The sequence below is a fragment of the Staurois parvus genome, unplaced genomic scaffold, assembly GCF_062004578.1.
Source record: "Staurois parvus isolate SC_StPar_1 unplaced genomic scaffold, SC_StPar_1.0 ptg000137l, whole genome shotgun sequence".
Lineage (NCBI taxonomy): Eukaryota > Metazoa > Chordata > Amphibia > Anura > Ranidae > Staurois > Staurois parvus.
In genome coordinates this window covers 8260696-8332784 of record NW_028317933.1, presented here as the reverse complement: position 1 = coordinate 8332784, position 72089 = coordinate 8260696, and the positions used below count along the sequence as shown (strand labels likewise).

At 43.6% G+C, this 72089-nt stretch overlaps 2 protein-coding genes across 2 annotated transcripts in view; one reads left to right on the top strand and one right to left on the bottom strand.

Moving 5' to 3' along the window:
- Positions 1-10588, bottom strand: part of ARHGAP40 (Rho GTPase activating protein 40) — a 69300-nt gene extending 58712 nt beyond the window's left edge. The window contains exon 1 of the mRNA XM_089673308.1: positions 10459-10588. Within this exon, the coding sequence (XP_089529434.1) occupies positions 10459-10502 (44 nt within the window). The 5' untranslated portion in view covers positions 10503-10588. The remainder of the gene's footprint in view (positions 1-10458) is intronic.
- A 35422-nt stretch (positions 10589-46010) lies between these two features.
- On the top strand, positions 46011-69084 carry ACTR5 (actin related protein 5). Its single transcript, XM_089673306.1, has 9 exons — positions 46011-46379; positions 55810-56036; positions 56662-56831; positions 57953-58170; positions 58892-59053; positions 63374-63484; positions 63567-63706; positions 67670-67802; positions 68544-69084. Exons 1-9 carry the CDS (start codon positions 46026-46028, stop codon positions 68802-68804), a joined length of 1776 nt encoding a protein of 591 aa, XP_089529432.1. The 5' UTR covers positions 46011-46025; the 3' UTR covers positions 68805-69084.
- The last annotated feature ends 3005 nt before the right edge of the window (positions 69085-72089 follow it).

Genomic DNA, 72089 nt, shown 5'->3' with positions numbered 1-72089 from the left:
AGGATTGCCCAGAGTAGACTGTAGAGGTGTAAGATGAAGGGAGGATTAGCTGTGCCTCACCATATGTTTACTTTCTAGCTGGACAGTTACAGCATCTGGACATGGAAAGCCCCACTAGATGTATCCTACAAGAACTAACTGTCCCTCTGGACCCTTGGTTTAAAGAAACAATGGGGGCAAGTTACTAAAATAGTTACTAAAACTGGAGTAACTGTGCATAGTAACCAATCAGCTTCTAGCTTCAGCTGAAGTTAAGCTTTGAAAATGAAAGCTAGAAGCTGATTGGTTTCCATGCACAACTTCTCCACTCTTGGTAAATTCCCCTATGTCTACAAATCCAGAAGGCAACCTAGGCTTTTCAAGTCTCTTTGGTATAGTCGGATGTACAAATACTAATCTCCATTCATCCCCCTTCAGTCATAAGCCCCTGTTCATACCTTGAGCTAAATGTGCTTGATACCCTAGTATATTTATTTTGGATGTCATACTACGTCTATACTACTCTGATGGTAATCCAAATTTAATGTACAGTATTAGGGCTCTCCATATTAAGTGTACGGCTGTACAGTGGAAAATATGCTTGCTGTTGTGGCTCCTGGGAGCCAGTATATTTATTCATAAAGATATATTACAAAAAAAATACAGTATGCAGCTAGGTGTGTAAAAATGCCAATATTTGCACTTCCAATATACGTGCATGCATACAAGCGTATTTTTCAAAACATAACATTTTACTGCTGTATGACAGATTCTAACAGCAATCAAGAAAAGTAAAGTTACTTAATCTGGCTCTGTTGTCTGACAGTGGGGTCTGGATCGCCAGACTAACTTGTCAAAATTCTAAATTATTTTTCAGGTCAGACAGTTTGCATAAATGTATTTCAACTTTGTATATAGTCGTTTGGAGTTTTTGCTTTTTTTTGAGGATATTACAGTGTAGGACCTCTGAAGAAAAACACTGTAAACCTCAGCTGATGAAATATGTCAGCACAACATATTGGAATATATACGCAAAAAAATAATGGCAAACTAACTGCATGGACTGAGTATTAAAGAAAACAGTTTGAACAAGTCTTTTTTGCTGACTTTGTGCCTTCAGACAGGCAAGGCAGATTCATGACCAAAAAAAAAAATTCCAGCACCACAACACCTGAGCTAAAGGAAATAGAGAACCGAAACGTAATAGTGGATTTTAATGAAAAAAAAAAAGGAAAAAAGCATAGTATAAATATATGTAGTATAAATTAACAGTACCTGATACATGGAACAATACATAGAAAACTGTTTGGGTGGACACTGGTGGGTTAAAGTGAACTAGTCAAACAAATCATAATATATATATCTCAGCGCATGGTGGGAAATAATGAGTGCAAGCCAACATGACAAAATTGAATTATATAAAATAAACATTGAAAAAAAAAGTTAAAAACTACTATCTATGTGTGTTCTTGTGTTCATTTGTATAGCCAATTACATTCAATGGCTCCTGTAGACACAATTAATACAGATGTTAGTACTTTATTTTAGTGTGGATAAACAACTGGGCCAAAAAACAAAAACAAACAAAATACAAAAAGCACATTGTACATTAGAGTTGACATTCAATGAAAAAGAAAAGAAAGGTCCACATTACTAACAGCACACCAAACACCTCATCCATATTGCTTATAAAAGAAATAACATTTTACAAAAAAAAGCTGCAGAGGGCACTACATGATTTTTTTTTTTTACTCTCATTAGAACAGCATTGCCTGACATTGAGTGGCAGACATATGCATTCTGTTGTTTCGGTCAACACTTGTTCAGACCCAGAAACTGGAGGGGAGAGATTTGTAGCTGTTAAAAACCAAGTTATCCCACAGGTGCAGGCTTTGCTATACAAGTCTTCAATAAGTTCCCTGAACAGCATCCAGTTAGTGTGATGACTTTATGACGTCTACAGATTTCTGCTATCAGAAAACACGTCTGGATTTGTTGATGATCTTGACCAACTGTTATGTACGTGCCTTGCAGGGACACGTGTTTGTAGAATGGTGTTAAAAGAAATAAAAAGTATACTCAAGGGCTATCTATGCAAAAAAAAAAAAAAAAAAAAAAGCTCAACTGGAATATCAAGTCTTTTTTGAAGATTTTGCAGATGTGATACGTGTTCCTGGAACATACACTAACTTAAAGAGTTACTAAAGCCACAACAGTAAAATCAGTCTGTATATGCAGTAAAGCATGCTTGTTATATTTACTGTGGAACCTAAGGGGTTAATCCTCTGCATTTTGTAAAAAAAAGCTGTTTGATCCTGCCTTCTCTGATCCTCCCCTTCTTCAAGTGTCCCCCTCTTATCTCCCGATAAGACATAGCATGTGAAGACACTCTGCACATATTCAGGTTGGTGTGTATTGCTAGAAAGTTTTTTGTTTTTTTTTCTTGGGGGAGTGCATGTGTTCAGCACAGGGTCAATCAGGACTGTCCAGACACTGGTCAGGGGTTCTGCATCCTCCTAAAGCAAAATGAAAACTCACACTGATAGAAGTCACAAGACTGCTATATACTGCTGATGAGAAAAGGTATTTAGCAGTTTTTATTTACTAAAATAATTGCATTTCCATGTTCTGTGTGCGGTGGGAGACTGGATAGAGTGAATGCATAGAGATTGTGTGGTTCATCCTAGGTGTGTGATATAATTCATACAATACTGTTCATTTCATACATTACTGTGTGTTGAAGTAACATGCTATAACCATGCGTTTGTTACTGAAGCTCAATACTGTGAATGGGCCCAAAGTGTTTATGAAGTCTGTACAATTGAATATAAAACCACAAGTCTGGCAACCAGAGAGAAATATAGAAGCTGCCATTCGCTGAATAGGCTGACTGTGGCTTCTATGATTTCTGAGTCATTGAACTGGAATAAGTGTGTCCACCAATAAAGTCAGGCTTCCTTATCTGCATACTTGTTATAGGTCAGTGATTGAAATTACTTATTTATCACTTGTATTTATATAGTGCTGGCAATTTATGCAGCGCTTTACATTTGTCCATTCACATCAGTTCCTACCCTCATTGATATTACAATCTAAAGTCCCTATCTCCCATACATACACACATATACTGGGCCAACTTAGATAGGGGCCCATTAAAGTGCTACTAAACCCAGGACCCTGCATTCACTCTGTCTAGCCTCCCACAGTACACGGAACATGGAAAATCAATTATTTTAGTAATAATAAACTGCTAAATACCTTTTTTCATCAGCAGTATACAGCAGTTTTGTGACTTCTATCAGTGTCCAGCTGAGCCCTGGTTAATCTTGTAGAAATTTTCATTCTTCTTTGACTGTCCTATGAGGCTGCATAACTCCAGACCATCTGTGCTGATTGGACCTGTGCTGATCACATGCACCTCCCCCCCCCAAAAAAAAAACCCCTCTCTAGCATTACACACCAAACTGAGCACGTGCAGAGTGATTCCTAGAGCTGATGGCAGATGGATAGGGGATTGCGGAAGAGGGGAGGATCATAGAAGACAGGATCAAACAGCCTTTTTACACAATGTGGAAGATTAACCCCTTAGGTTCCACAATGAGTATAGCAAGCATGCTCTACTGCATATACAGACTGATTTTACTGTTGTGGATTTAGTAACTTACCAGCCGGAGTACCCAGAGGAGGAAGCCCGTGCAGGCACAGGGAGAACGGGCATGGTGGTATCAGATTTGAACCAAGGACCCTAATTCTGCAAGGCAGGAGTGCTAACCACTAAGCCACAAGACATAAGATTCATTGGAAAACAGAAACATGGATGCCGTCATTGCTGACCTTTCATTCTCCAAATGCTAGTGATCTGGCTGTCATGGCAGCCCTCTTGCTTCAATATTTAGAGTTCCTAACCCTGAACATACACATAAGGACATTTGACTTTCCTGATACACACATGTTCCAGAGTCAACACTGTCACAGCCGGGTAAATGGCATTTCAGGTAGATAGACACAGACACAGCTCCTGTGTTTCTCTTAAAGGTTTAATTGAAGTAAGACTGAGAGCTAGACAGCTGGACATCCAGCATTTTCAGAAAAGAGCACAGCGATGGCAGATTCTACTTTACTCTTGTGACAGATTCCCTTTAAATGATTACTTAAAGAAAATAAAAAATAAAGAAATAAAAAAAATAAGGATATCCTTATTCTCCAAAAAATAATCCATACACATTCACTACTTATTGGCCCTGTAATGTATTTTCCATGAAATCGGTTTTTACTGTGTTTTTCTGCCCCCTTGTAACGTCCTCTGTGAGCTCCTAAACCTTTTCTTTTCCCTCCTCACTTCTGTTTCTTTAGATTGAGCAGTGCATGTTTGTTACGGTTATGTGCACTGCCCTATGTACACTACAAATTCCATAGTCTAAAGTCCCTGGCTCATCTCAAGTGCGAGCAAGGAGTAGGTAGCTACGTACCATGGGACTATGGAGGATGAACATAGCCATTCTCTAACAGGAGATCAGAAAAAAGAAGAATTTGGGAATCTTGAGTGCAATAGAAGGGCCTGTTTTGAATTGAGAATATGAATTAAATTTTCTCAAAGCAGAGTTTAGTGTTGCTTTAAAGCGGAGCTGCACCCAAGAGGAAGTTCCGCTTTAAGGACTGCTTTCCCGCTCCCCATTAAGGATTGGCACCTTTGGGGGGAGAGCGGGTACCCGAATTTGACAGGTACCTGCTCCCACTTCCGGTCCAATCGCCTAGGCGACCGGAAGGTGTCCTCCCTCCCTGTAGTCTTTTGGGACACGTGACAGGTCCCAGAAGACTACAAGACCATTGATGAAGCGCAACGCTACTTGCACATGTGCAGTGGATACCCAGCTGTGAGGCCGCAAGCTATCACAGCCGGGTGCCCACACTGAATATGCCGGCCCCCTGGAATCCAGGACGGCCGGTGAAACGGACTGCGGGGGATACACCACGGGACTGAGGGACAGGTAAGTGGCTGTTTTTTAAAAGTCAACAGCTACAGTTTTTGTAGCTGCTGACTTATTTTTTGACGGGTGAGTGGAACTCCGTTTTAAGCTGGTACAATGCTATACCATACCAGGACAAGAAGAGATCACACAGCAGTGGATGGAGAAGCATACAATGTGCTTTTACAGGCAGTAGCCTTAGACCGCTGAAACCGTATGGGCATAGGTTATATTAACGCTGCGGGGTGGGCAGACATGAAGGGGTTTCTTTACTAAACCTAGAGCGTGCAAAATCAGGCTCACTTCTGCCTAAACACCAATCAGCTTCTAACTTCAGTTTGTTCAATTAAGTTTTAGAAATAAAACCTGGAAGCTGATTGGTTTCTATGCAGAAGTGAACCTGATTTTGCACTCTCCAGCTTTAGTAAATAAACCCCGAAGTGTCAACTGAGTCATTCCGGTCAGTACACGTCTTTACACCAAGTGTTTGGAGGCATCAGAACTATCCAATGCAGGCAAGCACTTCAATGTAAAAATGTACTGTTGCTCTATAACTACATACAGTAATAGCAAATGTATTTATTTCAGGTACTTATACAGCAACATCAATTTACGCAGCACTTTACATATATATTGTACATTCACATCAGTCCCTAACCCTCAAGGGACATACAATCTACAAGGTCCCTAACTTACATTCATACATACACATTAGGGCCAATTTAGACAGGAGCCAATTAATCTACCAGCAGGTCTTTGGAGTGTGGGAGGAAACCAGAGTACCCGGGAGGAAAGCCACGCAGGCACAGGGAGAACATGCAAACTCCAGGCAGGTGGTGCTGTGGTTGAGATTCAAACCAACGACCTTAGTACTGCCAGGCGGAAGTGCTAACCATTTAGCCACTGTGCTGCTAATGACACTCTTCAAGGCCATGCAGGACCTGCCTGCCAATTACCCAAACATCTCTTGGAAAAGCTGCAGTGCCAATGATCTGTAAAGGCCTGGTTTTTGCAGAAAACGCACCACAATCCATTTAACATGGTTTCCTATGGGACATGTTCATATGAATGCTTTTTTCAGCTGCTGCATGTTTGGAAAGGGTCAGAAACTTTTTTTAATCACAAAACTGTGTGAATTTGGTTCAACAGAGTTCAATGGAGACACTGCAGAAGAATGTAGTGCGCATTTGATGCATTTTGCTTTTTTTTTTTTTAATCTGGCCAACAACAAACTGGGAAAAAAAAAAAAAGAAAAGTAAAATGAATCCCAACCACAGCCCCACCTGCCTGGAGTTTGCATGTTCCCCCTGTGCCTGCATGGGTTTCTTTCAGGTACTCCGGTTTCCTTCCACACTCCAAAGACATGCTGGTAGGTTAACTGGTTCCTGTCTAAATTGGCCCTAGTATGGATATGCATGAAAGTGAGTTAGGGACCTTAAATTATATATATATATATATATATATATATATATATATATATACACACATACACACACACACACATATACACACACATATACACACACATACATATAGACAGTGAGGAACAGAAGGATTTGATTTTGCAAGTTCTCCCACTTAGAAATCATGGAGGGGTCTGAAATTCATATTGTAGGTGCATTCCCACTCAGAGATGGAATTTAAAAAAATAAAAAATTCAGGAAATCACATTGTATGATTTTTAAAGAATTTATTTGTCTTGCACTGCTGAACATAAGTATTTGAACACCTGAGAAAATCAGAGTTAATATTTGGTACAGAAGCCTTTGTTTGCAATTACAGAGGTCAAACGTTTCCTGTAGTTCCTGACCAGGTTTGCACACACTGCAACAGGGATTTTGGCCCACTCCTCCACACAGATCTCCTCTAGATCTGTCAGGTTTCGGGGCTGTCGCTGAGCAACATGGAGTTTCAGCTCCCTCCAAAGATGTTCTATTGGATTTAGGTCTGGAGACTGGCTAGGCCACTCCAGAACCTTGATATGCTTCTTACAGAGCCACTCCTTGGTTATCCTGGCTGTGTGCTTCGGGTCGTTGTCATGTTGGAAGACCCAGCCACGACCCATCTTCAGTGCTCTGACTGAGGGAAGGAGGTTGTTGCTCAAAATCTCACAATAAATGGCCCCATTCATCCTCTCCTTAATATAGTGCAGTCGTCCTGTCCCCTTCACAGAAAAGCACCCCCAAAGCATGATGTTACCACCCCCATGCTTCACAGTAGGGATGGTGTTCTTGGGATGCCACTCATCCTTTTTCCTCCAAACACGACGAGTGGAGTTTAGACCGAAAAGTTCTACTTTGGTCTCTTCTGACCACATGACTTTCTCCCATGCCTCCTCTGGATCATCCAGATGGTCATTGGCAAACTTCAGACGGGCCTGGACATGTGATGACTTGAGCAGGGGAACCTTCCGTGCAATGAATGATTTGAAACCATGACGGCGTAGTGTTCTACCGACAGTGACCTTTGAAACTGTGGTCCCAGCTCTCTCCATGTCATTGACCAGCTCCTCCCTTGTAGTTCTGGGATGATTCCTCACCTTTCTTATCAGTGATACCCCACGAGGTGAGATCTTGCATGGAGCCCCAGCCCAAGGGAGACTGACAGTCGTCTTTAGCCTCTTCCATTTTCTAACAATTGCTCCAACAGTTGATCTATTTTCACCAAGCTGCTTGGCAATTGTCCCGTAGCCCTTTCCAGCCTTGTGGAGGTCCAAAATTTTGTCTCAGGTGTCTTTTGACAACTCTTTGGTCTTGCCCATGGTAGTAGTTGGCGTTTGACTGACTGTGGGGTGGACAGGTGTCTTTAAAGAGCTCAGATAGGTGCTAATAAGTTAGATTAATGAGTGGAGTAGAGGTGGACTTTTTAAAGCCACAGTAAAAAGTCTTTGAGAGCCAGAATTCTTGCTGTTTCTTAGGTGTTCAAATGCTTATGTTCAGCAGTGCAAGACAAATAAATTCTTTAAAAATCAAACAATGTGATTTCCTGAATTTGTTTTTTAAATTCTGTCTCTCAGAGTGGAATGCACCTACAATGTGAATTTCAGACCCCTCCATGATATCTAAGTGGGAGAACTTGCAAACTCGCAGGGTGTTCAAATACTTCTGTTCCTCATTGTGTATATATGCCATCTACCATACTGCCCGAACTACATCACTGACCTAATATCAAAGTACCGCCCAGCACGCACACTCCACTCCTCACAAGACCTCCTTCTCTCTAGTTCCCTGGTCTCCTCCTCCCATGCTCGCCTCCAGGGTGTCACCCATCCTTTGGAACTCCCTGCCCCAACCCATCAGATTATCACCTACTCCCTCTCCTTTAGGCGCACCCTGAAAACCCATCTCTTCAGGGAAGCCTACCCCACCCCCTGCTAACTTGCCAACCTCCTCCACTCTTCCTACCACCCCATCCCCCACAGCTATCTCCTCCTGTGCCCCTATCCCCTCCCTCCTAGATTGTAAGCTCGAAAGAGCAGGGCCCTCGATCCCCTCATGTTTTGCATTGTATTGGTATTGTTCTGTCACATGTTCTGTCCCCCTTTGTAATGTACAGAGCTGACCGAACTATTGGCGCTTTATAAATACTGTATAATAATAATAAATAATATATATATATATATATATATATATATATATATATACACACACACACACACACGTAAGGCGCTGCGTAAATTGATGGCGCTATAAAAGTACCTGAAATAAATAAAAATGAAAACCGCATAAAAAAAAACATGAAAAACGTGTTAAAAACGCAAAATGAGCCGCAAGTAGCACCGCAGAAACGGATCAAAAGCAAACTGCATAGGTGTGAACCAAGCCTTAGGCTGGCTCAACACATCTGTGTTACAGTAACACAAGTTTGTACATTTTTTTTAAATAATACTTTCCTGAGTACCTGTGTCCATTGACACAGAGAGCGGCTCAGCTCAGCTCAGCCCCGCCCTCCTCGGCTGTGATTGACAGTAATAGGAGTCAATGGCTCCTGCTTCCATATCTAGTGGGAAGAGAGAGTCGCTGCTCTCAGGCACAGTGCTTAAGATTGGGCTCAGGTAAGTGGGAGGGCTGCACACATTAAGCCCCCATTCACACTTGAGCATTTTCAGTAATTGTGGAGCTTTACTTGTTCATTGTTTGGGGGCATTCTCAGGCTTCATTAGTCTTGTCTTAGACACTGGAAAAAAAAAAATACATATTTTCACTCCAAACTGAATTACATAGGGGCCAAAAACGCACCACTCCAAATAAGCTCATGTACTTTTTCAAGCTTCAAGCCACACAACACTCAGGTGTGAATGGGCACCATTACATATAAGGTCTCATTCACATGGCTGTTCCCATCTGTACACCCAAGTGAAGGACCATCTTTGCCTGCATGGGATGTACAGGTGGTCCATGCGTCTACATGCCAGCAGTCCCATTGCTCCTATTGGAACAAAGTGGCTGCATGGACAGCTGTACGGGTGTGTGACTTCGAATGTATACTGTCTGCGTTTGCAGATACACACCCACACAGCTGTCAGATTGTGACCAGCAGCTGTCTCTGTGCAGCCGCTGCATTCCAGTAGACCTGAATGGGACTACCTGCATGTGGATGCACAGAACACTTGTGCATCTATGTGGTCAAAGACGACCAATCACACGGGTATATGGATAGCCTGGCCCCTGTGAATGGGGTCTAATAGGAATCTTGATGTTGAACACTGAAATGCTTCAGGAAACGCAGATCAGATCAAAAGGTTTGAATGGGGTCTATAATGCACATTACCACTATCCAAGGTAAAGTGCATTGCAGTGTGCTTCTATTCTTCCAGAATGGCACCCCAACCACACACATGGTACTCCTAAAAGCCCCGGTGCTAAAGTGCACCACAACATGGCACCGTGTTCCTTCACTTCATACATGGAGAACCCATTCAAAATGAATAGGCTGCCTTTTTACAATTTCAATTTTTTTTTTGTAAGGTCAAACAAGATCCACTACAAATATCTATCTATCTTTCTCCCCAATGCCTTCAGAGAAACTGCTTTTATAGCAAGAACTATATATAACTGTGAGACAAAATATGGAACGTTAATGTCAATAGACGCATTCTATAGAAACAGGTTTAACTCCATGCTTAAGAGGATTTCTTGTGCAAGCAAAGCAGCCTTCCCATCCAGCATACATACATACATTCACAAATCATAACTGCCATCAGTGAACACAAAACCAGAAACTCATTTGTTAATGACAGTTACTGTACTTCTGAACTTTAGCAGTTTATAAACAAAGACATATAAACAAAAACAAACAGATTAAAAAACATTCCCATTGAATTGCTAAAACATGACAGCAAAATAAAAAAAAATCCACATCAGATGAGAGAACAAAGGGGAAATGTACAGCAATCGTGGACAACACAAAAAAATACCAATGAAGTAATGTGCACAGAAAGTTACCCAAGGCACCAACTCAATTAAAGGAGCCACATGGAGGAGGTGTGATCAGTGGCATGATGGCACAATACCTGCACACGTATCTATATGGTGACACGAGGATGTCACAAAGCATTCAAGTCCTCCTTCCTTTCCTTCTTGCACACCCCAGTGCCTGTTGTCTGTCTGTCCCACTGATTACAGCAGCTGGCAGGGGGAGGAGGGGGCGGAGCAGTGGAGATCCTTTAAGCCTTCTCAGCTGCAGCTGTTCCCACGGACAATGCATGATCCCCCTTTGCAGTAGTGCTATGGACTATTATTACTGACCTCCATACCAAATGGCGAGTTCCATCTGACACCCACAAAGGCTTATTCCATAACAATGTGGATGTGCAAAGTACAGTAACCAAGAGAAAGCAGGTTTCAGTTTATTGATGTCAGATCAGCCAAATTTGTATTTTGATTGGCTATTATAAGGTACTGTATTGTGCATAGTCAAACTGCGCTCTGTAGCTATTTTGGTACCATTGACACTAATGGTGCCCATACACTAGATGAAAAATCAATCGACAATCTGTCATTTAGAGAGTTTGTTAATTTTTTGTCCAGTTAATGGGCACAAATCGAAAATTGGTAGAGACATGTTTGAGTAAAAAAATTGAAGGAAAAGTTTGCATAACTTCTGCTTAACAGACGATAAATTAAAATGTTAATCTGTTTCTTGCCCATTAAGACAAATCAAACTGTTGGTACTGCAAATATGTGATCTAGAAGCAAAAAATGATTCGTTTATGTCCATTGAATGACTTATGGTTTGAAATTTGGTCATTACATGTTGGCAATATCATTTGCGCTCATGACCATATGTTCGTTTTTCAAAAACTTACTTGAGGCTCCATGCACACTAGTGGTTGTAGAAGCTCAAAAAATGCTGGTAATCGTGGTGTGTGTTTTTTTTTTTTTTTTTAAGTATTTAGGAGCGTTCGCGTTTTATCAGCGTTTTTACACTAGGTTTGGAAAAAAGCTGTTTTAATAGCGTTTAGTGTTTTTTCTGCTGGAAAAATGCTCCAAAAAACGAAAAAAAAAATTTCTGCTCCTAGACGCTGAAGCTCAAAAAAAAGCTAATAGCCTAAAGTATTGTGCATGAGCACATAGGACACAATTTGGCTTTTAGAAGCAGAAAAAAATACTAATAACAGCTTCTAGGAGATTAAAAAAACGATAGTGTGCATGGAGCCTGAATGATAATTCAACTAGTGTATGGCATTAGCGTAGCGGGAAAACGTGTTTCCACATGCAATTGTTTTGTGTGTTTATGTGCGTCACACACGGGCAGCCTATTCACTTGAAGGGGCTGCCTTATGCACGCCAAAGAAGCTCATGTACCAAATTGTTGCACTATGCCAGGTGTATTTGGTGATGTGCATTTTGTCCCACGACAAATGTGCCAAAATCGAACTGCATTTGATGTGCCTTTAAGAAAAAATTGGTACTGCAAGTATGTTGCGCATTTTGCTGCCTTTCTGAAAATTGTGGTCAGAAACGTGCAATTAAGTGCCCGGTCATACTAGTGTGATTTGTGAATTGAATGGCACCTAATGAAAGTGAATGTCAATGTCTAAATGTGCTGTTTGCTGCAGCGCGATTTCTAAAGTAGTTCTTGCATTACTTTTTTTGCAGTTTTAAATACATAGAATATAATGGAAATTGCAAAGCAAATCGCAAGAGATCATTCAAAATCTCCACAAGTCTCCATAAAGTCTTCAGAAATCGCACACAAAATTGCTCAATTTTAAATCGCAGCAGTGTGACCGATGACTAAAGTGTGAATGCAGCCTAAGGTTGCTTTCACACTGATGCAACTGCAAAAACAGTAAAAATGCATAAGTGCTTTTGCTGCGCTATTACCCAGCATGCACCTGTGAAACTTGGACATAAGACTCAAAAAACGCACCAAAATGCAACGCAGCTATATATTTTGATGTATTTCACATGTCATTTCAATGGAGACCTGCATTTTTGGTGCAGTTTTGAAAACGAAGATGCAGCATGCAAGACTTTTCAAAATGCACTGCAATGATGTGACAAGTCCCATGGGATTTAAAGGGATTGTGTTCTTGCTGTGTCTTTAACACCATAAAAAATGCATCAGTGTGAAAGCAGCCTTACAGAAAAGAACGAGTTACTTTAAAAACCCTAACAATCAGTAGATCCAGAGATATGGGCAGTTAAAATTTATAAGTAAAATGTCTCCCTCAGGGCTAGTTCACACCAGATGCAGTCCAGTGCGGTTTTTTTTGTTTTTTTTTCTGCATCAAAAAATGCATGTACCCCCTGTGGAAGGGGGTACAGCTCCCGAAACGCGTTAGCATATCCGCATCATCAGACACAGCCATATTGTGACTGTTTTTGTGGACCACCTGCACTGCTTTTTATCACGTTGGTTTGTGAGTATATTATCTTTTTTTATCAATAAATACGTGGATTACCACGGTAATGCACGATGAGAGTGCGCCCTTGTTTGTTTTTTTCCCACTAGTGTTTTCCATGTATTCAAATGGCCTAGTTCACACCAGTGCAGTCAGTTTCTGGTGCAGAAAAAAAAGCAGAACGTGTTGCAATTTTTTTTTGTACAGAACTGTACTGGAACCTAGCAAAATGCATCAGAATGGAGTGTAGTGTGAACCGTAAGCAAAAACGTATCCGGAACACAGCCGGAGTACATTTTTGTGGTGTGAACTGGCCCTAAAAGTTACTCTTGGCCACACTTCCATCTGTTTCTGAAGCCTCCCTCTTGGTGAAAGAGGCAACACATCCCATGAAAGTTCACAAAGGGGCCAAAAGTCAACAATTACAGGAAATAACTAATAATTGGATATAATTTCAGTTGCATAGATTTACTGTTTGTTTGTTTTTAAAGCTGCATTGTTGACTTCTTCTTTGAAAAATGCCATTTACCTGACTGTATCAATTGCAATATATCTATTCCTACTTGATCTTGCTGAGCTTTTGTACTTCTTCCAGATCTGTGCAGTAATCCAATGTGAAACTTTTCCTATGTTCAGGAGCTTCCTGTAATGAAGACTGGTCCCTGCTGCTCTCTCTCCTAGTGCAGGGTAACTGGTCTTGTCTCCACCCACTCATTACAGGTGCCTGCTGGGTCCCTCCTACAGCTCTGCTCTCTGCACAGCATATGTACAGAACAGCCTTGATGTCACCACTGCTTTTACAAAGTAATATCTGGGTTTGCAAAGGTATTTGGTGCACACAAAGTGGATTTATGTTTCAAGCTGATGAGGAACATATAAATGAAAGGTTTTCTGTCCAGAGTTTAGTTAACCTCCCTGGCGGTATGATTCTTTCCGATTTTTTTAATTTTTTTTTGTGCTGAAAGCGGTACCATTTTTTTGCATGGAAATATGTAGTTTTTTATTGTAGGCTGTAATTTTTAGGAATAACTCACTGAAATCTGTACGAACAAGAGTCTATTAAACATTCCGGATATGATAAAATTTGAAACACGAAATCATGAATTATAATTTAATAAATTATCATAAAAATAATATAAAAATAATAAATTTAATTCAATAATATAATCAATCCAAAAACACTGAAATTTGAAATACAGAGGCAAATTCGCACATCGCTGAGCAAAGTCGCAAAATCGTTTTCAGTGTCTGATGATGAATTTCCCCCACGAATCATTATCACTCAATTCTGCAAGTGGTTCTGATTTACTATCGCTGTTCTAAAACTGCTTTTGACGTAAAGGGACGCTTTTTGGACGCCATGGACTTTTCTAAGTTTCCAGGCAGAAAGAACAGTCAAAATGCAGGCAGGGCACAGGACAAAGCAGTAGGGACAAAATGTATGTGAAATGCATTGAAATAGTAATGACAGCAAAAATGACATTTTTTAAAAAATTCAAATTTCCCGCCGGTTCCGGCGCCCGTACGTCCCGACGTCACAGGGACCGGAACACAGAAGCCGGATGCCGGCATCGGCCGGAGATGCTGCAGGGGACACATCGCGCGAGCGAAGGACAAGGTAAGTGCTGCAGGGACACCCAGAGCAGCGCCGCATGGTAAGCCTGAGTGTAGCTCGGGGTTACCGCTTTTGGTATAGAAATTTTTACCCCGAGCTACACTCGGGAATACCGCTAAGGAGGTTAAAGGTTTTACTAAAACCCAACTCTAACCAAAACCCTTATTTTAGTTTTGAAATATGGCTGCGAAGAATTCAAATTTGTTCCAAGTTTTATTTCTGTCTGTGAGGACACATTTGCTCTTTTCAAATTATTTTCAATGTACCCATTTTGATTGGTCGCTTTGTTAATTATTTCACTTCCCACCCCTACTTACTATAAGTAGTGGCTCCTATCACAGGGGTTTATGGTCTAAGGAAGGAGTGTCTGCACATGCTCCGAAACGTGTTGCCAACACCTTGATGTCCGACGTGTGTGTGTTCCACACCTCTCCTGGAAGTATGGCGGCCATCTTGCCCGTGCGTTCCACCACATTCACTACCGCTGGTCGGCTCAGCGTATCTCCCTGGCATTATACCTGACTGCTATCTTGTAAGTGCTTTTAACCTTTACTACTCAATAAACTGCCGCATACTGCACTTAGAGGCGCCTTCCTTGCTATTTACTCTCATTTCCTATGTGATCACTGAGACAGGAAGTGAGGAGAAATTCTCCCTAACGGGGACACAGACAGCAATAAAAACCTTACATTGCTTCTAACCTTTCCCCACTCTATCCAGAACAATATAATTAATTGGGCTGGAGTTGGGCCTTAAACTGAGATTGTTATTTCAAGCATGCTGTTTTAAAACACTCAAAGAATGCTGTATACGTTCATACTTGTACAAGTAGATGCAGACCTTCCCCCCACACTGTACAAAACAAAGCGGTGATCTTCGGTTTCCAGACTTCCTTTTTTCTTCAGTGGTGCACTATCCCATAACCATTCTATTAAAGGGGCAGTACAGGAACATTAGAGATTCTTTAGGTTCTTTACTATCCCACCCAGCCCCTCAAGTATTTTTTATTTGAATAATGACGTCTTAAATAAGCATACAGAAGGTAATATTATACATGGCTGCATTATTCTGGCACAACCTGGTAACAAATTCCAGTAAACATCCTTGCGCAACTGAAAAGTTTCTACAATCCACTTTGTAGATGGCTTTAAAAAACTGTAATTTTGTAAAGCCCGAATTGTCTAAATACATTCAACATGTGTATTTCTTCCAGATCTGTGCAGTAATCAGGTGTAAAACTTTACCTTTTGTGAAGGGGCTTCCTGTAATAAAGACCAGTCACTGCCGCTCTCTCCTTGTGCACGGGGACTGGTCTTGTCTTCGCCTCCTCCTCTAGCTTTCTGCAGGCAACCTGAAGTGGGTTCAACTGATGTGGTCCCTCCCACAGCTCTGCTCAGGCTATCTACAGCACAGTGATGATGTCACCCCCACAATTACAAGATATCTGGTTTGAAAATGCATTTGGTGCACAGAACGTATATGTACAGTATATCCTTTGTGGTTATTGAGGAACGGATATAAATGAAAGTTTTTGTGACTGATGGTCAGCAAAGTACAAACCTTGCTTCTTAAAACAAAGTTCCATTATGTCTCACTTTCTCAAAAATGAGAAATTTGCAATTTTAGATTGCAATGCAAATACCTCCTTCTTTGCCCTGGGACTATCTGTGCATCCAAAAACATGTATAGGCCAATACTATAGAATCATGGTATCCATAGGTTGCACTAATGATGACCAAAATGCTTGAAGCAGCTGTAGAGAGTTTTTGGAATAATTGCCTGCATAACATTAGTGCTGCATATAGTATGTACTCTCCAGAACCTCAGGATATGCACAGCCAAAGGGAAGCCAAGGGTACCAGGACAACGACAACCAAAGGAAATGCTTCAGGGGTGCAGCCCTCCTCAGACGGGGAAATCAGCCACTGGATAGAGAGAAAACAGGTGGCGCACACAACTAGTGCATTATCCAAGGTTTGTTGTAGGAGTGAAAGAATAATAAAAACATACTCACAGATGAAGCGTGTATCTAAAAAGCATAGAAAAATGACAATGGCCACAACGGCAGGCAAGGTGTTCTCACTGTCAGTGTGGTCAAATGGCTGACGCGTTTCAGGGACGCATCCCTTTCCTCAGAGCTGATGACCAACCTCTGATGCTGATGTATGATGAATGGAAAGTAGGAGCCTTGCCGTTGATGCCTGATCAATGGGCTCCATTGACATTAGTGCATCTCTAAAGTTGATTTCCAGTGCGACTTTGATGCACCTTTTGGTGTGACTTTTATCCGACTTTACACTCTCTGGACCAAAGTCCCACCAAAGTAGTGCAAGCACCTTTTTAAAATTGCTGCGTCTTTAAGTGGCACCGACCTGAATAGGTACCATTGAAAACAATGGGCTGTAACCTCTCATGAGATTGGTCATGTCCAAAGTCACACGGCAAGTCACACAAGTGTGCATGGACACTTTCTATTCAGCAGGGGATCAGCTGAGCCTGCTTTATCCCTTAGGGCAGTGATGGCGAACCTGTTAGAGACTGAGTGCCCAAACTGCAACCCAAACCCCACTTATTTATCGCAAAGTGCCAACACTGCATTTAACCCTGAATACTGAGCTTTTAGTTTATAAAAAAACAACCCATACATTAACATATTTTGTCTTAAAATAAAAACACAATAACAGAGCTTCCACTGACCACCAGCCCAAAGGGGTCAATGTTTCACTGACCACCAGCCCAAAGGGGGCAAAGTTTCACTAACCACCAGCACAAACTAAAATCTTGTATTAATGAAAACAAATGTATCCTTGACAGCGCACTGACTGGCCATGCGAAAGCTCAGACGACTCACAGCTAATGAGTCGTGGCTCATAACGTCATCAACTGGCGCTGCTACTCCTTTCTGAGCATGTGCATGGCCCCTATGTGTGCTGTTATTCAATGCTCGGCTGCTGGGGCGACTTGGCTCATGTGCCGACAGAGCGGGATCTGCATGCCTGCTGCAGCACACGTGCCATAGGTTCGCCACTACTGCCGAAGGCGGACTTGCTTGTATATTTTCATCTGAATACTCATGAACTGATACAGCTACTGCCCTCCAAGCCTCATCCCAAACTGTGGCACACACTTTGTCCCAATTAGAGACAGAATTTAAAAAAAAAAACAAAAAACGTTAACAGTGATACTTTGCAAGACGTAGATTTGAAGAAAAAATTGTAATAAAAGTTACTATTGTGCTGTGTACTATCAAGGACACGTGAACAAAATTAAAAAAGATATTAAACAAATATGAAAAAAACAGATTAGCTGGTCAACAAAGTAGGCAATAGTCACAAGACAAGAGGAGCTAAAAATGGAATGACACATCTTACCAGAAAGAACAATGCACTGAACAGTGTAAAACAAAGGTCATGTTCTTGCCAAGATCCAGCATGCTCTACATAATGTTTTAGAATATTAACACATTATAGTACTGGATCAAAGAAACTTTTAAATAATTCCCAGTTCAGGCTAAAATGACCGCATAACCTTACCATATAAAAGGAAAGAAATCCTTCCAGTGATACAATTGTGTTTGATATGGTGCCCCCATGGCATTGTCTTTGTAAAGTGTGTGTGTGTGTGTGTGTGTGTGTGTGTGTGTGTGTGTGTGTGTGTGTGGTCAGTCACCTTTTAACTACATCTAAGCAGGTAAACCTGTCCTTAACAAAGCAGAGGATGACAAAAATGAATATACAGACATAACGTTTTAGGGCACATTCTCACATGTCTTGTGGTTCCCTATAATAGAGATAGTGACTGTAATAATCTTAGCGCTGCAGTGCATTGTATTTTGAAAATGACATGTTTAGATTTATTTATGTATTTTAATGCGTTAGGAGGCTTATTTATTTATTTCAGGTACTTGTATAGCGCCGTCAATTTACGCAGCGCTTTACATATATATTGTACATTCACATCAGTCCCTAACCCTCAAGGGGCGTACAATCTAAGGTCCCTAACTCACACTCATACATACTAGGGCCAATTTAGACAGGATCCAATTCACCTACCAGCATGTCTTTGGCCTATAGAAGTACATAGCAAAATGCAGTGAATACATCAGAAACAGATTTTAACAAGCCTTGCTCAATGACTGTTAATCCTAACCACACCAAATTCTAAATTCAAAAATGCACTGTCAAAGCATGTCAAAACGCATGTAAAATCACAAAGGAAACCCATGTTAATGCATGACAACAAACCTGCCTAATGCTACAAAAAATGCACCTCTACTTACCTACATCTAAATGGGTCCTTAATGAAAACAGCATGTTAAAATGATCTTAACTTCTCCTGTGAAAGTTGAGTCTAGCTTATTCACACCTCAGCGCTGCAGTAACATTCATCGATGCAATGTAGAGCCATTTATTCATTGCACGTTTCCGAAAGACGTGCTGGTGTGTAATGTGGCCATAGGCAGGGGCGTATTTTACCACAAGGCAAACAAGGCACTTGCCTAGGGTGGCATTTTTCAGGGGAGCTGCACCTCCCCCCAGAAGAAGGGATGGAAGAGGCACATGCACACCATAGGAACCAGGTGGGATCCGAGAGACTGCGGGGTGCTTCATGGTGTATATATGGAGCCTGACTCTCGTTCAGATGTCCAGAGCTGTGAAGATGAGCATCTCTTTATCACCGGGGGGGGGGGGCAGGGTTTAGTGGAAAGCTCTCCCGGGTGGGGGGCAGGGACGGACTGACAACTCATTGGGCCCCCGGGCAATAGGGGATCATGGGGCCCCTGTGTCCTTGCCCAAACTCAAAAAACTCTATGAAAAAGGTACCAGGGGCATCTCATGGGGCCCCCTACTGACCTCGGGCAGTGCCCGAGTTTCCAAATGGTCAGTCCGCCCCTGGGCAGGGGTGTTGTTGGTCAATGTCAGGCTCTCTCCACAGGAGGGGGAATGGGGGGGTTGTGATGTCTGTGGGGGCAGATGATTTTTGTGTTGCCTAGGGCAGCACAAAACCTAAATACACCAATAGGTGCTTTGATATTATATGATTGATGTGCAGTTCATTCAAAGTGATTGTTTTTTGATTCTTGAATGATTTAGAAAGAATAGTGGATTGGTGGTTAGCATTCTGCCTTGCAGCACTGGGGTCCTTTTTCCTGAGTCCTGGCCAGGACACTATCTGCATGGAGTTTGCATGTTCTCCTTGTGTTAGTTTCCTCCAATGCTCTAAAGGCATGCAGGTAGGGTCATTGGCTCTTGTCAATATTGGCCCTAGTGTGTGTATTGCTAAATAAATGCCTCTGGTACACTATTATTATGCTAAACGCACTGCCTGCAGACTCCTGGGAGCCTTTTGTCCAGGTAGTAATAATTCTGAGACAAGGAACACAGTATAACTAGTTATTTAACTAGTATGACTCAGATTGAGTCAATTGGCCAAGGTGGAATTATCGATTGTTTGTTTTTCATCAATCAGAATTGATCAATCAGATTACATGATGGAAACAAGGCTGTGACCGATGACATACGATCAATCCTAACTTATGATCTTAATCAATTTTGATTGAAATCAATTTTCCCACGTGTGGCATATCAATCAAATGGGATGGATTAATCCTATCGTAAGAAATCGATCATAAAAGAAAGTAATCCGTGTGTATGGCCATCATTAGGCAGACCATCCAAATAATTAGGCTGTCTTAGAGCAACCCACATTAACACACATGCCTAATGCAGCGTGAATGGGCCCTAAAGAGTCAATAGGGAGGCGTGGGAGATATATAGTAAGGGAGATACCCAAGTTCAACTTAAAAGTGGATATTTTTATATAAACTCAGCTCCCTACGTCTCTGGTTCTACTGATCATCAGATCTACAGTTTCCACTAAAGGAAACCTCTGCTTTATGTATAGCTTCATCATATCCTCAGTCTTAACAGCCCAACATTACAAATCTTCTGCTTCCACGATGGCACGGGATATTTTCACTCTGCTTCTTGTAAGGGCTTTAGGCTGAATTCACGCTGTAGCGAATTGGGAACAAGCATCCCAGCTTGCAGATTTGTTTGAGTGACTTGCGCGCAATTTTGCGTGTTGCACAGGGCCCGGCCCATTCATTTTAAATGCAGGTTTGTTTGCAGAAGCTTCTTTTTGGGCTACAAGCTTCACGCGAATTTTAAAGATGAGCTTTCGCATGGCAGAATCACATGGCATATGGGGTGTCATTAAGAGCGGCGATTCTGCCTGCAATTTCGAATCGTGAAGTGTAAATGCAGCCTTGGTAGGATGTGGTGACAGTTGAGGACATAGACATAAAACTTTAAGGCCTCATGTGTTACCATATTGTGCGGTAAAACAGTGGCACCACAATATTTTGTTGCAGCACACCCACACTACAGCACACCAAAATGCACATGCCATGCACTGCAGTGCTTTGCATCTAAAAATAAGACGTATGTCCAATGTTTATGGCATCCTGTTCAAAATGAATGGGCTGCATTTACACAGCACAGCATGCAGGTGCATTAACATAATCTATAGCAGTGGTTCTCAACCTTCCTAATGCTGTGACCCTTTAATACAGTTCCTCATGTTGTGGTGACCCCCAACTATAAAATTATTTACCCAGTAATTCTAATTCATGAGTGTCGTTTTACCTCCAATACTGCTGCTTTTAACAGAGTAGCTGCTTTTAACAGAGTAGCTGCTTTTAACAGAGTAGCTGCTTTCTACACAGTAGCTGCTCTTTACACATCGGAAATATGTGTTTTCTGATGGTCTTAGGGAACCCCTGTGAAAGGGTCGTTCGACTCCCAGGTTGAGAACCACTGATCTATAGGGTAAAAGGGGCCTAAAAAGAAACTTGTCAGGGAAATATATAGGCTGTAATTGGTGAACTTATTCTGCAAATGCTAGCTGCCTCAGCGTTATGCCAATCCCCTGGATTTATGGCTTTGAAAGCCAATGAAGTAATTTTAGGACTCCAGATCCTCATGTGAGTTCTTGAACAGGTACTGAAGACAAAAGATCAGAAGAACAGCCTGGCAATTGGCATTTTCAGAACGGGTCAGAAACAGCTGCCTCCTTAATTCTGAGTCTTCCTTTGAAGGTGTCAGGTCTCAGACTTCACAAGATCTTCTCTCCCGTTAGTGAAAATCTTAACGGATTTCTTTTTGTGAAGTCAGCAGTTTCTTGTTCATGCGGGTTTAAAAGAGAAACAATTGCTGTACACCCATCAGTTGAAGTCACAAAGGCTGGTTTCACACTGGCTTCTGCTTGCATAAGAGCTGTGTGAACAGAGAGCGCATATGAAACTTTCGGCAAGCTTTTGCACAGCTGTTGGCAAGTTTCAAGCAGCTTTCCCTAAGCACCCTTTAGCTCCTGTTTGGAAATATTATACACAGACCTTAATAGGAATGCTGGCTGTTTCTTTAAACCAGCTGCTATAAGGCTTCAGCAGGCTTTCAACAAGCTTTCAGGCCCTGTTCAAATCTGGCGTTTTGTGGTTTCGGACAGAATCGCAGAGATCCCAGTTTGCTCTGCAGTAATGACCAAACGCACCACGCCTTTAGGGGGCCATTCATTATCAACGGCACCTAAACTCAGTGCGATTTTGCAGCAATAAATCTTGGGGCAAACTGCAACACATGATGCTTGTTTTCCACAAAGGAGCAGGAGTACCGGAACAGGTGTTGTGTATTTTGTCATAATTACAGAGTGATTTGGCATCACGGGCAGAAGCACAGTGGTTCTGCCTGAGATCACAAAATGCCAGATGTGAACAGGGCCTAAGTAGTGCTGAAGCCTGCTAGCAGCTTATTTAAAGTGACAATCAGCACTCCTATTAGGATCTGTGTTCAACATTTACTGACTGGAGTTTTAAGAGCTTCAACAAAGCTTGCTTAAAGCTCTGCAAGTGGTTTGGGAAAGCATGCTGTTCATGCTGCTCTTATACAAGCTAAAGCTCGTTTGAAACCGGCCAAAGCCATCTAAAGACCTTGTGTATCCAAGTTCATGTGAATGCACCATAAAATAATAAACATCTTTCACAAATTGGAGTACAGGAGGTCACTTCCTAGATACAGGACCACTGACCTTAACCACACATAGGCATCACCATGTCTCCTGGGATAATGTAAAATATCAGAGCCTCGCATGCCAGAACCTGCAATTACACAACAACTGCAAAGCCACAGCTTGCTCAGGAATGCTGTGCAATGCAAAAGCAGATATATCACATGCTATAAAGGAAGATTCTCTCCTAAACTCACAATATTACAGGATATAATATCCATTGGTAACTTTATGATTTTGAACCATCGTAATTCAGTCTTTTTATCATAGCAAAGATGATTATTGTTAAAGGGTAACTCTGCCAGAACTGATTCTGTGTGATTAGTGTTGAGCTGAATCAGTTCATGGCTTCATGTATCTCTCAGAGACTCTGATTGTGAAAGCTGCCTGTTACATTTCTTGGCAGACAACAATGAAAGCCTCATCCCTACCAAAGTAAAAGGGAAACCATCCTTAAAGTTAAACGCCAGGCAAAAAAAACAAAAAAAAAAACAATTGCATGCACTTGTGTATTTATTTAAATATGTATTATTTTATATACAATTCGCATATGTACCTAACGCTTCCTTGATATCAGCTTCTGTCATCCCCTGCGCAGCAGCACGCAGACCAGGTTAGCACTAGGACCCAGTCAGGCTCTACTGCATGCCCACGTGCCGATAGGGAACATACAGATAATGAAAAATTGTAACATACTTACCGTAATTTTTCTTTCGTGGTGCCAATCCATGTCAGCATACATGTGGAAGTATGCTGCAATGTTGGCACCAAGAAAACGGGAGAATTTTATCAACTACATACCATAGTTTTTCCTTTCATTGCGCCAATCCATGGCAACATACTACCACATATATGCTCCCATGTTGGCGCCAGTTAAGGAGGAGATAGCAGAGTGAGTAGATTTGAAGACTTTTCACTGTGCTGCTGATCCCACAATAGCCAAGCAGCAGGCACCAATGTTTTCATAAATCTAACCAAGAGAGTGGTGTCTCCTCTCCTGGTTGTGCTGTCTGGCAGAGGTGTTTGAATCAGAAAAGTGGCTGAACATAATTACATGCGATATCTTAGCTGTGTATTTAAAGTTTTACTAAAGGCAGTTGTTTATTTTAATTTAAAAAAAAAAAAATTATACTGACCTACTCTGTGTTGTGGTATTGCACAGAGCGACCCTGATTCACCTCTTCTCTGGTTCCCCATCAGTGATCCTGGCTCCTCCTCTTCTTTGTGTGTCCCCAAAGCAAGCCGTTTGCTATGGGGACACACGCAGCATGCCCACTCCTGACTTGTGTGTCTACGGAGCCACGTACCATAGACACACACAGCGGGACTTAGCCTTGCCTCCCCACTTCCTCTTCACTGCATTTGATTGACAGCAGCAAACGCCAATGCCGTGTGCAGTCTGAACTCATAGACAAGACAAATGCCTTGTTTGCAATTAGGTCAGTTTTCACCACCGCATTGCATTGGTATGTGCTTTAAAAAAAATTCTGCACGCATTCATAATTCACCCTAAATTTGGGTTTACCATGAAACATGGTCCAAAGGGTAGACTATGGCCCAAAACAAGGGGTGGGCAAGAGAGGCAGCCATCCAGGGTGCAGTGGTAGGGAGGGAGCCACTTCACCAGATCAGTGGCTAACAACCAGCAAGGTGCAGATTCATATCCACTCTGTCAGCTACTGATGCCACACATGTGCCAATCAAATCACCCACTCTCAACCCCATCTGCCCACAGCTGACACAGAAAACAAGCTGGACGTATGCAACTACCTTCTATTTGCTAGAAAGCAAGCAATTGGCCAAATGTGTGGTGAACAATCCAGGTCAACCATAGACAGCCAGTGCAAAGGGGGCTGAGAATGGGCATAGAGCGGTACAGTTTGGCATCCTTGCCCTGGGTGCTCAACAAACCTGTCCTTGTACTGGGTTGATTTACTAAAACTGGAAAGTGCAACATTTGGTGAGGCTGTGCATGGTAGCCAATCAGCCTATATCTTCAGTTTGTTCAATTAAGCTTTGACAAAAAAAAAAACTGGAAGCTGACTGGTCTCTATGCACAGCTGCACCAGATTTTGCACTCTCCAGTTTTAGTAAATCAAGCCCTATGCCTTTAACTGCTGCTCTGCCTAGCTGCACATACTCTTTCACTTCCCTACTGTCAGGAGCAGAGCGTTCCTATGTGTTTCATTCCAAAAGAGGGCCAGGTGTGAATTTTGGGGTGTGTTTGCAGACCATTCAAAATGTATGGGCTGCCTTAAAGTGTTACTAAACCCAGGACCCTGCATTCACCATATCTGGTCTCTCACAGTACACAGAACATGGAAATGCAATTATTTTAGTAAATATAAAAATATAAACTGCTAAATACCTTTTTCCAATCAGCAGTATATAGTGGTCTTGTGACTTCTATCAGTGCCTGGCTGAGCACTGGATAATCTTGTAGGAGGTGTTTTCATTCTGCTCTGACTGTCCTATGAGGCTGCCTGCGCCTGACCCTCTGTGTAGACAGTGCTGATCACATGCACCTTCCCAAAAAAAAAAAAAAAAACCTCTCTAGCAATACACACTACACTGAGCATATGCAGAGTGAATCTTATAGCTTTGTACTATCAGCAGATGGATTGGGGACAGTAGAAGGGGAGTATCGGAGAAGACAGAATCAAACAACCTTTTTACACAATGTGGAGGATTAACCCCTTAGGTTCCACAGTGAGCATAACAAGCATGCTTTTCTGCATATACAGGCTAATTTTATTGTTGTGTGGTTTAGTAACACTATAATGTAATATGCTTTAATATGGTTGCAGTAACATGCAACAGTGTGTGTTCAAAAATTTGAAAGTACGACCCCAGCTCAAGCATCTGTTTCCCAGCACTATAAGAATCTGTTACCTGGATCTGATTCCCATAGAATGAGGCTGGAAAAAACTCCAAGGAGTCCAGTAGCCATTTATACCTAAATAAAAAAACTGACTTCTCCATTGGATTAAATCTCTGGCAGGCCACACATGATTCTTTTTTGTTTTTTTTTTGTTCAACCAGTAGGTTAAATGAAAAAAAAAAAAGGAACTGTTTTCCCCATTCACACGTTCGATGTGGATTGGGGAATCACTCCTGCTTAGATATTGTATTCTGCCAGTGGGGAGCCTTTTCTGCTTGCAGAATACAATGGTCAGTGTTGCTGGCTATAGCCAGCATCACAGATCTTTCAGGAGAAACCCAACAGGCTGGTTGTACACAAGGCTAGAGATTGACTTGTGTACAACTAGATGACCCATACACTGAATTTCGACTGCTCTGCTCTCTACTGAACCAGCTGAATTTCGATCATGTATGGCCATTTTTCTGGCTGTATGATAAATACAGAGGACCAACTGGACCATTTAATTATGAAAGTATTTTTCCATCCTTTAGAATAATGATCTGATCCCAAACTAACTAGTACAGTGAAAATGACTCCCACATTGTAAAACTATTCCCAAACCAGAAGCAATTTACTCCAGTGTCTACCTATACATATCTCACAAAGTCACTTCAATAGAGATCCCAAGCCTTCCAAAATCATGACATTACCTGCTTTAAGCTCCAAGGTCCAGTGAAATGAGATGGATAGTCTGTCACACACTTGTAGGTTATTCCTTAGACTGAAATACCAGGAAGTTTTGTCTCCCACACAATATATTTTCTTTACATATTTCCTCCAATCCAAAGATTGTGAAGGTGTTATCTGTAGGCAGACATCAAACCATCTAGACCTGTTAAAACAAACATATTTTTCTCATAATCCACCTGCATGGAAAATCTAAATTGGAACTATACAAATCACACATACCTAAGTGTACACAAACATATATATATATATAAAATCATGAGAATAATAACAAACTGAATCATGCTATTTCTTAAAGTGGAACTCTGGCACTACATAAATCATACGAGGGGTGTTCGAGTCAAACCGGGACATCTGAGTTTATATAATAAAATAAATTTCAAGGAGTGGAAACTGCATTTATTTTTCTACATACTTCCCTGCTACATTTATACACTTATCCCAGCGTTTAACTAATGCCTGGAAAGCTTCAGCATAGAAAGATTTGTCAGTACACCTGAAATATCCTAGGACAGCCTGCTTCATGTCATCAGTACTGAAATAATGACACCCGAGGAACTCTTTTAGGGGTCCAATTTCACGCTGAATGCTCACAGGAATGACTGCAGTGGGATGAGAACCACCACAGCCAGGATCGTCAATGGCGGGCGTACGGCCATCTTTGAAACATTCACACCATTAAAATGTCTTACTGCGGCTGAGCGTCTCATCACCGTACTGTGCTTTACGGTTTCTGTAGATATCCGCAGGTTTTACTCCTTCGTTCAGAAGCAGCTTCATCACCCCACACTGTTCCATGCACACACTAACACTGTTGTCTGCCATCTTGATTAACAGTCTCTGGACTGGCCCGCGACATGTGCACCATCTATCAGTAATAGGACACACTTGCTACTGACTACTGCATGTAGTACCGCCACGCCAGCATCCCTTTTTATACCTAAAATTAAAAGTCCAGGTTTGACTTGAATGCCCCTCGTATTTGTAGTCCATACCAGGAGAGCAGCCTAGGGTGACGAGCATGGCTCCCTCCTTAGATACACTGCAGGAGTGATGTAGCCACCCAGAGAAAGGAAGAGTGTTATTTGCAGGATCACTAGGGGAAAATAAAACAAAAAAAAAGGAAACTAATGCATTCGCCACACCAACGACTAGAAAGCTGCAATATATTACATTTTGGGTTTATGTATACTTTAATTCTTTTAACTTTTACACCTTTTATCATGTATGTTATTATTACAGGTACACTTAGAGCGCCGTCTTTTTACATATATATTGTGCATTCACACCAGCCCCTTTCCTTAAGGAGATTACAATCTAAGGTCTCTAATTCACATGTTAAATAAGATATTTTTTTTAACTTATTATCCTTGTTTCTTTCACATGTACAGCCTGGGGGGGGTGTTGAAAACAGGTGGCTGAGGTGCAGTTTTACTGCCCCATTCCCCCTAACCTAAAGTTCCCAATTCAGATTGAGGGGAGTGTTCACATGCACAGCAAGTTCAGTTGACAGATTTTAGCACTTCCTGTCAAATTTGGCCATTCAGGTCAATGGGGCCGTACCAAAATGCTTGGCTCACAATTGTAAGGCAGTAAATGTAAATTGCAAATTTGGCAAATAAAAGACAGGAATTCAAGCGATCACCTCTTGAATGCCTGCACTCTGAAAAATGATCTTTTCAGAGAATGAGTTATGCAGGCCATAGACGGGTCGAAAATCGGCCGATTTTTTTTTTTTCTTTAAAAAAACGAAAAATCGGTCGTTCAAGCGGCCGACGTTACCAGCAACGGTAAAAAAAAATCGGCCGATTTTCATCCTGTCTACAGCCGGCAAAAAGTGTCCCTGCAGAGAGCTCCGCTATTTCTTTGACTGTTCCTTGACATTTATAGTGGTTGCAACAATGTATTTGTATCCATTTAGGATACAGATGGTTTTATTCGGAAACAAATAGATACATTGTTGCAACCGCTATAAATGTCAAGGAACTGTCAAAGAAATAGCGGAGCTCTCTGCATGGAGATTTTTTGCCGGACTGGAATTCCTCTTCTTCCTCTTCTTTTTCCTCTTCTCCTTCTTTTTGTCTTCCTCTTGCAGGTCACTGCTCATGCGCAGATTTTTTTATCGGTAAAAAGATCGGCCGATTTGCCCATCATTGCTGCGAAAATCGGCCGATCGGCAAAATCATCCAATTTTTTTTCCAACTTTACCGATTAAAAAAAATCTGCCAAAATACCGAAAAACGGCCGAACAAATAGCCCACTAACGATGCGAAAATCGGACGATTTTATTTTCGGCCGAAAAATTGGCCGATTTTTGACCCATCTATGGCCTGCATTAGTATGCACCTTGTCTAACTGAAAACTGTCATTTGAATAATTACAAAGAAAAAAATGAAACTATTAATGAGTTAAAATAAGTTTACACAGGTCACTAGTTTGACACCTACATGCAGAACCAGAATAAAGATGCTCTTTATCGCCTGTATTTTTATACCACAAAAAGCCACAAGGAACTGACATTGGTAGGAAAACTTGAGTGGATTTTCCAATCAGCCAAACAACACAGGAAAAACAAGTTTCCAGTTGATGGTCATTGTCAGGCTAACTACATATTTAGTGTGCGTGTTTCTTCTTATTACAACAGAAGTATAAAAACAGCCCTGGCTCATCAAACGCCAGTTTCCTGTCCCGTGTTAGTTATTATATGCCATTGTAGTAAGTCAACACATGGCGGTATTAAAGGAAGTGTGCAAGGGAAAAGTGGTGAGCCGTGATCTGGTGGATTCATGTCATTTGTAATGCCTTCAGCATCAAGGTAATGATGTGAAAAACAGCTTCTGATATTTAATGTTCAAGGACATCCTGGGCAATAAATGAATGAGAAGACAAGGTTAGCTGGGAAATTGCTTCGTCTGTTGACGTCTACACATCCTTGTACATCTGAGATGTGATAACTGGGGTTTTGATGTAAAACAGAGCACTGTATAATTTAATAACTGGCCAGAAACAGATCTGCAAAGGACTTGAGTCACCAAGGGTATGTTTATTTACTGTGAAACTGAATGAACATTCGTTCTATACATATGGGGGCAAAATCGAATGTTATAAGGCTAGTTCTCTCCTGTTCGAATGGGGTGGTTCTGAAAAAATACCACATTATGACCATTGTATAAATTACAGTAATTAAAGTGGAGGTCCAATCAAAATAAAAAATGTCAGCAACTACAAAAACTGTAGCTGGTGACTTTTTTAAAAAAAACAGACACTCACCTGTCCCTCAATCCCGCAGTGTCATCACACTGGCGGGGTTCACCAGTTGTCCCGTGTCCCTGGTGTCGGCATCTTCAGTGTGCCCACTGCGCATGCGCGAGTAGCACTGCTCTTTGTGAATGGTCTCGTAGTCTTCTGAGACCTGTCGCGTGCCCCAGAAGACTATGGGGATGGAGGGGAGAAGGAAGACTTACGGTTCCTATCACCTAGGCGATTTCAGTGAAAGAGGGAGTAACTGTCAAATTTGGGTTACCTCCCACCACACACACACTTCCCAAAAGTGGTAATCCTTAACAGGGAGCAGTGGACAAAGCCTTAACCACTTCCCGACCGGCCGTTGTATATAAACGGCCGGACGGTGGCAGTGCAGGGTCGGGTGGCCGTTTATAAACTGCCTCCCTGCACCCTGCTTGTGCGCGCTCCCTGGGAGCGCGCAGTACCGCGTTCCGGTGCCCACTGTGTCCTCTGGACGCAGTGAAACACCAATCGTCGGACGGGACCTCTGTACGAGGTCCCAATCATGTGATCACTGATTGGCCAATCAGTGATCACATGCAAAGTAGTAGGCAAGATGTCACTTGTGACATCATTGCTTACTACGTGTGAAATCTGTGAATGATCACAGAGGTCACATGGTACAAGGCTATTCACAACAGCCTTGCACCATGTGACAAGCTGTGACCAATCACAGCTCACTCAGTACTTCTCAATGACTGCAAGAATGCAGACAGAGAGAAAGAGAAATGATTGCTTTTACACCCATATAGGATGTAAAAGCAATCGGTGTAAAAAAAAAAAAAATCATCACCCCCCCACAAGTAGTACAGTGTCACCATGGTGACACTGTACTGCTAGGGTGACAGTATGTAAAAATAAATAAATAAAAAATGGAAAAAGAAATGTTTAAAAATTATAATTTTTGGTTAAACTAATTTGGATTTTATTTTTACTAAAAAGGTAATGGAATAAATTGTGGCCAAAAATTTTATTAAAAAAACACTTTTTTTCAAAATTTTTGGACGTTTTCATTTACATAGCAAAAAAAATAAAAATCCCAGCGGTGATTAAATACCACCAACATAAAGCTTTATCTGTCTCCAAAAAATGGTAAAAAATTTATTTGGGTACAGTGTTGCATGACCGCGCAATTGTCATTCAAAGTGTGATAGCGCTGAAAGCTGAAAATTGCCCTGGTCAGGAAGGGGGTAAAAGTGTCCGGTCTGGAAGTGGTTAATGAGGAACTTCTCCTTTTGGGTGGAGCTCCGCTTGAAGTCTTTTTCCTATTATAAGTTCCATCTAGTGGCCAGAATTTGGTATTTTTCTGATTCACGCTGTTCTGAACGAATAACATTCCACCTGGAGAGAAAATAGCCCAATAGCATTTGATTTTGTCCCTATTTGCACAAAATGAATGTACTTGCTGGACAAATAGTGCTGCAAATAATTTTTTTGCAAAAAGCGGCAGAAAAGCAGGTAAGTAACTTTAATGCAGAAGAGACATGCTTTGTCTCTTCTGCATTAAAAATCCCACCTGTGTTCAGGGAAATGGATTAAAGATAAGAATGTACGCTTGAAGGATATACTGAATAAGGGGAAATTGCACACTTTTTTAGAATTAAAAGGAAAAAATTTTTTTTTATAAATTAGATGAATGGCGGTATGGCCAATTAGTTCATTTTTTTTTGTCTCAATGCTCCCACAACCACTGAGTATGACGGAGGATCTGTATCCATCTGAAAAATTTTCAGTGTAACATTGGTTCCAAAGAAGGGTACCTCTAAGATCTATTATTATTATTATTATTACTACGAGTTTATATAGCGCCAAAGGGTTTGCTCAGCGCTGTACAATAGGGGGGGACAATACATGGCACAGTACAACAAAGACAGACAGCGTACGAGGGGTAAGAGGGCCCTACTCTTACGAGCTTACAATCTAGGAGGGAGGGGGTAAAGGTACAGTAGGAAGTGGCTGGGGGGGATGAAGTGGTAGGAGGAATGAGGGAGGATGGCCGTTAGGTGAGGGTGGGGTAGGCTTCCCTGAAGAGATGGGTTTTGAGGGAGCGCCTGAATGTCAATAGAGAAGGCGACAGTCTGATGGATTGGGGCAGTGAGTTCCAGAGGATGGGGGAGGACCTGGAGAAGTCCTGCAGTCGTGCATGGGAGGAGGAGACCAGGGAGCAGGATAGAAGGAGGTCCTGTGAGGAGCGAAGGGTACGGGTAGGGTGGTACCTGGTGATCAGATTGGTGAGGTAGTCAGGGGCAGTGTTGTGAACGGCTTTGTAGGTCAGGGTAAGGAGTTTAAATTTGATGCGTTGGGCAATCGGGAGCCAGTGGAGGGAGAGGCAGAGGGGGGTGGCAGAGGTGGAGCGGGTGGTAAGGTGGATGAGTCTGGCAGCTGAGTTCAGGATGGTCTGGAGCGGGGAGAGCCTGCACTTGGGTAGGCCAGTGAGGAGGGAGTTGCAGTAGTCAAGGCGTGAGATGATGAGGGAGTGTACTAGAAGTTTGGTGGTGTCTGGGGTGAGGAAGGAGCGGATCTTGGCAATGTTGCGAAGATGGAGCCTGCATGTGTTTGTGAGTGATTTGACATGCGGTTGGAGGGAGAGGTTCGCGTCAAGAATGACGCCAAGGACTTTGGCTTGCGGGGCGGAAGTGATAGTGGAGTTGTTGGTGATGATGGATAGGATGGGGGGGGGGTGTGGGCAGGGGGAAAGACGAGAAGCTCGGTTTTGGAGAGGTTAATCTTGAGGAAATGTAGCGACATCCAGTCTGAGATGTCATTTAGGAGGTGAGTGATGCGGGCGGAGATAGTGGGGGTGAGGTGAGGGGTGGAGAGGTAGATTTGGGTGTCGTCAGCATAGAGGTGATAGTTGAAGCCGTGAGATTGTATGAGTTTGCCCAGGGAGGAGGTGTAGATGGAGAAGAGAAGGGGTCCAAGGACAGAGCCTTGGGGGACCCCAACAGAGAGGGGGAGGGAGGGGGAGGTGGCACCATTGTAGGTGACACTGAAGGAGCGTCGGGATAGGTAGGATGAGAACCAAGAGAGAGCAGCATCTCCGATGCCAAGGGAGAGTAGTTTATTAAGAAGGAGGGGGTGGTCAACTGTGTCGAAGGCCGCAGAGAGGTCCAGGAGAAGGAGGACAGAGTAGTCGCCCTTGGCTTTGGCGTTGAGTAGGTCGTTAGTGATTTTGAGGAGGGCGGTTTCAGTGGAGTGTAGGGGACGGAAGCCGGACTGTAGAGGGTCAAGGAGGTTATTGTCAGTAAGGTGGGAGCTTAGGCGATCGTAGACTAAGCGTTCAAGGAGCTTGGAGGTGAGTGGCAGCAGGGAGATGGGTCTGAGGTTGTTGGGGTCCGCGGGATCCAGGGAGGGCTTTTTGAGGATGGGGGTGATATGCGCGTGCTTTAGGGGGGAGGGGAATACGCCAGTAGAGAGGGAGAGATTGAAGATGTGGGTGAGGGAGCGGATGAGGGAAGAGGGGGGTGACCGGAGGAGTTGAGAGGGGATAGGGTCCAGGGGGCAGGTAGTGAGGCGGGCTTTTGAGAGGACTTTGGCGACTTCCTCAGTAGTGACAGGGCTGAGGGAGTGCAGTGCGGGGGGGGTTATGGTGGGCGGGGCATTGGGAGAGGAGGGGGGCAGTGCGGTTGTGAGGGCAGAGGAGGGGGGAGATGAAGGGGTGACGGGGGCGAGGAGGCTAGGTGGGGAGGTAGATTGCAAGTTGACGATGTCCTTACGTATAGCGTCAATCTTGTTGTGGAAATGGGTGGCAATTTCGTGGGCGGTGATAGAGGTACTGAGTGGAGGAGGGGGGGGGGAGAGCAGGGAGTTGAAGGTGGAGAAGAGTCGGCGGGGGCAGGAGGAGAGGGTGTTTATTAGGTTAACAAAGTAGGCCTGCTTGGCGGCGTGGAGGGAGGAGGTGTAGATAAGAAATGCAGATTTGTAGAGGGAGAAAGTATGAGGGGACCTGGTTTTGCGCCACAGTCTCTCCAATGCGCGACTGCGACGTTTGAGGCGTTTAGTGCTGTCATTCTGCCATGGTTGGAGCGGTCTGGGTTTGATGATGCGTGTGGTAAGGGGTGCCAGAGAGTCTAGGGCAGCTGACAGTGAGTCATTGTACAAGGTGGTGGCTATGTCAGGACATGACAGTGAGAGGATGCTGTCGTGTAGGCAGTCGGCGGCAGAGTGGAGGGGGGCCGGGTTCAGGTTGCGGAGGTTGCGGCTGGTGATGGTTTGGCGTTTTTGAGGGGGGGAGTTGGGGGAAGGGGAGATGGAGAAGGTGATGAGGTGGTGGTCGGAGAGAGGGAAGGGGGTGTTCGCGAACTGGTTGAGGGTACAGAGGTGGGAAAAGACGAGGTCCAGGGTGTTCCCTCCGAGGTGGGTGGAGGATTGAGTGTGCTGTGTGAGCGCGAAAGAGGAGGTTAGGTGGAGGAATTGGGAAGTAGCCGGGGTGTTGTCATTGATGGGGATGTTGAAGTCCCCGAGGATGATGGTGGGGAGCTCAGAGGAGAGGAAGAAGGGAAGCCAGGCGGCGAAGTCATCCAGGAAGCGGGCTATGGGTCCGGGAGGCCTGTAGATCACTGCGATCCTTAGGGGGGTGGGTGAGAAGAGTCGGATGCAGTGCGCCTCAAAGGAGGGGAAGGAAAGAGAGGGTGGGTTAGGGAGGACCTGGAAGGTGCTAAGCGGTGACAGGAGCAAGCCGACACCACCACCTCTGCGATCGCTCAGTCTTGGTGAATGGGTCCAGATGAGACCTCCATGAGTGAGTGCCGCAGGGGAGGTGGAGTCGGTGGCCTGTACCCAAGTTTTGGTGATTGCTAGGAGGTTGAGGGAGCGAGAGATGAAGAGGTCATGGATGGCGGTAAGCTTATTGCAAACCGAACGAGCATTCAGGAGTGCAACCGAGAGAGGGGGGATAGATATGGGGAGGAGGGGTACATGTATGAGGTTGAGGGGGTCGCGTCGGCTGGCGTGAGCAGGGGGGGCTCTAGGGGGGTGGTGAGGGGCCAGGGTTTGGGGAGATGTCCCCAGCTGATATGAGAAGGAGGAGGGTGAGGAAGGTGGCGTGGGAACGGGAGGTGTAGGAGCGCTTGGGTCTGAAAGTGGTGGCAAGTGGGTCAGCGGGGAAGTGGAGTAGCAGGAGGAGGTGGTGGGTGCCGTAGTGGGGAGAGGGGAGAAGTGAGGGGGCGATATAGAGCTGCTTAGCGGGGGTGGGTGGGTAGAGGAAGGCGGTTTTAGGGATGGAGGAGAGGAGGACAAGGAGGAGGAGCGCGGGCGGCATGTTGGGGTGAGCGGGGTGCAGGAAGGGTCAGGGTGGGTGAGGGGGTGCTGGTCAGGGATGGCGAAGCAGTGTCCGAAACGCAGTGGGAGGTGGCTGGTAGTCCCAGGTGGGGTGGAGGGCAGGGGATCCCTGGTGGGATGGTGGCCGTGCTATCCCTGGTGGGTTAGTAGCGATCCCTGGAGGGATAGTGGTTAGGGGTCCCTGGTGGTTAGGGTTTCTGGTGGGTGGTGGGATCCCTGGTGGCTGGCGGTGGGATGGTGGTTGGGCTCCCTGATGGGTAGTGGGTGCCCCTGGTGGAGTACCTGATGTCCTGGAGCGTCGGGGTGGAGGTGGATCCCTCCTATGTTAGGAGGACCGTTGGTGCTGGTGGTGGTAGCTTCCCCGGAGGAGCGGAGGCGTCCTGCTGCGATTCCAGCCACGGCCGGCAGGAAACACCGCGGCTTCGGGTGCCGTGGTAGGCCTCAAGCCGCTTCGGACCGCCGGAGCTCCGCTGGAGGGACGGAGTGTCTGTGTCCCCTTCAGGGTGTTGGTGGGGACATCGGCAGCAGGCTCAGGGGCCCGGATGGCAGCGGATCGGGCGCGGGGGCGCCGGAGCTGACGAGCACGTGGCTGCTCCGGGCGAGCTGGTACCCGGTGGTCGGGATAGGGCCAGTGAGGGGGGCCCTGGGGAGGCTGGCTGATCGGCGGGGACCGGGGAACAGAGCAGCGGCGGCCCGGGCTGATGCCCGGCGATCCGGGTCGGCCGCGCCAAAAATCGAGGCCGCGGCTTCGGGTGCCGGGTAGGCCGCAAGTCCCGGAGGTCCGGGGAAAAGGTGCAGTGGCCTTACCTGGCTGATGAGCAGGGACCGAAAGATCGTGGGGCCCCCGTTAGGGTCCGCTGCTGCCCAGATGGCAGCGGATTGGGGCCAGGGGAGCAGGAGCTCGCCGACGCACGTCCTTCTCCTAAGCCACAAAGGCAGGTAAGATCTATAACATTCTCATGGATATGGAGAGTACAGATCCGCCTCAGTTCATGGGGAAAAAAGGGAACAGGAGCTTGGAACAAAACTGAACGATCAGCAAAAGAATAAAATATTTAAATTAACACATGAGGTGACAAATATGAGCACAGTTGAAATTAATTCTAAATGTTTGGTTAGATGGTATATCACACCAAGTAAGGCACATAAACAACAAGTAGATGTTTCACCTTTATGTTGGAGTGGATGTGGGCAAAAGGGAACAATGGTTCACATATGGTGGGATTGCCCGAAAGTACAAGATTACTGTATTATTGTACAGAGAGACCCGTGGGTATGTTTATTTTATAAATTTGAAGCCTCAGTAAAAATACAAAAGAACAGGATACTATATAATTTAATCAGTGTGGCTAAGGACTTGATTCCCAAATGTTGGCTAGCCCCGGATCCACTAAGAATAAATGACTGAGTGAACAGAGTGGAGAATATCGACAAGATGGAGGAGCTGTGACATATTGAAGAAGATCGAATAGAAATATTTAGGAAAACATGGAGTAGCTGGTTAATTTTTATAACATCTAAAAGATATTTGGAACTGGCTGGAATATAGGGGGAAGAGTATAAGTAGGAGCTCTAATAGAGTACCCAATAGATAGAAGATAAGATGGAAGGGATACATATATAGATAGAAAATCACGAGAAAGGATAGATGCTAGAAATTCGGATATGGACTGGGGTAATGGGAGGGAAGGAGTGGGGGGCGGGGCAAGGGAAAAGATGATTTAAATGAAATGTATGTTTTGGCGAAGTTTCTTTTTTCCATTCTTGTGTGTTTTTAGATGCTCTTTTTGTATTGGGAAAACATTTAATAAAAGATATAATTAATAAAAAAAAATAAAAACTGCCACTGGCCAGTATTACACTTCTGTGTCATTTTCAGTCTCTTAAGATAGTTTGATGGGAATTGGCCAGTGGCAGGACAGTTTTACAGCAAAGACAGCCTCAGCAAACCACTGGCCAATTTCTATCAGCTGGCTGCATGTGTAACTACTAAATATTTTCAGATTTTGTTTTTTACCCTAAATGGGTCTTATTGAGGTGCTGATCCCCTTGACAACATCTTTGTTGAAAAAATGTACATCGGGGTGGGGCAGAGCTTGTGCTGACATCACTCACACTAGGCTGGAGCTCGCACCAGCAGTGTTTGTATTGTATTGTTTTATGCATTTATCTGAAGATGTTTGTAAGTAGTTTTCTGGTCGATACTTAATAAATAATATATAACGGTACTGCACCATTACAGGCTTATCTTCTTCTTGCTTAGCGTAATTGCGAAGCAGAAAAGGACAATTACAGAGAAGTTTCCATCAGAGGTGCCATCTGTGTTCCTGTGCTGGATGATCCATGGTGCAAGACCCACACAGCTTCACACTATGGGGTTGATTTTCTGGAGGCGAATGGGTTGTGCACTGCGGGTTTGCTGGGAGTGCGTTTGCTCTGTATCTGGGGGGAACATGTAAGGAAAATAAGGGAACAGCATTTTTTCTTGCACATGCTTGGGTGGGTGGTGGGGTTGGCGGAGCTTCCCCTCGAAAGTGGGGCAGCTGCACTTGCAGTGCGTGGTAAATTTGCCTTTTGTGAATAACACCCTATGTTAGACCTCCTCCTATAATTTGGGGTCTGACAATTTAGTAAGAGGCTGTGGGGTTTATTTGCTGGGGCTTGTTCGTTCACAATCTCGTGCGCTTTTGCATGGAAGCCGTTCGGCTTCCAGGTTTTATTGCTGAAGCTGAGGTTGGAAGCTGATTGGCTGCCATGCATGGGGTTCTTGGGAAGCCAGGTTTAACATATCTCCCCCTGTGTGGTGGGCTCACAGGTACACATCATTGGGTCTCACTAAAGATTTAATGGACACTTCAATGTTTATATATATATTCACTTCAATGCCTGATGAGGACATTTTTAATTTATTAGTATTCACACAGTACTTGTGTTGGATTGCATTACAAATATTTATGGACACTATTTAATACACTTAAATCACTTAATTCATTCTTTTACACAGCGCAACTGTATTAGGATTTGTAAAACAGCTCTCTGTGCTCTGTGTCTCTTTCGGCGTGGTGAAAGTGTAGGTTAGTTTGAATGGAAAGTTCCAGCGATATTCTATACGATGGTGATGCAACGTCTGCACAAACGGCTTCAACTCCTTGCGTCTCAGGAGTGTTCACGGAGCCAGATCAGAGAATATTTGATATTTGTAGGATTGAAAAGTCAGTTCCCTCTTGGACCAGGCCGCTTGAATGACTGCCGCCTTTGTATTGTAAAAAGTGAGTTTGACTATGATGTCGCATGAGCGGACAGTCAGGCCTTTCGGGCATAAGGCCCTGTGGATCCGGTCGAATTCCAGTCTTTCAATTGGATTACTAGGAATGAGCTCCTATAATAAGGTGGTAAGTCCTCTATGGATTCAGGGAGACCCCTAATCCAGAAGTTACCTCTCCTGTTGCAAGTCCTCAAGTTTCTGGAGGGCGGAAGCAAGATTCAGTTTGATAATGTCAGTCGTGTTTGTGGTTGTCGATCACGATAAGATTGCATTGTCCATTTTGTGTTCAAGATCATCGATGTGAGATCCTATGTCCCTTATTTCACGAGTGATCTTAGTAGTGAGTTGTTCCCTTACAGTATTCACTTCCTGTTGGAGTTTTCAAGGAGAGCTGAATCTCGAACCATCGCCACGGTTGGATCTGCAATTTGTGCGGCAGAGAGACTGTCACTGGAAGAGTCGTCCAGTTGGGATTCAAGCTCTTGGGACAAGAGTGGATGTTCAGGTGAAGGTTGCGGAGAGACCTTTTAGCAGGAGTGGCTGATGTTTTAGATGAGCCAGCCATGGGTTTGGTTGATTTGGCCGGAGTAGCAGTGAAATATTTCCCCATGGTCCCAGAGGGAGCCAGGGGTACCTGGTAGAGGAACCACCCAGAGGCAGTTGTGGTTGTTAAGAAGAACAGCTCCGAGGGGTGTCAAGGTTTGCAATACAGAGCTGGAGGTGGCGAAATCATATATTAGGAAAATTACTGAAGATGCAACTAGCTCTGGGGTCCGGCAGAGCGGAATCAGGACCTTGGACTTACAGGGTGCACAAGGAGCCGTGAAGTCCCGGTGGGTCAGGTGGCAGAGTTATCTTGTGGTTTACAAAGTGTTTCACCCTCCAGGGCTCGTAGGAAACAAGTGGCAGGCAGGAACCAGTGTGAAAGGGTAGGCAGGGGCAGGCTCAGGTTTCCTTTCCTCACACAGACACAGCAGGTGATGAAAGGACTGCCAATAACCGGCAAGTCTATTTACATATGATCAGCTGTGATTGGACACAGATGATTACATGGTAAAGCACGACTGCGATTGGCCCTTTACCCTGATTTGTGATCAGCGGTCACAGAGCGTGCCTGATGCGTGCCCTGGGGGCGCACAGGGGGCAGGGTCCTGGGAGGACATCAATGAACGCCCTTCTAGAACTAGACGACAGTGCTGTAGTTGTCTTTTGGCTATAGTACTGATGTATGAACACCACATCTTCAGATAGTTCCTACACAAAATAACATGCATATGGTCGATATATTGCATGTGTACATATTATTCTAGCTCTAATATAATCTACTCTTCAGGGAGAGGTGTGATTTATACACATAAAATGTGTGCACAATTATTAGGCAAGCGAGTATTTTGACCAAATCATCATTTTTATGGATATTGTACAACTCCATGCTTATTGGATTTAAGCAGATCAGGTGATGTGTATTTGTGTAATGAGTGTGGGTTTGGCCTAAGGTGATCAACACCCTACATTAAGGTGTGCATAATTATTAGACAGCTTCTTTTCCTCAGGCAAAATGGGCCAAAAAAGAGATTTTACTGACTCTGAAAAGTAAAAAATTGTAAATTGTAAAAAGTCTTTCAGAGGGATGCACCACTCTTGAAACTGCAAAGATATTGGGGCATGATCACAGAATTATCAAACATTTGGTTGCAAAAAGGCAACAGGGCTGCAAGAAACTTGTTGAAAGAAAAAGACGCAAATGAACTGCTAAAGATTTGAGAAGAATCAAACTTGAAGTTACTAGGAACCCTCTATCTTCTAGTGCTGTCATATTCCAGAACTGTAGCCTACCTGGAGTGCCCAGAAGTACAAAGTGTTCAGTGCTCAGAGACATGGCCAAGGTAAGCAAGACTGAAAGCCGACCACCACTGAACAAGACACATATGTTGAAACGTCAAGACTGGGCCAAAAAATACCTGAAGACAGATTTTTCAAGAATTTTATGGACTGATAAGATGAGAGTGACTCTTGATGGACCAGATGGATGGAGCCATGGCTGGATCCGTAATGGGCACAGAGCTCCATTTCGACTCAGATGCCTGCAAGGTGGAGGTGGGGTGCTGGTATAGGCCGGTATTATTAAAGATGAGCTAGTTGGACTTTTTTGGGTTGCAGATGGACTCAAAATCAACTCCCAAACCTACTGCCAGTTTTTAGAAGACACTTTCTTCAAGCAGTGGTACAGGAAAAAGTCTACATCTTTCAAGAAGATCATGATATTTATGCAGGACAATGCTCCATCGCATGCATGGAAGTACTCCACTGTGTGGTTAGCCAGTAAAGGCCTTAAAGATTAAAGAATAATGACATGCCCCCTTCCTCACCTGACCTAAACCCTATTGAGAACTTGTGGGCCCTTCTTAAATGGGAGATTTACAGTGAAGGAAAACCGTAAACCTCTCTGAACAGTGTCTGGGTCGCTGTGGTTGCTGCTGCACAAAAACCAAGCCAACAGATCAAGAAACTGACAGACTCCATGAATGGAAGGCTTAGACTGTTACTGAAAAGAAGGGTGACTATATTGGTCACTGACTTTTTCTTTTAAATTCCAGAAGTGTTTATTTGTAAATTTTAAGGTATTTGTTTATTATTCTTACTTTAACAGAAGTAAACAAGTGAGATGGGAACATTTGTGTTTTTCATTTTTCGTTACATAATAAATCTGTGCAATCCAATAATTGTGCACACATAGATATTCTAAGAAAGCCAAAACCTTAATTTTATTTTCTTAAATATGGTTTATTTAACATTTTGGATTGACCGAGGGCACTGGAGTCGTTCAGTAATGAAATTAATCCTCAAAAATACAACTTGCCTAATAATTGTGCACACAGTGTTTGTGCATAGTTGTGTGTAAAATACTGACCAGTAATGCAGATATTTTTTTTTTTTTTTACTGATCTAAATGCAGTGCTAGTTTACTGCTATTTACATGTGGGTGCATACAGGCCCATTGAAAGCGATTTTGCAAAAGCCTGAATTTACCATGAGCTGAAGGTGTAATTACTTAGGCCTCAGGCACATGGATGTTCTTAGACCTCATTTGCACAGATGTACTATAGCATATGCCTGCATGGGAATGCACAGAACATCTGTGCAGGCAGTCCCATTCATGTCAATTGGAATGCAAACGGCTACATGGATACGACCACTGCTCCCAATCTGACAGTCATGCGAGTACGGGTACACGGCCCCTCATGCACAATATCTGTGCTGGAACGCACGTGGGGCGTAATGACGTCACCAGACATTACGCGACATGTGTTTCTGAGCATGTGCGCTGCGATGGCCTGTCAGGCACGCTCCTTTGTTAAGCTGTCAAACTTTTCCACTCCTTCCTTATCCTCCTCCACACCAAACCGGCTTTTGGAGTGAGACGAGCAGCTTATTGCACAGCAGAGGACATGGCCAGCGTTCGGGACTCCCTTTACATCACCAGAGACCATTTACTATGTGCATGTCTTTCTTTTCAAACATGTGAGTTGCTAATTTGCACCTCTACTGGAATAAAATTTGTACACAGTCTACACTTTATACTCTACACTTCTACTCCAAGCACAGGCTTGCCCTAAAGTTGCAGATACCCCCTATGCTCCGGTGACCTCTCCCTACCTCCAGATGGGCTTTATCTTTATATGGACTTTTTGGTTTAAAGGATAAGTTCGCCTTTTTTTCAAAAGTAATAAATGTATATTTTTTTGCAGTTAAAAAATATGCATTTATTATTTTGTCTGCAGAAGCCTGGAAAGCATTGCACCAGCGATCAGTAGATCGCAGATGCCATGCAGGCCTCCTGCACACCTGTCGGAATATCTTCTGAGATGTACGAGCAAGCAGATATTCCGACCGGAATGAACTACCACAGAGCTCCACAGCACCATGGTAGTTCATTGAAAACTAGAAGCCCACAGCTGCTAAAGCTGCCGGGACTTGTAGGCACTCATTCACAGAATTCTGTGAATGAGTGACGCAGCCACATGGGCGGAGCTCCGCACGGCCATGCTGTTTTCAAATCGGACGGAAAGTATGGCGAAACTTCTCCCCATATTATCTGTCAGAGGGAGGGGGCAGCAGGTGCGGCTGCAACTATGGGAACATGTTACATGTTCCACCCATTTATAGGGTAGAAAATGTAATATGTTCCCAAAGGTGAACTTATCCTTTAACAACCAGTGAATACCAGAGGCATCACCCATTGGTGTCCTTACCAACCAGCTATTCACTGGTTGTTAAGGACGCTGGAGGGCACCGGCTCCTTAAAGCGGAGCTCCACCCAAAAGGGGAAGTTCTGCTTTAAGCCTTTGTCCCCTGCTCCCCATTAAGGATTGGCACCTTTTGGGGAGTGGGGGGGAGCGGGTACCCGAATTTGGCAGGTACTCGCTACCATTGTCTAAGGCGATCGGAAGCAGAAGTTGTCCTCCCACCCTCCCTCCCGTAGTCTTCTGGGACACGTGACAGGTCCCAAAAGACTATGGGGCCATTCACAAAGTGCATGCGCAGTGGGCACCCTGCTGTGAAGCCGCAAACTGTCACAGCCGGGTGGCCACACTACAGATGCCGGCGCCAGAGAGAAAAGAGGGCCAGGCAAACCAGCCGCGGTGAGGACACCGCTGGACCGAGGGACAGGTAAGTGGCTTTATTTTAAAAGCCAGCAGCTACAGCTTTTGTAGCTGCTGCGTTTTTTTTTTTCCCAGGTGGTTAATTATCAACATTTTTTTTTTTTTGTTTTATGCGCCCCCCCACCAAAATGCTCCAAAAAACGCCCCTTTTTGCTGTCTCCAGCCATTCACTTCGAGGGGCAGCTGTACACACCATCTGTGTTGACCCAGGCATTGGAAAAAGTTGGGCTTTTTTTTTTTTTTTTTTAAACTAATTCTATTTTGTGTATAAATCATCTCACGGTTCCCCGAGAGGAGCCCGAAAATGATTTCCTGGGTTCTAAGGCTCCATGTACACAGGACACTTCTGAACGATAGAAACTGACTGCTGGAAAATGTAGGTTAAAAAACGTCTGTTTAGCCGCATTTGCATACCGCGTTTATGAGCGTTTCCGTTTAGAAATGTTTTTTAAAGATAACCTCAGGAGACCTTCCCACATGTTCCGAATGCACCAAAAAAACAGTAAAAAAAATTAACTATTTCAGACATTTTGAGAGAAATGGAGAGAACAGAAACAGAGAAAGCAGTATGTGTTGAGATTAGCTGTCTTTTTTTTTTTTTTTTGTGGTGTTTGGATGTGTTCCAGCTCATTTCTGTGCAGAAATTATTGCAGCAGTGTCTAACATATTTTCTTTCATGTGAAACCTCAAAGTTTGGTGTACCAGGTCTATTTGAGTACCGGGAAAATGCTTTGCATGCATTTTTCATGATGTAGAAAGGCTCTGGACAGCATCTGGAAATGGAAGAGTTAAAAACATTTTCTAAACGCGGTTAGCCGTGTTTACAACACTGATAAAATCTACTTTTGAAAGTTTGGTGCGTTCAAAAAAACGACTGTAAACTCAACTGACTCGCTAGCCCTAGACTCGCTAGCACCCCAAACAACACGAAGTATTAGAACCCGGCCATACCAGAAATCTCAAACGACGCAGTCGTGCGCTGGGGCGACTATGGCGCAAATCCAGATCCCAACTAGTGTTCACCCGGTATAAATCTGCCTTCCTAACCTACACTTCCTCCCTTCACGCTGCCAAGCAAGCCTACTTTATTACCCTCATTAATACCTTTTCTTCCAGTCCTCGCCGGCTCTTCTCTACTTTTAACTTTCTCCTTTCTCTGCCCCCACCCAGTACTTCACTCACCGCCCATGAGATTGCTAACCACTTAAAAAACAAGATTGACGCAATTCGTAGGGACATCGCCACTACTCAGACTTCCTCCCCACCTAGCATCCCTCACACTAAACCCCCTCAACACTCCACCCCTCCAACCTCGCCACTGCCCAGTCTCCCGCTCCATCTAGCAGTCCTCACACTAAAACCCCCTCAACACTCCACTCCTTCGACCTCGCCACCACTGAAGAGGTCAATAAGGTCTTCTCGGAAGCCCGCCTCACCTCCTGCCCCCTTGACCCTGTCCCCTCACAACTCCTACGATTACCCTCTACCGCCATCCTACGCTCCCTCACTCACATCTATAATCTTTCCCTCTCTTCTGGCACATTCCCCTCCCCCCTGAAGCACGCACACATCACTCCCATACTTAAAAAACCATCCCTAAATCTCACTGACCTGAACAACCTTAGACCCATCTCCCTGCTTCCTTTTACATCCAAACTCCTTGAGCGCTTGGTCTATAATTGCCTGAGTTCCCACCTCACTGACAACAACCACCTTGATCCCCTACAGTCTGGCTTTCGCCCCCTACACTCCACCGAAACTGCCCTACTCAAACTCACCAATGACCTGCTAACCGCCAAAGCTAATGGCCACTATTCAGTGCTCCTACTGACCACCCCCTCCTCCTCAAAAACCTACACTCTCTTGGCCTCAGACTCCACCCTCTCCTGGCTCTCCTCCTATCACAGCGCTCCTTCAGCATTACCTATAACGATACCACCTCCTCTTCACTCCCCCTCTCTGTCGGGGTCCCTCAAGACTCTGTCCTCGGGCCCCTTCTCTTCTCCATCTACACCTCCTCCCTTGGCCAATTGATACACTCTCATGGCTTCAACTACCCTCTCTACGCCGACGACACGCAAATCTATCTCTCTACCCCTCACCTCACCCCTTCGGTCTCCACCCGTATCACAAGCCTACAGAGCGACATATCGGATTGGATGTCACTCCACTTACTCAAACTAAATCTCTCCAAAACTGAGCTCCTAGTTTTCCCCCCAGCCCGTGCCCCCCCCCCCCCGACTTCTCCATCAAAACCAACAACTCCACCATCAGTCCCTCCCCTCAAGCCAGAGTACTAGGTGTCATCCTAGACTCCAATCTGTCCTTCCAGCCCCAAGTCCAATCGCTGACAAACTCATGTAGACTTCACCTCCGCAACATCTCCAAAATATGTCTGTTCCTAACCCCGGACACCACTAAGGAGCTGCGGCCAGACTTATCCACCTCACAAACCGCTCCGTATCCGCCACCCCTCTCTGCCAATCCCTCCACTGGCTTTCGATTGCCCAACAGATAAAATTCAAAATGCTAATTGACGTACAAAGCTGTTCATAACTCTGCCCCAAACTACATCACCGATCTGGTATCCAAATACCACCCAAAACGTACTCTCCGCTCCTCACAAGATCTCCTACTCTCTAGTTCCCTGGTCTCCTCCTCCCATGCCCGCCTCCAGGACTTCTCCCATCCTCTGGAACTCCCTACCCCAATCCATCAGACTATCACCTACTCTCCTCGCCTTTAGGCGCACCCTGAAAACCTATCTCTTCAGGGAAGCCTACCCCGCCCTCAGCTAATTACTGAACTCCTCCACTCTTCCTACCACTCCATCCCCCACAGTTGTTTCCTCCTGTACCACTATCCCCTCCCTCCTAGATTGTAAGCTCCAAGGATCAGGGCCCTTGCACCCCTCGTGTATTGAATCGTATTGTTACTGTACTGTCTCGTGTATTGTCTCCCATTATAATGTACAGCGCTGAGCAAACTATTGGCGCTATATAAATCCTGTATAATAATAACTACCTGTAAATGATGATGTGTACATGGACACATAGGAAAACATGAGGGAGAGTTCAGGTGCTGCTGAAAAACGCAGAAAAGCGCCTAAACGTGCGTTTATCAGCTGTAGTGTACATGGAGCCTTAGAAAAAAAAAGGGTTGCTGTGGATACCTGCGAACAAAGTAAACATTTGCTCACCAAGGACAGAGCAGAATAGTCCCTGAGCTGGAAATAAATGTACTACTAAAATAGAAGAAATACCCGAAGAAGGAAGAAAGGAAATTGGTCAGCACTGCGCTTCATTTTGTGGTATTTTCTCCCCTACCTGTGTCCGCCTTCACGCTGTGCAGGATCAACAAAGCCACCGTTGCTAGGAACGTTTCTTCCTCGGAACCTTCGCGCAGCGCTTGCAGCGGACGGCTTTCTGGACGTACCTCCAGTCCAACATGGCCGCGCCCAGACCGGCCGGCAATGTTTTCAGGTTCCGAGACGTTCGGGCCGTGCCGGATCCCGTCTGTGAGCCTGCGCTGGATGGACCGGCCGTGTTGGTGCTGGATAATGGCTCCTTCCAGCTCCGGGCGGGCTGGGCCGGGGTGGGTCCGCAGATGCAACTGCGCTCGGTGGTGGCCAGGAGCCGGGGAGGGCACCGCAGTCTGAGCCGGGTGGGCAATGACATTCCGAGCCTGGAGCCGCTACGCTGGCTTCTCCGGACGCCTTTTGACAGGAACCTGCCGGTGAATCTCGAGCTACAGGAGCTGCTGTGTGACCACGTGTTCCAGAGGCTGGGGGTGACGTCAGAGGTAGTGTATGAGGACCTGTTTGTCTGCTCTGTGTCCCCCTGTCCATGCTTCCCTAAAGGAAAACCACTTTTTTTTGTTTAAATGTTGGATAAATCCCTGTCAGGGTTATTGTTGCCATCTGTGGCCCATGGGGGAATTTTCTATCACTGCTTGTCCCATAGTCAAAACAGGAAGTGAGAGGAAATCCCTTCAAAGTAATGGAATCCTGAGGCGTCTCCAGAACTAATGTCCCCATTGGAAGATTTCCCCCCTCTTCCTGTTTTGGTGATAATCCAAAATTTAGTAAGTAATTTAAGTTTCAATTAGGGATGTACCGAAATTTTGACCACCAAAACATATCGGCCAAAAATTGTGAATGCCGATAGGAAAAATTTAGCCGATACAGGGGTCTGTGTGTACTGGGGAGGGGAGCAGCAAAGAAAGGCAGGAGAGGAGCAGTGCATACAGTGACTGGCTGTCGCTATATGTCAGTGCCGGTTTTTAAATGTAATTACTGGCTTTTTTTTTTTCCTTTACTATAGCTCAGAGAATCAGCTGTCCCTTTCCCCCAGCTAAAAGAAACAAAGTTTCCTTTTAGTTTATTTCCCTGAGTTAAAAGAAACAACCATTGCTATATTTGTTATATTTTGTTACCTTAGACTTGGATTTTGCAAAAGCGTTTGACACAGTTCCCCACACACAGCTAATGTGTAAGGTAAAGTCTACGGGCTTGGAAAAATCTGTATGTAAATGGATAGAAAACTGGCTAAATGATTGTATTCAGAGAGTAGTGGTTAATGATTCATACTCTGAATGGTCTGGGGTTGTCAGTGGTGTACCCCAAGGTTTAGTGTTGGGACCCTTACTTTTTAATATATTTATAAACGATATAGGGTCTGAGATTAATAATCCCATTTCAGTCTTTGCAGATGATACCAAACTGTGCAGTGGAATAACGTCCTTACAGGATGTCTTCAATTTACAAGCCGACCTCAATGCACTGATTAATTGGGCAACTATGTGGCAAATGAGGTTCAGTGTTGATAAATGTAAGGTTATGCACTTGGGGGCTAAGAATATGGATACATCATACATACTGGGGGGGGTACAACTGGGGGAATCGATAATGGAGAAGGATCTGGGAGTTCTGGTAGATCACAAGCTTAACCAATTCAATACCGGGCAATTTTACACCTTCCTGCCCAGGCCACAGCAGTTCAGATGGTACCGGCAACAGGGGCTGGTACTCAGATCTGTCATCGGCCGTGTCCGAGGTACATGGCCGGTGACAGATCGTGCAGCTCTGCAACCGCGCATGTGCGGGAGGACATCAAAATGCGTACACCCCGGAAAGGTAATGCATTTTTGTGGCCGCCAAACGGCTATAGGCCGGGCGGCAAGTGGGTAATAATGGCATGCAATGCCAAGCTGCGGTTTCTAAAGCGAGCAAAATCCTCTCTTGTATTAAAGAGGTATAGACTCCAGAGAGATATAATTTCCCCCGGTACAAATCATTAGTAAGACCTCATCTGGAATATGCAGTTCAGTTTTGGGCACCAATTCACAAAAAGGACATTGGGGAACTGGAGAAAGTACAGAGAAGGGCAACCAAACTGATATGAGGCATGGAGGAGATCAGCTATGAGGAAAGATTAGAGGAACTGAATTTATTCTCTCTTGAGAGGAGGAGATTAAGGGGGATATGATCTCCATGTATAATACATAAGGGGGGATATGATCTCCATGTATAATACATAAGGGGGGATATGATCACCATGTATAATACATAAGGGGGGATATGATCACCATGTATAATACATAAGGGGGGATATGATCACCATGTATAAATACATCAGGGGTTCATATAGTAAACACAGAGGACAAGGGGGCACTCTTTATGTCTGGAGGAAAAGAAATGTAATCTCCAAACACGAAAAGGTTTCTTCACAGTAAGAGCTGTGAAAATGTGGAATAGACTCCCTCAAGAGTTGGTTCTGGACAGCTCAGTGGATTGCTTTAAAAAAGGCATGGATTCTTTCTTGGATACACAGACTATAACTGGTTACTAATTATAGGTAAAGTTGATCCAGGGAATATCCGATTGCCTTTCGGGGTATCAGGAAGGAATTTTTTCCCTGCAGGAGCAAATTGGATCATACTTTGCTGCGTTTTTTGCCTTCCTCTGGATCAACTGTGGGTGTAGGATTATAACTTTTTTTTATTTATTTCTTTTATGGTTAAACTGAATGACCTTTTGGGGGTTTTTTTCAGCCAGACTATGCAACTATGTAATGTTTCCTTTTAGTTTCTTACCTGGGATAAAAGAAACAAAGTTTCCTTTAAGTCCTGGGAAAGTGACAGCTAATTCTGTGAGCTATAGTGAAGAAAAAAAAAAATGGCGGCAATTGCATTTCAAAATTGGCACCGATATATAGTGACAGCTCCTCTCCTGCCCCCTCCACTGCTCCTCCCCCCCCCCCCCCTTCAAAGAGGACTTGTCACTCATGCTATCACATATATATGTGATAGCAATACAATCATAAGTTAAACCCCCCCCCCCACATACGCAGACATTTCGGTTTCAGTTTGGTTTTCGGTCACATGCATTCTGAATTTTCAGTATCCATTTCGGCACAACTACTTTCACTTATTACCAAAGTGCATGAAAAGCACTATCTCTCCAGCACCTCAAAAGGGGTTCATGTCAGGAAGAGGCCAGGAAGTCCATTGTGTTGATAACCTTTTGGATAAATTCTTGGTGATGCAGCCCTCCTCAGACTGGGAAATCCTCAAAACTGAAAAAGAAGCACACAGGTGGTGCAAACTCATTATTCAAGGTTTATTTGAAAAGAAAAAAGACAAAAAAAACATACAAAATGAAGTACACGAGAGAGCCTGAGGAAGGAGCTACGTCCCCGAAATGCGTCAGTGGCCACCCGTACCACCAGTCGGATACTCTACCATCATTGTGGGCCATCCTTGTGGCGTTTTAGGCTTTTTCAAGTACTTCATTTTGTAAGTTTTTTTTTTTTTTGTCTTTTTTTTCTTTTCAAATACACCTTGGACAATGCGCTAGGTGTTTGCACCACCTGTGTGCTTCTTTTTCAATGATTACTGTAAACAGGACAAAAAGGATGAATCTCATTAACAGGGGCACAGACAGTGTCTACTCTAGCAGAAAAAAAAAGTTTTGCTTTTAGTTTTTTAATTAAATGTGAAAAAACTCTGCACTTAGGTGTAAAAAACTTTTAGAAAAGCAGCCAGCATGGTTTAGTTTTTTAACTTTACTGCCCCTAAGCCTATAAAGAGCAAGGAAGGGTTACAACCTCTCTGTCCCCATCAGGAAGTTTTCCCTTTACTTCCTGGCCCAGAGACACAACAGGAAGTGTGTGAAAATTTCACCTTTTTTAGGTCCCAGTGACAACCCATAGTAGGCTTCACACCACTTCCTGTTCACACCAGCCGCTGTTGGGCAGCATTGCTCAGTGCATAGTCAAGGCACTTTCTGTTCTGTCCTATTGGTTATGTTCACACCAACATGCTGAAAAAAAACATTTTCTTTTACACAGCACCTTGTGGTGCACTACACTATACTGCAACATTTTGCAATGCATGTATTTGAATGAAATGTAACGTATGTGGTGGTGGGGGCCTCAATTTTTTTTTTTTGGGGGGGGGATGGTATGTGCATAGGTGTAACTTTCATTTTTTATAATAAAAAAACAAACAAAACATTTTTTTTTCACTTTTTATTGTCATCACATAGGGGACAAAGTCCCCTATGTGATGATTTTTGGTGACAGGTTCTCTTTGAGACATCCAAGGTCTAAAAGACCCTGCATGTCTCCCCTCTGCTCCACTGAATGTAATGTGGTGCACATCTGCACCATATTACATTAATTCCTGGGGATTGTATTGCAATCTCTCTTCGGGGACCTGGAAGTGACATTGTAACGTCACTTCCAGGTCAGCACAAGAAAGGGAGCAAATTTGTCCGCTCTTCTCCCTCCCCTCTAGCCAACGGCAAGCTGGGCCCGCAGATGGGCAAGTGGAACCCGGGAAACCTCATGGGGGGGGCACGGAGAGGCTGTCACTGTGTGGAAGCAATCGCCGGCAGCGCTGCCGCCGATTGCTTCACCTGACAGGTGAGCCTGCTGCTTGCCCAGAGCAGGGCTAAAGGAGGAAAAAAACTACCTGCCCGGCACCCGGAACTACATGTCCCGGGCGATAGGAATTCAACATCCCTGCTACTCCATACTCTTACTGCTTGACCTCTCTGCGGCTTTTGATACTGTTGACCACCCCTCCTCCTCAAAAAGTCCACTCTCTTGGCCTCCGTGACTCTGCTTTCTCCTGGTTCTCCTCCTACCCATCGCAGCGCTCCCTATAACTCTGTCTCCTCTCCACTTCCTCTCTTTCTGTAGGGGTCCCTCAAGGTTCTGTCCTTGGACCCCTTCTCTTCTTCATCTACACCTCCTCCCTTGGTCACTTGATAAATTCCCATGGCTTTAAGTTCCATCTCTATGCTGATGACACACAAATCTATCTTTCTTCTCCTCACCTCACCCCTTCAGTCTCCTCTCGCATTACTAACCTACTAAGAGACATATCGGCATGGATGTCACTCCACTTCCTCAAACTAAATCTTTCCAAAACTGAGCTCATACTATTCCCTCCAGCTTGTGCCCCCTCCCCTGACTCTCCATCAAGATCAATAATACAACCATCAGTCCCTCCCCTCATGCCAGGGTACTAGGTGTAATCCTAGACTCCCATCTGTCCTTTCACCCCCAAATCCAATCACTGTTCAAATCATGTAGACTTCATCTCCGCAACATCTCCAAGATACGCCCATTCTTAACTTCTGAAATCACTAAGCAACTTATACCCTCCCTTTTTATCTCTCGCCTTGACTATTGTAACTCCCTCCTCATTAGCCTACCTCATTGCAGGCTATCCCCTCTTCAGTCTATCATGAATGCTGCTGCTGGACTCATCCACCTTACTAACCGTTCTGTATCTGCCACTCCTCTCTGCCAGTCCCTCCACTGGCTTCCCATTGCCCAAAGGACAAAATTCAAAACATTAACAATAACATATAAAGCCATTTATAACTCTGCCCCAAATTACATCACCAATCTTGTCTCTAAATATCACCCAAACCATCCTCTCCGCTTCCCGCACAACCTCCTGCTCTCTAGCTCCCTTGTCTTCTCCTCCCATGCTTGTCTCCAGGACTTCTCCAGAGCCTCCCCCATCCTCTTGAACTCTCTACCCCAATCAATTCAACTATTGCCTACTTTGCCCACTTTTAGGCCATCTCTGAAAACCTATCTCTTCAGGGAAGCCTATCCCGCCTTCAGCTAATAATGGAATCTTCGATTCCTCCTACCAGTCCATCCCCCACAGGGCCCTCCTAACCCTCTTGTATTGAACTGTATTGTTGCTGTATTGTCTCCCTTTACATTGTAAAGCGCTGAGCAAACTGTTGGCACTATATAAATCCTTTATTATAATAATAATACAGGCTAGACAATAGCATCCTGACTGCCATTAGGTGTCCAGATGAAATCTTTGGACCCATTGTCAGACCCTACGCTGGTGCAGTGTGTCCTGGGTTCCTCCTGGTGCATGACAATGCCCGGCCTCATGTAGCGAGAGTATGCAGGCAGTTCCTGGAGGATGAAGGCGTTCATACCATTGAATGGCCCCCATGCTCGCTGAACTAAATCCAATAGAACACCTCTGGGATATCATGTTTTGGTCCATCCGACGATGCCAGGTTGCACCTGAGACCATCCAGGAGCTCAGTGATGCCCTGGTCCAGATCTGGGAGGAACTACCCCAGGACACCATCCTTCGTCTCATTAGGAGTATGACCCGACATTGTCAGGCATGCATGCAAGCATGTGGGGGCCATACAAACTAATGAGGACCATTTGAGTTGCTGCAATGAAATTTCAGCAAAATGGACTTGCCTGCTACATAATTTTTTCACTTTGAATAACGGGGTGCCTTTGAATTCAGTCCTCTGTAGGTTGATAATTTTCATTTTAATCAAACAATGGGGCATCCTTACATTCTTAACACATTACCCAGTCCATATCAGTACAGATATCCAGCATGATATTTTTCCCCATTGAGATCTGATGTGTTTTCAAAGTGTTCCTTTAATTTTTTTGAGCAGTGTATATACAGCACCCTGTCCACCTCTCCCACCAACCATGATTTGCACACATTGCATAATGAAGCAGAGAGACCCAGTGGTGCCACTGGGTCTAAATTAAGCTGTGTAATAAATCCAGAAATGTTTTTATATAGAAACGTTTCATTAGCATGTTAATGATGGGGGATGGAGAAACCAAGAAAGGCTTAATATAGGCAGATTAAGCTCCAGCTTTAAATCCAATGTTGTTATGTAATGATTTAACAAGTCATTCGTTTTTATAGATGATGTTGCTGTCATGCCTCTTGTAGTTTCGCTGTCCAACACTGTTTTTATTGAACATTGACAGCTGTAGTACTCTAGTTGCACCTCCTTCCACGTTATCTGCAGTGACTCACCATCCACCTCCACCAGTTCTCCATAAATCAGGTCGTTACCGCCAGGCAAGCTGTGCTATAATCTAGGTGGATTTCTGCAATGAGCTCTCTACTGAATATTAATTTGTGCAAATCACTTTTGAGCTCAGATCTGGACGAACAGTTGGGTGCGGCTCAAGAAATGGATCAGGTAGTTCATCCATTCATAAATTAATCTGAATAAAAGCATCTACAAAGCCGGGTGTATTTACTCCAGTTGTCTGCAGTTGAGGCTACAAATCCTCTGGCAGCTTCAAAGGTTAATTTCACCCGAGCTGGTATTTCAGCTATTCTGGTTTCATGTATCACTGGAAACTCAGTGGTGAAACTTCATAAATTCAATTTATAACTTTTATATAATCCAAGGAGTCTCACTTCTTCTGTTTCATTCTCTTGAAATGCTGGAAAAATTGACTAGAGCGACCCATTTGTAAATGTGAGCCAATCTGTGGGCTTGGGAGTGGGGTTTTATCACTGGTATGCACAGTACAATTTCGAGCATAGTGGCTGATTGAAGCGCAATCAAAGAGCTATATTATATCGGCTTTGATAAAAATCCTTAAGGGTCCAATTATACCTTTTTATGTTCTACAGCACTGATCTCCAAACTGTGGCCCTGGGGCCGGAAGCAGCCCTTTGCTTGTCTTCATCTGGCCTTTGATGCATTATTTTTGCCACCGACACCCACGACGGGGGCATAGTTCCTGCCACCGACACCCACGACGGGGGCATAGTTCCTGCCACCGACACCCACGACGGGGGCATAGTTCCTGCCACCGACACCCACGACGGGGGCATAGTTCCTGCCACCGACACCCACGACGGGGGCATAGTTCCTGCCACCGACACCCACGTCGGGGGCATAGTTCCTGCCACCGACACCCACGACGGGGGCATAGTTCCTGCCACCGACGTCAACACTGGGGCATAGTACCTGCCACCGACGTCAACACTGGGGCATAGTACCTGCCACCGACGTCAACACTGGGGCATAGTACCTGCCACCGACGTCAACACTGGGGCATAGTACCTGCCACCGACGTCAACACTGGGGCATAGTACCTGCCACCGACGTCAACACTGGGGCATAGTACCTGCCACCGACGTCAACACTGGGGCATAGTACCTGCCACCGACGTCAACACTGGGGCATAGTACCTGCCACCGACGTCAACACTGGGGCATAGTACCTGCCACCGACGTCAACACTGGGGCATAGTACCTGCCACCGACGTCAACACTGGGGCATAGTACCTGCCACCGACGTCAACACTGGGGCATAGTACCTGCCACCGACGTCAACACTGGAGAACACTGAAGAACAATAAACTGTCCCTTTCTTTAGAAGGTTTGGAGACCTCTGTTCTAGTGAGTTGCAATAAGACAAGAAATGTGAATGAATGTGCCGCCAATGCATTGGAACACCCAAAAAAGGGACATGCAGCATTTTTTCCATCATGATGCACCAAAATGCACAGTTGTGTGTTACCATGCGTTATGGTGTGCTGCAGTGTTTGTGCATTACCTTAGTGCATTATTGGGGTGCCCTTGAAAATGAATGGTGCCACAGTGCTCTAACGTAGGTGTTCCAAGCTTTCCAAAAAAAGGGGATAGTTTATTGTCCTTCAGGCTTTTAGGGCCAGACTGTGGCCATCAGGAGTGGAAACTTTCCTGGCATCAGTGGGAGCAAACGTCGCAACATTTGGTATTAGGGGGAGAAATGGTGCTCCATTGTTGGTATCATTGGGAGGGATAGTGCCCCATTATTGGTGTCAGTGGGAGAAGTGGTGCCCCATTGTTGATGTCAGTTGGCAGAATAGCGTCTTACATCACTGCTAGGAATAGGTCCCCAAGAGGCTGGATAAAGGCAAGCAAAGGGCCGCAGTTTGGAGACCACTGCTCTAATGTTTACATGGTACGTTCCATTACTGAAATGCAATGTAACCAATAGGTGTAAATGGGCCTGTAACCACTTAAGTGCTATCAGGTATATACTTCTTCATTACCAGGCCAGTTGTTGTGCTGTGATAGTTTTGACTGATAATTTTCCTGAGACAGATAGAACTTTTTGGCAGTATTTAAGTAACAGAATAATTTGTTTGGGCCGGCTAGAGAATGGAACCTGGAGTTAAGCAATGGTCAGGTAGTCAGTGGCACACACCTTTTCAGAAAAGCAGTATCATTGCCATTAGTGGTCAAGGTCTTTTAAGACCCTCCCCACCCCTCTCCCAAATCTTCACCTTCCATCTGTCAATCATCTTTCTTGCTCAAAGTTTGTAAATACTACTAGTGTTTACACATGTGAAGACTGTGACTGAGTCAGAGCAATTAAAATGTACAGAGCCACTCTGATTGGCTCTGTCCATTGGGACTATGATCTGAGTTGTCCAATGAAAACTCCAATGAGAGCCATTTATGGGGATATGGATTGCCAAGTATGATTTCTAAAATACCTGTGTCTATCTTTTTATCAGCATTAATGTACCTGATGGAGTGGCATAACTTCACTTGCTGTTTAGTACTTTCGAGTCAGTGACACAGAATACGTATGCAAATAAGGAGCTCTGATTTCACTCTGACCCTCCTGATGTACATGCTTGTTCCAGGTCAGTGACTAAAAGGATTGAAAGCCACAGACAGATGAGCAATAAATCTGATGGATGGCCAAACAGTTCCTGTATGTGTTTTTAGCCATTCAGCTAGAGTTCACCTTTTATTAAAAAAAAAAAAAGCAAAACTTGGAAATCAAATAGTTTCATGACTGCCTTACATATCCAAAGTTGTCTTTGTCATGATTTACAGCACATAAATAAATTCTGTTAACTGTTGGGTTCAGCTGACTTACTCCTGTGCTTGTCTTGTTGTATAGAGCTGTGTTGACCATCCCATTGTGTTTACGGAGACGCCATGCACCCCACTTCATGTCCGGCAGATGGTGTCTGAGCTTCTCTTTGAATGCTACCATGTTCCCAAAGTGTCTTTTGGCATTGATGGCTTGTACAGCTTCTACCGCAACAAAAATACGTTTCCCACCTCTGGAATCATTGTGTCTTCTGGCTACCATTGTACCCATATACTTCCTTTGTTGAATGGCAGGTGAGTTTACCGTTGATGCAATGTACGCTATGAAATGAAAAGGCCATAAAAACAGTACAGTAATCTTATTCATAGAAGAGGACCTGTATTGTAGAGGCTGTGTCTGGTAAGTCAACCAGAGTTGAAGAGATTATTCATTAATATTTCCTATAGTAACCTTTCAGCTTACTTTTTGTGCATTACTGGCTTACCAGGTCTTGTTCTATGCTGGGTCTCTGTGTGGGGGTGGCCATCTTGATAGATGATTGCTGATGCCATACCTGTTTCTGTAGTTGCTGGAGACGCAGTTATGATGGCATCATCAGAAGTCAGTTGGAGGGGTGGAGAAGGTCCACAGAATGAATGACACAGAAGCAGGGAGATGCTTGTAAAGTATTTTTCCAGGTACAGATTGCTCTCCAGCAAGGAAAACCCTGAGCCGCACAATAGTGGCATCACTGAAATCACTCAGATTCTGGGACTAGAATTCAGAGGTGGTAATGGTTAAGATGATCTCATACTGCAGATATACAGCTACGAGGCAGGATGTGCAGTGCTGTTCTTCAGGAGAAATTTAAGGCAAAAGGTACATTTCTTAGGGTACAGCTTAGCCTTGACAAACCTTTCTTGAATGCTTTGTCTTTAGACTGGATGGCAAGAACTGCAAACGGATAAATATTGGAGGATTCCAGGCTGTGACCTATCTCCACCGCCTGATGCAATTGAAGTATCCTGGACATCTCTCTGCTATCACTCTCAGTCGAATGGAGGAAATCCTTCATGAGCACTGCTACGTTCCAGATGACTATATAGAAGGTAAGCCTTTGCTGTTGGCCACACTTTGATGAACAGCAATTAGGAAGTGAAATTGTGATTCTGTAATAGATTTTGCTCTGCAATAGACTGAGAAATGTTCTGACCTGGAAATTCCTATAAGCTTCTTCAGAAGTGCTGATGTAGATGTGCTTTTCTTCTTGTACATATGCAGCAGGTCAGCTAACTCTGATAAAATTTCAGGAATATCTAACTGGAGCCTAAATACTCAAGGCACACCTGGAACGCTTTAGTGGAATTTTATATTCGTCATCAGAAAGTTCATATGATATAGAGGGTGGTAATCTGATGCGGTTCAGATGCACTCCAGATTGCATAGATGCGCATTGCAAATGAAACAACATTGTTTTCTATGCAGGCCTTGCAATTCTGATGCGGTTAAAAAAAGGGTCCTGTGCATGTGGTGTGATTTTTAAGCTCCATAGATTTCAATTTAACCACATTCAAATCACATCTCTGTTCAAATATAATGTGAATCCAGCAGTTTGTTTTTTTTTTTTTCTTCTAGATTTTACTTTTCCCCTCCTCCCCACAGAATCGCAATAAAATCGCATACGAATTGCAGCTGTAAGGCACAAATCGTACCACAAATGCACACTGAAAATCACATGTTTAAATTGCTCATCATCAAATCTGAACCTAGGCTTAATGTAGCCCATGATGGCATTAAAATCTGACTGGGGTTCTAATTCTCTCACTTTGTGTACCTAAAACATTTCTGTGTTTCTATGGGGTTTTTTTTGTTTGTTTTATGTTTCAAAACACTTTAAATAGTGCTTTGAACTCTGACTTTCCTCCCATAACTACTGAATGCCATTTGCCAGACCTCTGCACAGTGGGCAAAGTCCTCAGCTCTGTTTGTGCTCTGACCTGGACCTTACGCAGGGCTTTTTTTTTTGGGGGGAGGGGGAATCATAGCGCTCCACTAACCCATTACTAAACCCTGGATAGATAAAGTAGAGGTTCAATTAAAAATAAAAATGTTCTAGCTGTTATTTTCTGAAGCATTGTTTACCCATCTCCATTCCTGTGTAAATAAAATCTATAGAGCCTGTGGCAGGTTTTTTAAATATAGTTTTTTTTTTTCCCTCTGCCTATCAAAGAGCTGAAGAAATGGCGTTGTCCAGATTACTATGAACAGAATGTGCACAAGATGCAGCTGCCCTTCTCCTCCAAGCTTCTAAGCACTGCGGTCCCATCAGAGGAGAAGCAGGAGCGCAGGCAGCAGCAGCTTAAACGCCTGCAAGAGCTCAATGCACGACGGCGAGAGGAGAAACTTCAGCAGGATCAGGAACGTTTGGAGAGATTGCTCTATGTGCAGGTATCTATTGCTGGTAACAATTCTGGTACCTTTGGCTCATTTCTGACATGCTGACTCTACATGCCATAGATATTAAGAGTCATTCCTCTCACTATTGATAATTCATTGTTTGAGAAATATTGGACAGAGAAAACTCCTTACATCCTCCACTGTCTTTTGGAGAGTCTGGTGTAATCTTAATTTCCTGCGTCTACATGCTTTCTGTAGCTTTTTCCCACTCTGCATGCTTTTTTTTTTTTTTTTTTTTTTTAAATGAAAAATGTAACAGGAGGGTCTGGAATATGCAAAGGTGGGTAAGAACATGAAAAATGCCCAGTGGACAGGAACAGAGTTAAAAATCTTTCTTTGAAGCTCACTGTTGAAGTACCCAAAACAAGAAAATAGGTGCAGACTAAGCTTACCAGTCTCCATCTTAAAATACAACTGTTGAGTGGACTGATCTTCTTTTTTAAATTTTGTATTTGCTATCTCATTTTAGTTTTTATGATACCTTTTTAATTTTCTTTATATAGTACAATAAAAACCACTAACTAAATGAATTGGCACATTGTCTAACTTTTCATTGCACCAGGCAGTGATTACATTTAAATGTTTCTCTTAGTTTCTGTGCACAGGTGCAACTACAATCTCTAGAGATCTAAATGGGAGAACTGAGTTGGTGTGCACTTCAAATTCTGGCATCCTGAGGTTGCTCTTACAGTCATTTGGCTTTTTTCAATAGGAGCTTCTGGAAGATGGACAAGTGGACCAATTCCACAAAGCTCTGGTGGAACTGAATATGGACTCTGCAGAGGAGCTGCAATCATACATTCACAAATTAAATGCAGCTGTTGAGCAAGGCAGACAGAGGATCCTGGGGGAGACCATAGACGGCAAACCACAGGTGAGAGCCTTTCACTAATACCCTTCAAAGGAGAGCTGTAATGTTTTGGGGATAGTTTATTTTAGATGTTGTTTTAAAAGGGAAGTACAGCCAAAGCCCGTTTGGCTGTTCTTTCTGAACTCCTGTGACCCATTTTCAGCTGACAGCAGGATAAAGCCCAGGTTTCCAGTCCAGGCTGAGGAAAAATTCCAACTCTAAACTCGGGATCCACCCAGATGCCTGGACTGGCACATGGCTTGGTCTCTCAGTGAGCCTCTGACAGCCTGAGCCAGTCTCTCCCTCCACAGCCCAGCTCTCCAGTGATTGCTGGGGGGGGGGGGGGCAGAGCAGACAGCAGTGACTGACAGTCACCACTCTCTGCTCAGAGCAGCAGGGAGAACTGAGTGATAAGTGGTATCTGATCACTCAGTTCTCACCCTTACAGCAGGCGGGGGACATCAATGCGATGCTGCATCCACCTAGATAAGTATGATTTTAAAAAACAATCAGTAATGAATAAGGAGAAAATAAACAACCATACTTACATATACTATATCCTTGTGACTTTTTCTTCATATTTACCAATTTTTGTTCTGCCTGGGCCCCCATTTCTGTGCTGCCGTTTTTTGAAAATTTCTGTGATACTTTGTATGCGCAGTTATGTGCTTCATCTTGCACATGCAGTGTACAATACTACATGCAATCTGTTAAAAGAGAAAATTCCTTCACAGAGATCTCAGGAGAAGTTTTTAATTCCCAGCAAATGAGTGTCATTTCGAATGGCACATGTGCAAGATGAGGCACATGATATGCGCTTCATCTTACGCATGTGCAGTATATGAGATTTCCCTGAAGGCAGTAGTGATGTTGCCTCCCCAGGGGTTCTCTATACCCAAGGCAACATCACCACTCCCTTTAGGAAAACCAGGAAGTGAAAGATGAAAAAGGTAAATAAAGAAACAACAAAAACATTTGCTAAAAAGTGCAATTTCAGAAATGCATGCAGATGTGCATCTTTAGAGAAAGCGGGGGAAAGGGTCTGTTTATACACTTGAAGACCTATCAGTTTCTGTCACGTTTTGTTTACAGGTTTAAATCAGTATTTTTTGCTATAAACTTACTTATAAACCCCAAACATATATTTTATATTTTTATATATATATATTACAGTTTTGTGCTCAAAAGTTTACATACCCTGGCAGAAATTGTGAAATTTTGGCATTGATACTGAAAATGACTGATCATGCCAAAAAATGCTCTTTTATTGAAGGATGATGATCATATGAAGCCATTTCTTACCAAATAGTTGTTTGGCTCCTTTTTAAATCATAATGATAACAGAAATCACCCAAATGGCCATGATCAAAAGTTTACATCCCCTGGAATGTTTGGCCTTGGTACAGACACACAAGGAGACACACACGGGTTAAAATGCCTATTAGAGGTTAATGTCCCACATCTGTGGCTTTTAAAATTGTAATTCGTGTCTGTGTATAAATAGCCAATGAGTTTGTTACCTCTTACGTGGAAGCACTGACTAGGCTAGATACTGAGCCATAGGGATCAGAAAAGAACAGTTAAAAGTCCTGCGTAACAAGGTAATGGAACTTTATAAAGATGGAAAAGGAGATGAAAAGATGTCCAAAGCCTTGAATATGCCAATCAGTACTGTTAAATCACTTATTAAGAAGTGGAAAGTTTGGGGATCTATTGATACCAAGCCAAGGTCAGGTAGACCAAGAAAGATTGCAGCCAGAACTGAAGAATTGTCCGGGATTCAAAGAAAAACCCACAGGCAACCTCAAAAAAAATACAGGTTGCTCTGGAAAAAGATGGTGTGGTTGTTTTGAAAGCGCACAATATGAAGACACTTGAACAAAAATGAGCTGTGTGGTCGAGGTGCCAGAAAGAAGCTTTTACTGCATCAATGACACAAAAAGGCCTGGTTAGGCATGTCAAGGTGTTGTCAGGCATATTGTAACTGGGGGTGGAAGCTGGTGATTGCCCAGCTTGTTGGTGTGTGGGGACTTCCGCTCTCTGCGGCTCGAGGCAGAGGGCGGGAGTCTTCATGTTGATGGGCCGGGCGGTGCCCACTTGTTTACATGGTGACTTGGGCAGCTCCCACCCCTTGGTCCCGATCTGCAGCTCCTCGAACCCCGCCCGCTGTGGGGATGACGTTGGTGGCTGGGCGGGGGTCCCGAGGGAGGACACTCAGTGGTGTCATGGCTGTGGTCCGGATGGGACTGTCCCTCGGTCCGGTTTTGGACCTAGGTCCACCATTTAGCGACCACTGCTTTACACGCACATGAATTTTAATGCCATCCCAGTCTTAGTCCATAGGGCCCACCGTTTGCAGCTATAACAGCTTCAACTCTTCTGGGAAGGCTGTCCACAAGGTTTAGGGGTGTGTCTATGGGAATGTTAGACCATTCTTCCAGAATCTCATTTGTGAGGTCAGGCACTGATGTCTGACAAGAAGGTCTTGCAGTCACTGCTGTAATTCATCCCAAAGGTGTTCTATTGGGTTGAGGTCAGGACTCTGTGCAGGCCAGTCAAGTTCCTCCACCCAAACTCACTCATCCATGTCTTTATGGACCTTGCTTTGTGCACTGGTGCGCAGTCATGTTGGAACAGGAAGGGGCCATCCCCAAACTGTTCCCACAAAGTTGGGAGCATGAAATTGTCCAAAATGTCTTGGTATGCTGACGTCTTAAGAGTTCCCTTCACTGGAACTAAGGGGCCAAGTCCAACTCCTGAAAAACAACCCCACACCATAATCCCCCCTCCACCAAACTTTACACTTGGCACAATGCAGTCAGACAAGTACCGTTCTCCTGGCAACCGCCACACCCAGACACGTCCATCAGATTTCCAGAAAAACGTGATTCGCCACTTCAGAGAACACATCACCACTGCTCCAGATTCCAGTGGCGGCGTGCTTTACACCACTGCATTCGAAGCTTTGCATTGCAGCTGGTGATGTAAGGCTTTGGTGCAGCTGTTTGGCCATGGAAACCCATTCCATGAAGATCTCTATGCACTGTTGTTGTAATAATCCTGAAGGCCACACGAAGTTTGGAGGTCTTTAACTATTGACTATTGCAGACAGTTGGCGACTTTTGTGCACTATGCGCTGACCCCGCTCTGTCATTTTACATGGCCTACCATTTCGTGGCTGAGTAGCTGTTGGTCCCAGTTGCTTCCATTTTGTTTTAATACCACTAACAGTTGATCGTGAAATATTTAGTAGGAAGGAAATGTCACGGATGGGCTTATTGCACAGGTGGCAACCTGTCACGGTACCACGCTTGAATTTACTGAGCTCCTGAGAGCGACCCATTCACAAATGTTTGTAAAAGCAGTCTGCATGCCTAGGTGCTTGATTCTATACACCTGTTGTCATGGAGGTGATTGGAACACCTGAATCCAATGATTTGGAGGGGTGTCCTAATACGTTTGGCAATATAGTGTATATGTGTATTACAGTCGTCAAGTGGTTATATTAAAAATAAGTTCCAGGCACACAAAGGGCTTACCATCACAGGAGTTATTCAGCATTTCTCTTTTTTTTGACAAACAAAATACTTCATTGGCCTCCTGGCTTTCACTTGCTCTGATCTCAAAATTAGGCCCTCATCTCTTCATTCTGACAGTACTGAAAACTGTGCACCCAAGCACCTACTCTAGCTGCTCCTTTGTAGCCACATGGTCTCCTGGAGAGGGTGAAGCCTTGATTTGTAGTCAGCTTCCTAAACCCTGCACAATCAGTGTGCTGGTTGCTAGCAAAAATGTGGACCCAGGGCTGGAGGGTTCATCCCACCCAAGACTCTACAAAGTCTCTGGGCTCCAGGATCCAAACCAGGGTTTGCTAATCCCTGGGGAAACTGAAAATCCAGATTTCCTCCCTATGAGACCCCTCACCCTGTATGGATGAGAAATGCTAGGTGCCAATCTTTTTACATAGTGACGTGGCCCATTCTTGTCACAGTAATCGAAAACATTTAATATGACATGATTTCCAGAGTTCGATTGCCTACCTAAAGAGAAATCACTGCAGACTAAGCTTGCTTTGAGATTGTTTTTATGATTGAAACCTCAGATAATATTTAATTTAAAAGATAAATTAAGATTGGCCTATTACCAAACAGCACTTTGCATGCCACCTTTTGCTATTGAATCAATCTCTTCTGGTTCCTGTCATTGCATTATTTCATAGAAACCAATCAATTTTCACCTTTTAGACACACCAAGCTGTCAGTATGAGAGACAATTGCTGATTGGTTGTGTGTTCACTTCACTTTGCTTATTCCTTATTTGTGTATTTTAATGTATGTATTAAAGACACCAGAGCTGCTGGGAGGAGAGCAAGAAGATATGGAAGGGATTTTGGAATCGGACCCTCTTTATTCAGAGGATCAGGTGGAAACCGAGAAAACAACATCCAGTGTTCAGGTAGTGAAAGTTAATAAAAATATATTTCTGTAAATTGGCATATTTCTGACAATTGGCTAAATCCATCTTTATCATTTGCCAGGCCATGTTTAATATAGCAGAGTACCACCAGATGTACCTGGGCACAGAAAGGATTCGTGTGCCAGAGGTGCTATTTCAGCCCTCGCTAATTGGGGAAGACCAGGCTGGGCTGGCAGAGACCATGCAGTATATGCTAGACCGGTAAGTCTGGTAATCTTAAAGGAAATGTTTGGAGCTGCACAAAAGGATTAGTTTATCAAAACAATACAGAAATTGCTAATCCTCCATACAACGGGAAACAAAAATGTATTAAACTTATTGTAAGTGCGAACACCAGTAGTATGCTGTAAAAATTATCACACCTTGATTTGCTTTAGCTATTTAGAGGTGATTGCAGCATCATAGGAAGATTCTGACTATAGTATAATATAGTATAATAAATACTGTATAATAATTTTGTTCTACAACCTATCACCAGCCAGGTTCATAGTAGTAAAGCTTAATTTTAACATTTAGTCCTTAGAACCTGGCTGGTGATACTTTTATAGAGTAAAATACATCTCTAATCTTCCTAAAGGCTAGGTTCACACTATTCGCACACATTACCGCAGAAAAAGCACACTGCTGTTTGGCAGACATTAATTCTAAGGCCTAGTACACACAGGTGGGATATCAGCCGGTTCAACAGTAGACCTCTAACCTGTGTACCACAGCCTGTCCCAACACAAGCCGGCTGAACATCTGGCTTCTGTCGAACAGGCATGCTGGAAAAACAGCTGGCAATCTAATGACAATAGCTGCAAGGTCTGGCCCGTGTGTTCTTGCAGGGGAACAAGGAAACATATCAGTATTTAAACTGAGAAAATGTTCTATTTCAGGAAAAAAAATCAGGTAATTTTGAACTTGACAGCAGCAACACATCCCAAAAAAATTGGGACAGGGCAACAAAAAGCTGGCAAAGTTAGTGGTACTAACAAGGAAGAGCTGGAAAGACATTTTGCAGCTAATCATGTTAATTGGCAAGAGGTAAGTAACATGATTGGGTATAAAAAGAGCATCTTTAGTAGGGTACACACTTTGAGAAAATTGGAAGAAAAATTCAGTATGAGGACCAATTTGTTAAATTTTTGTATAGTGTGTAACAACATTTACACATCCGATTCAGACATTCAAAATGAAAATTTCTGAAAGGACAAACGCCAAAATTTTCTCGTATGTGAACAGAACAAATGATTTTCGGTTAATCAGATACGAAAGGCTGGACATAAGAAACAATTAATGACAATAATCTACACTACAACATTTCTACTTCAAACAAAACAAAAAAAAAAGCTCTTGTCCGTGAATTTTCGTAGAATTAGTACCATATTCGGGTTCGACTTGTCAAACATCAAGGAAAAACAGATCATTCGCCTAATTTTCTTATAGTGTGTACGAAGGCATAGACTCCATTCACATATGGGCATTTTGGATCAGACAGAAACATTCAGAACGGTCTGCTAAAATGACAAATCGTATAAAGAGAATTTCAGTTTCCATTTATAGTAATGGTACCTAAAAGCGCAGTGTGGAACTGCCTCGATTGTTGCACGATAAATTGCATCGCACAAAGCTTGTTGCCCAAAAAGGTGCCGGGACTTCTTTTGGGTGACAAGCTTTGCACGATGCCATTTGCTGCACTTGCAGCACAATTTATCCTGGCAGAGCCGCACCGCGCAAGAATATGGAGAAATCTCTATGTGCAAAGCCAAAATGCATTGTTGGATGCCCTTGATCTTCGTGCCCTCGGACGGCACTGCATTAAAAACAGGCATGGCTCTGTGATGGATATCACTGTATGGGCTCAAGAATACTTCCAAAAATCACTATCTGTGAACACAGTTCACTGTGCCATCCAAAAATGCAAGGTAAAGCTCTATCATGCAAAGAAGCCATATCTGAACATGATCCAGAAACGCCACCATCTTCTCTGGGCCAAAGCCCATTTAAAATGGTTTGTCGCAAAGTGGAAAACTGTTATGTGGTCAGGTGAATCAAAATTTGACATTCTTTTTGATAACTATGGGCGCCACATCCTCCGGACTGAAGAGGAGAGGGACCTTCCGGCCTGTTATCAGCACAGTATAGAATGGGCAGCTTACACATCTGGAAAGACACTATCAATGCTGGAAGATATATATTTAGGTTTTAGAGCACCATATGCTCAGGCAAGAATGGGACAACATTCCTCTCCCTAAATTCCAGCAACTGGAACTCCATTCCCGGATGTTTACAGAGTGTTGCTAAAATTAGGGGAGATGTTACACCGTGGTAACCATGGCCGCTCCCAATTTTTTTGGAATTGGGGTTGTACTTTACTTGTTTTTTTTTGTTTTTGGGTTTTTTTTGCCCTGTTGCAAATTTAAAACTTACCTTAATTTTTTTCCCCCAAAAATGGTACATTTTTCTCAGTTTAAACATTTTGATATAATTTTTTTTTCTATTGTAAGTAAAATATGGCTTTATGCCATATGCAAATCATTGCATTTTGGTTTATGTAGGATTGTTTATGTAGGATGTTGCCTCAACTTTTTTTCAAATTGGGGTTGTAGTTTTGTTTTTTACAGTGCCTTGACATGGTCTGACCTAATGACTAAAAGGTGAGACCTCCTGCGCTTCTGCCTCCTAACATAAACTAAACTAAGTAAAGTGCAGCTGCCCACATCCAATGATATACCCATAGATCTGTACAGCAGATCTGAAGAAGTCACGTGATAACGTGACGCAACACGTCGGCAGCACAGTGACGTACTTCCGGTTTTAGACGCCATCTTGCTACACCCATGTAGTACACCCAGAAACATGAGGTTTACTAATATGAATGCTCTGCATAAGAATAAGAACATGTGAGTGCATTTTATGAAGTGTTTGGGGTAATATTCTCTCATCATTGAAGCAGTATTACACTATGGGAGTTCTTTTGTGTTTTTGATGAGATTATTGGCCATATCCTACCTGGAGAGAGTTCTTTGCCATAATACCAGTTCGCGAAGGGATATTGCTGTGGAGAGAGGGGTCCTTATCCCAGAAGGAGTCTCTTGCATGGAGGATCCTAGTGAGTGATCCAAATGCGTTTTGACCCTTAGTAGGTCGAAGTATTGAGGTGAGCGCGGAATTCAGCCGCTTATGGATACGTGTGATCATTTCACTTGAACACGGGTGTTTTTATTGGAAGAAGTGTTTTTGAAATAACACCATTTTTTTGGACTCTATAACTATTTTATTGGTTTGAGTTTTGTGGGGATTTGAAGGGAGTTTTGTATAATTACAAGTTGGAAATACCATTTTTCACTTATACGCATGCAGCAGTATATGTGTTCATGTAGTGTTCACTTTTGTTTGTTATTTTTGACTATTTGAGTGTATATGTACACATGCGATTACTTTTATATTGTCACTTGTATTTGTTTAGAGCACAAATATATTTTTTTGATCTTATTCAGATCAATTGGAGGGAATTAGTGTGATCACCAGAGTTTGATTTATCATTTAAATTCTTCACTTTTGATTCACTTGCATTTTTTGTGTGATTTACATACTCATGTAGTTTCAAAGCCTACGGGCTGCACTTACATTTATCCATTTTTACTTGCCAGTCACCAGAGTATGTGGGGTCACTGTGTATGCACATTATTCATTGTTTATATAGTGTTTATGTTGTGTTAGCGTTACATCACTTAATATTACATTTGCTGACTTAATGACTACCTCCACCTAGTACCATCCCCTGTCCAGTGAGAGTGCCCTTACTGGCCGGAAAGGTAACCACATTGGATAAAGCAAATTTCAGTTGGCAGGGCTTATGCACTAAATCAGAGAAAAAGGTTTTTCTTGGTAATAAAAGTAACAGCAGGCATTCTCTGGCATCTTCTCCTAAGTAGGATTTTTACTTTTACAACTTCAGTAAATTTCAAAGCTGCTGATTCTCCAGCTATCCCTGCACATCAGTCCACTTGGTACCTTTGGCTAAGATCATGTGACTGCTGCCGCAGCATTTGGTCATATGACTTACACCACAGTGATCAGGAGCAGGGGTTGTCATATTTGTTTGTTTTTTTTTTTGACTCCGTATTTTAGCATGTATATGCAGTGCCTTGTATTCTGATTTATTGTCTTACCTGTCAGGTATCCCCAGGAAATGCAGCAGCAGCTGGCGCAAAATGTCTTTCTGACAGGAGGTAACATGATGTACCCTGGAATGCAGACCCGTATGGAGAAAGAGCTGCTGATGATGAGACCGTTTGGCTCCACCTTTCATGTATGAGTGCTCAGATAGTGCTGTTTGTTAGGCCAAATGCTGCTATGTGCATTTGAGCTGTTAGGCAGTTTTATTAGATATTTTATACTTTATGTATTGCTTTAAAGTATAACTAAAGGCAAAACATTTTTCTTTTCGTTTTGGATGGAGTGAAGAGGGATTCGAACACCTGTTAGCTTTTATTGCTGTGTGTGCTCCCATTAGGGAGATTTGCCCTCTCTATTCGTCATTTGTACTGTTGTCATCAAAAATGAAAGTAAAAGAAACCCCATATTTTGGGTTGTAGTATGTAGACCACCTGCGCTGCCCAAATAGAATTAAATTGAAATCGGGAAGCTGCTATCACCTGACTATACACCTGAATACATTGCAAATATAAAGAAACAATGGTGTTGCGCTTCCATACACAGTACCTAAATACGCTCAAATGGCATAATTAATGCATGGATATAATACATCTCTAATACTTTCTAATATATGAGATATACACATACAAAAAGAACAATCTCATGTGATAATTTGCAAAAATATATACATATATAAAGGAGAAATACACATCAAACACTAAAGAAAATGGTGAGACAATGTACATGTGTCCCTTCATTTAAGGGAAAAAGTGACCCCAAAGGGGTTGTGGCTTACAGGTTGAGAACCGCTGCTTTAGAACCATTTTAAATACTCTGTAAACTGTATAGCATTTGATCAGATCACCATGTAATTAGTTTTTACTGTTCATTTCAGGTCTCATTGGCAGCAAACCCTGTCCTTGATGGCTGGCATGGAGCTTCTGATTGGGCTCTTCAGAATTTGGAGACGGATGAAGGCTGGATAACGAGGAAGGAATACGAGGAGATGGGGGGAGAGTACTTAAAGGAGCATGTGGCCTCTAACCGGCACATTGCCATTCACTTGCCCAAACCAGCACCTCGTACTACTGTGGCTTCCATCAGCCAGGAGATGGAAGGTGCTCCACAGACCAGCTGTGGCATTGTTCCACCATAGGGAGACAATGCTGCAGAGGACTAAATACTGGAGTAGTTAGTGCAAATAAAAAAAGTATCAAGGACTGTACTCAATTGTTTCTGTCTAAATACTGGAGCAAACACACTGAATGTTGGAGTACAAAGCATTCTGGGAGCCTTTGCATCAATGTAAGGTGCATATTGCCAGAAGGTTAGAATTATCTACATGCATCTGTAAAATATTACTATTGAAATTTGGTGTTTCTAAGCTATTTTTGTATTAATATTTATTTTTTTATAATAAACCACAAAATTAGAAACTTGTCATTATTTTATTCAAATGAATTTTAGCTTTTGCTATGGTTTATTCAAGCTGATCAAAAGGAAAATAAATTATTTGCAGTCCTGGGATTAAACACAACTGCTCCCATACAGTTCTTCTAAATGTTGCTCTTTTAGTCCGAATATATCTATCTTGAGATGTGTGTTCTTGACAGATATAATGTTTGAAAGTAACTAATCGTCAGTGTTAAGTTGATAGGTTTTTCTCAACACTAACTGTACATTTTCTGCAGGTAGGGAAAGGCAGATCACTGAATTGCCATTTACGGGTTTATGTGGCTGTTCCACAGAAAAGTGACTCATTTGGAGTAAAGGATATAATGATAACCTGCGAACTCTATCTTTAAAGGATAAGTTCACCTTTTGATGAAAAAAAAAAAATGCACATTTTTTTAGCAGGAAAAAAAAATGTGCATTTATTATCTTTTGTTGAGGAGGCTGCAAAGCTTTGCACCAGCGATCTGCATATTGCTGGTGCCATGCAGGTCTCCTGCAGACAATGCAAGCAATGCCAATACACTCTGACAGGAAGAATCAATGAACTACCACAACGCTGGCAGTACTGTGGTAGTTAATTGAGAACTACAAGCCAACAGATGCTAAGGCTGTCGGGATGTGTAGTTTTCTCATGCACAGAGGACTGTGAATGAGTGATGCGGCCACAGTTTTTCAGACAGACAGATCCAAAGTCCGCCTCCTTATGAAGGGGTACCCCATTTGTTCGGGTGGGGGAAAGGCTTTTGAATTTTGTGGCTGCATGGAGTGCTCTAATCCAAGAAAAATGGGTAATTTCTACGATTTCTCTGGGGTACAGGCTAGAAGTTTTGGGTATTTCTCTCTCCCCGGTTTCTAAGATCAAATGTACTGATAAATCCAGAGAAAAGAAGAACTTTATTTCAGGCACTCGATCACCTATTGTCTCGGGGAGTGATCATGGAGGTTCCAGCGGACGAAAGATATTAGGGGTTTTATTCAAACCTGTTTACCAAAACCAAAAGGGGATGTAAGGCCCATTTTAGATCTCAAGGAGCTAAATCTGTTTCTAAATGTCCTTTCGTATGAAATAGGTTCAGTCAGTAGTGGCCTCCCACCAGGAGGGAGATTTTTTTAGTGTCCATAGAAATCAAGGAGACATACTTGCATGTACCGATAATCATTTCACACCAGAGATTTCTGCAGTTTGCAGTAGGGCCTCAGCATTTCCAGTTCATATCACTACTGTTTGGGCTGGCCACAGCTCCCAGAGTTTTCACAAACATTCTTGCTCCAGTGTTGGGGCTACTCAGAATTAGGGGAGTATTGGTCACAGGTTATCTAGACGATCTTGTTCAGAAATTGGTCAGTGCCAGATCTGAAGCAGGATGTGGTCCTTTACGATTCAGATCCTGGAACAGCTGAGCTGAGTGCTCATCCTCAAGAAGTCAGCCCTGGAACTAGTACAGAGCCTGGAATATTTGGGGATGGTCCTAGACATTATTCAGGCAAAGGTATTTCTGCCTCCAGGGAAACACTGCGCACTGAGGAACGAGATTTGCAGTTTGAAGGCCAAGAAGTAGCCTTCAATTTGCCTCTGTATGAGGTTGCTGGGGAATATGGTGTCCTCATTTGAGGCTATTTCCTATGCTCAATTCCACTCCAGACGGCTGCCAAGGTACTGTCTGTTTGGAACAAAAAGAGTCCAGCCCTGGATTACTACATATCTCTGTCTCCAGAGATGCAGCAGAGCCTGAATCGGTGGTTAATATATCACAATTTGGAAAAGGGAAGATCCTTTCGGCTAGTGGTATGGAAGTTGGTAACCACCGATACCAGCCTTTCAGGTTGGGGGGCTGTTCTGAAGGAGGGCACAGTTCAGGGAACATGACTTCCACGGGAAGGGGTTCTTCCCATCAATGTCCTGGAAGTTTGAGCAGTGAGGCTAGCTCTGAGGTATTGGACATCCAGAGAAAAATATCTGCATACCTTGGATGTGGTTCGTGCTGTAAGGGTCTTCTTGAAGGGGACAGCACAGGTCAGATGCTTTATTTGTGCTGCCAGAGGAGCCTATGAAGGGGCAGGCGGCATCCAAGGTAACTATTTCTCATTGGATCCACCAATTAATCATTCAAACCAATGGTTTGAAAGGTAAAGTCCCACCTTTTTGGGTGAAGGCACACTCCACCAGGAGTGTGGGGGCATCTTGGGCAATCTGCTATCGGGCATCAGTGGATCTGCTTTGTAAGGCTGCTACATGGTCTTCGGTTCACACATTCACAAGGTTCTACCAGGTGGATGTCACAGCTGCAGAGGATTCTGCTTTTGGCCATAGTGCTTTACGGACGGCTGAGTAGGTCATGAGGGTTTATTGACGGTGGCTATCATAATGTCACCCTCTCCTCAAATTTTATTGCTTTGGGACATCCCACATAGTCACGAATATCCTGCTCTGTGTCCCGTGATGTACGATAAAGAAAATTGGATTTTTTTTACATACCTGTCTGTAAAATCCATTTCTTGGAGTACATAACAGAACACAGAGGTCCCGCCCCTCTCTGGAATTGTCATTGCTTGCTACAAAAACTGAAATACTTCCTGTATAGGAGGTGTTACATAGAGGAGGACCTCCTCTCTGATTAGTCGGCCAATGTCCATTCACCTATAGGTGGCCTAGAATCCACATAGTCATGAATAGCCTGCTCTGTACAGGTATGTAGAAAAAAAAAATCCAATTTTCATAGAGGAGGACCTCCTCTCTGATTAGTCGGCCAATGTCCATTCACCTATAGGTGGCCTAGAACCCACATAGTCATGAATAGCCTGCTCTGTGTCCTGTGATGTACTCCAAGAAACTGATTTTACAGGTATGTAGAAAAAAAAAAATCCAATTTTCAGAGGGCACTAAGCATTACCACCAGTGTAAAAGAAGCCTTAATCTCAAGGTTAAAAAATGGTATCGGTTTTTTAAGTGTACTACACAGGCTGTAAAAACGAAATCACTTTTTAT

Excerpts from the sequence above, each read along its gene's own strand:
- ACTR5 (XM_089673306.1), top strand. The coding sequence starts at position 46,026 with ATGGCCGCGCCCAGACCGGCCGGCAATGTTTTCAGGTTCCGAGACGTT. Across the intron at positions 46,380-55,809 it reads GGCTGGGGGTGACGTCAGAG|AGCTGTGTTGACCATCCCAT; the intron begins GTAGTGTATGAG and ends CTTGTTGTATAG. Across the intron at positions 58,171-58,891 it reads AGAGATTGCTCTATGTGCAG|GAGCTTCTGGAAGATGGACA; the intron begins GTATCTATTGCT and ends TTTTTTCAATAG.